Below are 63,753 nucleotides of genomic sequence, written 5' to 3'. Positions count from 1 at the left end.
GTGTGGCATCCTGCTTCCCTCATTCCCCCCCTTTCCGTGCATAGTCTCCATTCCCAGAGCTGGGGGCGGGATGAGGGTGTGCAACGATGAAGCAGAAGGTACACAGCTTCCAAGGGAAAGCGCCACATAAGAAACAGTGGGATGTATTGCCGAATGCTACAGCTAGGAGGGTCCTTACAGCACATCTAATCTTAACTTCTAACTTTACTGGTAAAGAAAGGAGCCCAGAAAAGTTAAGTGATTAGTCCAAAGATATACAGGTAATGGCCAGAACCAAAACTTAGGTCACCAGGCTGTTCCTCTAATCCTTTAACACACAATAGAACTGAGTACAGGGAAAAGCAAAATAGAACATTAAGTCCATGGGCTACAACCCCATCAACCCATGAACCAAATAAACATATCTCTTTTAAAACTACCCATATCTTAATCTCCCATTTCTTTTCAGCTGTTAGCTTACTAAGCTCAAATGTTTGATTCTTATCCAAGACTTAATGGATACCCTGGTGGCCTGGAGAGTCAGAATCCCAACTCTGCCCCAGCATGTTGAAGCCTGAAAAGGGAGATCTTTGGGAAGCAGGAGTACAGTAAAAGTAGCCTCTCCTACTCAGGAATATTCTGGACCACACATCATGCTTATATTAATGCTGACTCCAAACTCAGCAGCTTTTGGAACTTATGCAGGCAGAAAAGGCAACAGACTACCCACTTAGCAAGAGGAAAATGCAAAAATTAATAACAAATAAGGAAGCTAGAAGGAGGGTAAATGCTTTGGATTCAGTCTGGAAGGCAGGGAAATTACTTCCATTCAGAGCAGAAAATGACCTTTTAAGGCAGTATATACTACATCTGAAGAGGATGCAACACAGGATGCGTGAAGCAGGTCCTTTGATATTCCCTATTCCTGTGCAAAGGAAGTCAATTCCTGATTATCCCTCAAATGATGACACATTTGGTCTAGTTACCCACAGTATCTAGGGACCTCCAACAAGAGTGGGCTATATAGACAAACCTCGTTAGATGGAAATACTAATGTACTTCCCACTTTCCCAGATAACATGCTGGCATTCAAGAGAGGGCCTTGGTGCCTCAAGCAAAAGGCAGGGGATGGGGGGTGACTAAAGCAACTCCTAGCAGGCTGGAAGGATAGGTAATTGGAACAAGCAAGCTGCCCGGCTGCATGTCAACCCCAGACCATCACTGGATATGAAACTGCTCCGGGACTGGGGACAAGAAGAAGGTATAAGGCTTCAGCATGAGGAGGTAACTTGGTGAATAGCTAAAGTATATCACTGAATTCCAAAGCAAAAATATTCTGGGGACTATGTATTATATTTACATTATTCAGATCAAGAGTTCATCACAGCAATGTCATTCTTACACCCTCTTTCGGCTTATCTCACCCAAGAAAAACTGATTCCCACTGTATTCCTGAAAGATGAGGCATTCTAAAAATGGCCACTTAGCAACAGAAAAGACAAAAGATCAAGAAGAAGGACTCTTTTAAAATATGTAACAATTAGTAAACTAGCAAACCAAGAAACTGTCTTCTTTAACAGTAAAAAGTGATAGCGTGATGATGGGACATGATGAAGGGAAAAAAGAAGGAAAACGATCAACAAATGAATGAAAAACTCAAGAGAGGTAAGGTAAACTGAGAATTCAGATTATAGTCAAATGTTAGGGCCCCACACTAACAGGTAAGAAAGGAAGCCAAATAAAAGCTCTTTCTGCCTGCTGGGCTCCTAAGAGTCTAAAATGAGGGATTAAAATGGCTTTATTTCAACAGAACACATTTTGTCATCTGATCTCCATCCGTGACATGGATAAGAATAAGTAACTTATGGTTGCACTCTTAAAAAGCAACAAATCCCTGAACATTGTGCCTTGTTCACTTTAGGATGGCAAATCACTGCTGTGTATCATACACACAAAAAAGACCTGTCTGTAACTTTTATTTTAAGTTTTTATTTTAAAATAGTGTTTCCAAAAAACACTGACTACAAGGGGAAATGAGTCAATAAAGGATGGGAGATAAAGAGGAGGCAGAGAGAAGACTCTAAGCCTAGAAACACAATGATCCGGGTACATTCGGAGGCCCTTGCCATGACCCTGTCCTCTCACTACTGTTCACATGGAGGCTCAGTAAATGTACTGGGACACGAGCTAAAGGGTTAGAGAGAAGCAGTCCCTTGATATATGCTCCTAAAAGGTGATATCAATTGGTACTCACTCCAGAAATGTGAGACCTCCTCTGCCCCATCCAATCGCTAGAATTCTATCCTAAATAAATTATCAAAGATATAGTCAAAGATTTATTCAAAAGACAGTTCAACACAACATCACTGACATTAACAAAGGATCTGAAACAACCAAAATTTCAACAGTGTGGGAATGGACAACTGAAGTATGGAAGAGTCACTACGAATCTACTTTCAAAGATGAGGGGGTACAGGAAATTAATTATTTGTGGTACCACGTTAAGTGATGGGTAAAAAATAGGATGTCACAGTCTATATATACATGACTCTGAATTCTGTTTGTATTTCACACATTTTTAAATAGTGAAGGAAATTTGTGGACATCCCAGCAAAGGTTAGCTCTTTTCTAGATGGAGGGAAGATGGATGATTTTTTACTCCTTCTTTAGACTCATTTCTCATGAACATACACTGCAATAAATACTTCTTTTATAATATGCCTGCCCTAAAATATCTCATTCAAGGTCACCACTGTCAGTCTTCAGGAAAGGGTGCTAAGGGCTGACTCAAGAGAATGAAGAGTCAAATCCACACAGTAACTTCTGAGAAGGGTGAGGAATCTTGTGTGCCAGTCTAGCCTCCTTTTCTACGGTGCCTGATGGCTCTGGTGGCCCACAGCTCTGCTGGAGAATCCATTCCTTCTTCCTACAGCAACCACCGCACCTAAATAACCTCATGCTTCTCCCCTCTTAGCATGAGGATCACAAGGAATGAAAATGAAAGCACCCTACTCCCAGTTTCAGAGGAAGTTTTTCTGGTAACCCTATTCAAATGGCCCCAAATCAGCTACACGAATCTGGAAACATAAGTCATCAGCTGTGTTCAGGAACCATATATAAAAGCCCTATTTCTCAAGACTGACTATAAAACAGAATCTGTGAGTGCCACCTTGTGGCAAGCCTGACCACTCTAACGCCCACCCGTGATGCCCCATGGTTCACCCCCGGACTCCGGAGCATGGGGTCCAGCCACTGAGCACATGGCCCACAATGACCTACCCCACTGAACATACGGTCCTGGAAGAGGCTGGTATTGTTCATCTTCAAGGATCTCTAGTTTAGATCCCCAAAATGCCTGTTTGGGGGCAAGAGGGCACAAAGCGGCGGACGAACAAAACGCACACCCGTTTGCGGACGCTCCACTGATGGGCTGAAGCCGCGCTGTGCGTGGTACGTCGTGGCGCACGCCGTGCGTGGTACGTCCATGTGCTCGCTGTGCGTGGTGTACCTGTGTGCGTGCCATGCTTCTGCCCACAGCAGGGACGCCAGGGGTGAATATCTCCTCCCCCAAGAATATTTACTGATTTTACAAAGCCGAGAAGAAAAAAAGTTTTACATTTACAGTCAGTGAGCTTTGTGCTTAGAAGTTTTATTTATGAGTGTTAGAGCAACCATCACCAACTTGGGCACAATTTCAAAACAGCTCCTGTTGGATTCTGGCCATAAAATCACTAAGTTTGTTACGATCTTGTCAAGTAAAAAAAAACCTTTCCTCATACTTTAGAAAAACTGCTAATCACTAATAATTTATGCTCAAAGTGGTGGGTTCACATAAAGAGATGAAACACCACTGTTCTGAACATCTAAGTATATGAATTAATCTCAGAGTCCCACGCACGAGAGCGGGTGGAGAAATCCTCCCAACGCAATCTGACCAAAGGACTCCAAGAGAGAATTAAGTGTTGAAAAGAGGTCAGTATTACAAATCGGAAGGAACACAGAACACGGAAGGGACGTGACACTGATTCTGAGAGTAGAGAATCTTCCTCTCAGAAGGAGATTCAGCTAGAAAACCTTGCAGTTCTGGACACGAGGATTGCAATGAATAGACAACAAACAGCATGAAAGGGACAGCGAAGCAAATATCAAAGTTCTCTTGAGAGATGATGCGTGTACCTCTTTCTGCCCCACCCAGTTAGAAGGCCTATTTCCAGAAAAGGATTTCCTCCAGTGTTAGGGTGGAAGCATATGGCAGGAAGTCGCTGCTTTGGTCCTGGCTGTGTAAAGGGGAGCATCCTCAAGTATGGAAATAAACCGAAGTGACCTAGATGGGATGGATCTCAACCAGGTGAGATGTGGGAGGGCATGAAGTTAAGGAATTTATAATTATGAGCTTGAACTGGGGAAATGAATCTGACTCCTGTTCACCTCTCCAACCTCTGCAAGAATTTCTCCTGTCCTAACCCAATGGGATTAAAATACTTGACTGCCCCTGTTTGAGAAAAAACAACATACCGGGCAGGGAAGAAATGTATTAAAAACCTGAGCATCTTGAAAAGTCACTTCAGGGGAGAATCCTTCATCTGCTGTCTGTGCACAGGAAGCAAAAGAAGGAAAGTAAAATAAAGGCCAAGGCCCTTTTGTCCACAAATAATAAGAGGGAAGCAAAAGGAATTCTCACTCTGCCCAAGTAAAATCCAAAACCATAAGCTCCCCTTGAAGCAACAGCCTGCCTCCACCAGAAGCATCCTGGGATTGGCATGGGTTAGCATTCCGTTGTGACACTAGGCTCTGACAATTAATGACACAGGAAGAGGTGACTTTCCCACCTTGGCTCAGCTTCCCAGCCATCCTGGGAGGAGAGCAGCTCTCAGGACAGCTTGATGGGAAGGTCTTCCCCGTATTTCCGGAGCAGCTTCTGATGGTTGTGGTCCACTGACCACTGCTGGGGCAGGTGCTTGGGCTGCATGGAGTCCAGGAAGTGCTGTCGCCAGCGGCTCTCCAGCTGCATGAGGGAGCGCAGCCCGCCCTGGCTGTGGCACTGCACCACCTTCAGCCCATGAGGAATGTAGTTTTCGTTGGAAATCCTGGCAAGACACAAAGCACAAGGGTCTGAGGAAGACAAGCACAGGATGGTGTCACAGACGGCTCCAAATGCTGTGGGCCAGGGGGCTGCCACAATGTTAGATCAGGAGGTTGCTGGACTTCTAAAGGTTGATTCCTTTAGTGCTTTTTAAAAAATTTTATTTATTTGAGAGAGAGCACGTGAGCACAAGCAGGGTGTGGGGTGGCAGAGGCAAAGGGAAAAGCAGATTCCCCGCTGATTGGGGCTCAATCCCAGGACCCTGGGGTCATAATCTGAGACAAAGGCAGATGCTTAACTGAGCCACCCTGGCGCCCCCTACTTTAATGTTTTTTAAAGCATCTTTCCTACATCTGCCATTTTAAGAAGTCATTTGGACATACTGCACACAATCTGACAGAAGATATTTGGGGATTCTGAGCTATATTTGTGGGAGGCCACTGCCGGAAGCTCAGCCCCCACTACAGGAGCCGCACTGTCTGGCTGACAATGAGTGAAGAACATTGTTTTTTTATTTACTCCGGGGTTACTCAGGTACCAGCTTGTCCTTCTCAACCATACTCAGTATTTATATGGCGCTGCTAAATCACCCTGTGTGTTCTTATGTTTCAAACGCTGGAATACATACATGTAAAAATGCAAGGTGGGACATTTCTTTAGTGCCTCCTTTCTCACAGGAAGAGTGCCAAACCGTACAGCACAGGCAGTAGTCAGTGGTGTTGTAATAGCATTCTAAGGTGACAGATGGGAGCGTCACTTGTGGTGGGCATAGCATAACACATAAACTTGTCGAATCACTGTTGTACACCTGAAACTAATATAACACTGTGCATCATGTGTCACAATGTTGTGTCAGCTACACTTCAACTTTTAAAAAATTGAAATTAAAAAAAGATGGGGGTGCCTGGTTGACTCAGTCAGTAGGACATGTGACTCTTGATCACATGGTCATGAGATCGAGCTCCACGGTGAGCCGAGAGATTAATTAAAAAAAAATCAACAAATAAAAATCTTGGGGCACATGGCTGGCTCAGTCAGTAGAAATGCAGCTCTTAATCTTGGGGTTGTAAGTTCAGACCCCATGTTGGGTGTAGAGATTACTCAAAGTCTTTGGAAAAAAAAAAAAAGCCAAACCATATCACGAGAGATGTGTTTTGGTCCCATGAAATACTCAGTTGTGCAGCCGGTGCTGTTTAATGGGAAGATAAATCCTTGCCCTCTTCCTAACTAAGCAGAGAAGCCTTAAAAGTCCTCGGATGTCCTGCAAACAGTGCTTTCACTTCCTGTGAGTAACAACTACTTTTCCGGAGAAAGTCCCTACCCCATGGACTCAGTTCCCCTCCTTGCATTCATACCCCACTCTCATTCCTCCCTTCCAACACTCCCTCCCTCATTCCAGCAGTACCAGTGCCCTCCAGAAATCTGCAGCCACCTTACTGCTTAGCTGACAAGTGTCCCTAACTTGCCTATCTTCCCCCAAACAGCTTCTTCTCAGTCCAGACAGCCAAGTCCAGCATCCCTCTATCCTAGCAGCAAGGTGATTGGTTAGAAAGGTCTGTGACTGAAAGGGGAAGTTTAGTTGTATTAGCAAATACATCTGGGAATTGGTTGGAGGAACCATTCTCATTAATTTCTCATTGGACCTTGGCAAGTTACTTAACTTTAACCTCAGGGTAGCTAACATAAAAAATAACATCTATGCTACAACCTCACAAAATAGTTAGGAAGAATCAAAATAGGACAAAACTCATTAGTACTGTTTTCTAACTTCGAAATATTTAACAAATGCAAGATATAATGCTAGCAGTTACCAGTAAGAAATCTAAATCCTATTTCAAATGGTTGTTAGAAGAACCGATTAAGACAATTTATAGAAAGTTTATTAGGTTGGATAAATAGAGCAGGATAACTTGGGACGCCTGGGTGGCTCATTCAGTTAAGCATCCACCTTCAGCTCATGTCCTGATCTCAGGGTCCTTGGGATCAAGTCCCACATCGGGCTCCCTGCTAGGTGGGGAGCCTGCTTCTCCCTCCCTCTGCCAGCTTCTCCCCCTGCTTGTGCTCTCTCCCTCTGACAAATAAATAAGATATTTAAAAATATATTTAAATAGATTAAGACACCTACAACCATTTGATAAATGTTTGCTGCCATCTTTAAGATTCCGGGGTAATGAAACTGAAGTACAGCCAAGCAGCATCACTCTCACGGTTTTGGGAACTTATCAGTGCAATTCTTTCGGGCTCTAGTACTCCTGGAAAAGTGGTAACAGGAAGCAAAACTGGAGCAGGGGGCCCAGAGTTTCTTTCACTTCAGCCCTGTACCCAATCATTTGTCAGGGCCATCGGCTTCTCATTTAGGAACACTGAATTAAGTCATGAGTTCAACTCATGGGGAAGGAGAGGAAGCAAAGGAAGGAAGGAAAAAGAGAATAGTATGAATGGTAAGACCAATTCTGGCCAGTTCTATTTGGTGGGCCAGTACCCTGAATGCAGATGAGACAGCAAACATGAATCCATTGGTCTCAGTTCCCAAAGACCTGGATGAGGTAAGGGACAGAAAGCCATGTACATTGTACTCAAAAGCAACTTCAGAGACTTGGGGTTATTTTTTGAGTATTATTTTCATCTCCTCTGCTGACTTCAGGATTGACTTCTGCACAGAATCTCTAAGGCAGAGCTCCACTGCATTTGAACTCATCTGCTCATCATGAAAATGGCTGGACAGAGATGACCCTGAAGGGTCAAGGACAGAAGGCAAATCTCCTATGGAAAGGAACCTCTCACACCGATTCTTCTATCCCAGCCCCATGGTATTTTAAGCCATTAGATACTCAATGGGGTAACAGGAGGCTATGCTCTGAGCCTAAACGGCTCTTGGCCCCTGCCTGGCCGGCATCCCCGCTAAGCAGGTGGAGCTAGTGCCCCCAGAATGTCCCCCAATCCCTTCCCCGACCGGGAACTGTACACTGTACCTTGTCTCCAGGCTGGCCGCCTCCTGAAGCATCTCCTCCGTGACTGTGTCTGTGTGGTAAAACTCTCTGAGCGCCTGCAGCAGTTCCGCCTTTCGGTGAGCGGGCAGGCTCTCCGCGTTGAGCAGGGCCCTGGCCCCAGACCGTACCTGCCGGCGCTCAGGATCTTCCAGTAGGCGCAGCCCCTCCTCAGAGCCGATGGGGGCCTGGAACTCCCTGGCCAGCTGCTGCTTCAGGTGGTTGTCATAGTAGTTAGAGACGGCGTGGCAGGAGGTACAGAGCAGCAGCACGTCGTGGGAGTTGTGGTCTTTCATCTCAATGGGGAAGTGCTTCCGGTACTCGTGCGGAATCACATTCTTCCTGCCAAGCCCACCCAGAAGCAGCACTCGTTAGCATCGACACAGAACGCAGGTGGAGCTAGCAGGCAGGCTGCTGGGATCCTCCTCTGGGCGTAAACAGGACCGAGAAGCCTCACGCACCACAACCCAACAGAGACTACATAAAGGCAAAACTGCCTCTTCCACTCTTGGCCTACCTACCTACCTGAGCCTTGGTTTCCTCTCCTCAAGGAGCAAGTTCATACCACGTGCTAGCAAGAGGCAGCAGAGGGCCAAGGCAGAGGGAGGCTAACAACAACCTTTGCAAACACTGTGCTCCCAGAGAGGAAAAGTATCAGAGAAAGGAAAAGAAATTCTAATGACCTTCAACATCTGGAAAAGAACTCAAAGCATGTAGCAGGTCCCTCTACTCCTGAAATTTTGGAAGCCTGGTGACTTAAAAAAAAAAAACAATTTTCTCATCTGAGGAACCCCTTACTCAAACTATTTCCAGGCTCATCAAGGCCCATTGTTAATTTCTAAGGAAAACTGAGCTCTCAGGAAAAACTCTTGGCACACAACTATTTGTCTCATTTTATAAGAGGAGAGTAGGAGAGTGAGTTACTCTACTGAAGGCAGGGAGTAGAGCCAAAGTATGCCTTCAGGTCATCCAAAAACAGGCATACCTCATTTTACTGCACTTTACAGATACTGCATTTTTTACAAACTCAAAGTCTGTGACAACTCTGCATCGGGCAAATCTATTGGCCTCATTTTATTTTTTTTTAAGATTTTATTTATTTTATTTGACAGATAGAGATCACAAGTAGGCAGAGAGGCAGGCAGAGAGAGAGGGAAGCAGGCTCCCTGCTGAGCGGAGAGCCGGATGTGGGGCTCGATCCCAGAACCCTGGGAATCATGACCTGAGCCGAAGGCAGAGGCTTTAACCCACTGAGCCACCCAGGCACCCCTTGGCCTCATTTTTTTCCCCCAGCAGTATTTGTTCACTTTGTGTCTCTGTGTCACATTTTGGTACCTTTTCCTTATTATTATATTTTTGTGCAGATGTGAGATCACTGTCCTAGGAGTCACTATAGTAACTGATTTGGGAGGCCATGAATCATGCCCACATAAGACTGAGCACTCAATAGATAAATGTGTGTGTTCTGACTGCCTCACCAACCGGCCATTCCCATGTCTCTCTTCCTCTCCTCCGGCCTCCTTATTCCTTGAGATGAAATAATATTGCTCTCAGGCCAATCAATAATCTACTACAATGGCCTCTAAGTGCTCACATGGAAGGAAGAGTGGCATGTCTCCCACTTCAAATCAAAAGGTAGAAATGATTAGGTTTAGTGAGGAAGGCATGTCAAAAGCCAAGACAGACCAAAAGCTAGGCCTCCTGCTCCAGTTAGCCAAGTTGTGAGTGCACAGGAAAAGTTATCCAAGGAAATTAAAAGTGCTGCTCCAGCAAACATGTAAATGCTGTGCAAACAAAACAGCCTTACTGCTGGTATAGAGAAGGGTTCGTGATCGGGACAGAAGATCACACTGGCCATACAGTTATCTTAAGCCAAAGCCTAATCCAAGCCAAGCCCGAACTCTCTTCAATTCTGTGAAGACTGAGACAGGTGAGGAAGCTGCAGAAGAAAATTCTGAAGCTAGCTGGGGTTGGTTCAAGAAGTTTAAGGAAAGAAACTATCTCCATAAACATCAAAGTACAAGATGAAGCCCTAAGTGCTGATGGAGAAGCTCCAGCAAATTATGCAGAAGATCCAGCTAAGATCATTAATGAAGGTGGCTACATGTAGGAGCAGATTTTCACTGTGGATGAAACAGCCTTCTCTTGCAAGAAGATGCCATCTAGGATTTTCATAGCTAAAGAGAAGTCAAGGGGCGCCTGGGTGGCTCAGTGGGTTAAAGCTTCTGCCTTTGGCTCAGGTCATGATCTCAGGGTCCTGGGATTGAGCCCTGCATCAGGCTCTCTGCTCAGCATGGAGTCTGCTTTCTCCTTTCTCTCTGCCTCCTTGTGATCTCTGTCTGTCAAATAAATAAAATCTTAAAAAAAAAATAATAAAGAGAGAGAGAAGTCAATGCCTGGCTTCAAAACTTCAAAAGCCAGACTGACTCTCTTGCTTGGGACTAATGCATCTGGTGACTTTAAATTGAACCCAGTGCTTATGGACCACTCCCAAAATCCCAGAGCCCTTCAGAATTATGCTAAATCTACTCCACTTGTACTCTCTAGATGGATGACAGCATATCTGTTTACAGCATGGTTTACTGAATATTTTAAGCCTACTGTTGGGACTACTAATCAGGAAAAAAAAAATTCCTTTTCAAATATTACTGCTTGGGGCACCTGCATGCCTCAGTCAGTTGAGTGTCTACCTTTGGCTGAGGTCATGATTCCAGGGTTGTGGGACTGAGCCCCACATAGGACCCCTGCTGTAGAGAGCTGGCTTGTCCCTCTCCCTGTGGCCCCCAGCCCCTACTCATGCTCTGTGATTTCTCTCTCCCTCCCTCTCTCAAATAAATAAATAAAATCTTTTTAAAGTAAAATAAAACATTACTGCTCATTGAGAGTGTATCTGGTTACCCAAGAACTCTGATAGAGATGTACAATGAAATTAATGATCTTTTCAGGTCTGCTAACACAACATCCATTCTGCAGCCCATTGATCAAAGAGTAATTTTGATTTTTAAGCCTTATTATTTAAGAAATACTTTTCATAAGGGCTATAGCTACCATAAATAGAGATGCCTCTAATGGATCTTGGCAAAGCAAACTGAAAACCTTCTGGAAAGGATTCACCATTCTAGAGGCCATTAAGAATATTCATGATTCATGGGAAGAGGTGAAGATACCAACATTAATTAACAGAAGTCTCTAGCCCTTATGGAGGACTTTGAGGGGTTTAAGACTTTGGTGGAGGATGTAACTACAGATGTGGTGGAAATAGCTAAAGAACTGGAATTAGAAGTGGAGCCTGCAGGTGGAAGTGAATTACTGCAACTGTTTCATCCCACAATAAAACTTACAAGGATGAGGAGTTGCTTCTTGTTGAATGAGCAAAGAAAGAGGTTTCTTGAGATGTGAAGACTATTGAAATGACAACATATTACATAAACTTAGTTGACTAGACAGTGGTAAAATGTGAGAACTCTCCATTTTGGAAGAAGTTCTGCTGTGGGCAAAATGCTATCAAACAACATCACATGCTACAGGGAAATCCTTCAAGAAGAAGAGGTTCATCAATACAGCAAACTTCACTGTTAACTTATTTTAAGAAACTGCCACAGTCACCACCCTCATCAGTCAGCAGCCATCAACACCATGGCAATAATCTCCTCCAGCAAAAAGATTACAACTCTCTGAAAGCTCAGATGAGGTTAGCATTTCTTAGCAATAGAGTATTTTTATTTATTTATTTTTTTAAAAAATAATCTCTATACCCAACATGGGGCTCGAAGTCATGACCCCAAGATCAAAAGTCACATCCTCTACTGGCTGAGGCAGCCTGGCACACCAGCAGTAAAGTTTTTTGTTTTGTTTTGTTTTATATAGAGAGTGTGAGGAGGGGACAAGGGGTAGAAGTAGAGGGAGAGAGAGAGAAGCTCAAGCATGCTCCATGCTCAGCACAGAGCCTGATGTAGGGCTGGATCTCATGACCTTGAGATCATGACCTGAGCCAAAATCAAGAGTCAGATGCTTAACCAACTGAGACAGGCGCCCAGCAATAAAGTATTCTTTTTTTTTTTAATCTATTTTAATTTATTTATTTGAGAGAGACACAGAGATGGCAAGTGGGGAAGAGAGGGAGAAGCAGTCTCCCTGCTGAGGAAGGAGCCTGACATGGGCCTTGATCCCAGGACCCTGGGATCATGACCTGAGCCAAAGACAGATGCTTAACCGACTGAGCCACCTAGGCATCCAGCAATAAAGTATTCTTAAATGAAAGTATATACATTGTTTTTTTAGACATAACATTACTGCACAACTAACAGTCCAGAGTATAATATAAACAATTTTTATATGCACTGGGAAAGCCAGAAAATTCATTTGACTCACATTTTTTTTTTAAAGATTTTTATTTATTTATTTGACAGAGAGAGATCACAAGTAGACAGAGAGGCAGGCAGAGAGAGAGAGGAAGGGAAGCAGGCTCCCCGCCGAGCAGAGAGCCCGATGTGGGACTCGATCCCAGGACCCTGAGATCATGACCTGAGCCGAAGGCAGCGGCTTAATCCACTGAGCCACCCAGGCGCCCCGACTCACATTTTTTTTTTAAAGATTTTATTTATAGGGTGCCTGGGTGGCTCAGTTGTTAAGCATCTGCCTTCAGCTCAGGTCACAATCCCAGGATCCTGGGATCAAGCCCCGCCTCGGGCTTCTTGCTCAGCAGGAAGCCTGCTTCTCCCTCTCCCACTTCCCTTACTTGTGTTCCTGCTCTTGCTGTGTCCATCTCTGTCAAATAAATAAATAAAATTAAATTAAATAAAGATTTTATTTATTTATTTATTTTTGGAAAAAGACAGAGCATGAGTGGATAGGAGCAGAGGGAGAGAGAGAATCTTAAGGAGGCTCCATACCCAGTATGGACCCCAATGCGGCTTGATCTCATCACCCTGAGATCATGTCCCGAGCTAAAGTCAAGAGTTGCCCATTTAATTGACTGAGCCACCCAGGCACCCCTAAAGATTTTACTTTTAATTAATCTCAACACCCAACATGGGCCTTGAACTTACCACCCCAAGATCAAGAGTCGCACACTCCACCGACTAAGCCAGTCAGGTGCCCCTGACTCATTCACTTTATTGCGGTATTTGCTTTACTATGGTGGGCTGGAACCAGACCCGCAATATTATACTCCATGAGCAGTATCAAGGCTCAGAAAGTTGTGAGCCACGCATGGGAGGATTACAAGGACACATAGAAAAAGGCAGCTTCTGAAGGACATGGGTCTCCAGTCTTTCATGAGCAAAGGGAAACCACTTTCTTTATAGCAAACTGTTACTGAGAAAAGTGTTGCATTCTTGAAACCAAGAATGGGACCCAAGACAGACAGGAGAGCATGAAAAGGACCACACAGATGGCAGAAGTTCTCAGGAGTACTGAGATGACCCCTATGGACACGTCTCTCAGCCGAAATTGGCAGATTCAACCAAGACCCCTGAGGGCTCCACATGTGGCTACAAAGGCAACTTCCATCAGAGGCAGACAATCTGGGTGGCTGAACCCCACACTCACCGAATGTACGAATCTTTCTTGCCACAGACTACACACAGGTTCTCTTTAACCATCAGGTAATAGTCTCCTGGAGATTCAGGTCTTCCTGCGGGTTCAAACTGCAGCTTGACCACAAAAGGCTCCTCACTCACCAGCTCTGAGAGAAAAGATAAGAGACCAGCATTTGCCCACCCATCCCTCTGGAAAGAAGCCCCACCTGAAATGTTCTCTGTAGTGTCCTGGCAGAGAGTAGGGTTTCTGGGTTTTGAATAGCCATGTCCCACTTGTCTCAAGGTCGTTCTGCCTTCTTCTGTTCCTCCCTGCCCCTTGTCTCTCTGTCTCTCTCCTCACTCCTGCCAATACCCACGTGCACCTAAATGCAAATGCAAGGACAGGTGAGTCTCACACCTCCAATGCCTTTGTCCAGGTACCACTGAGCTTTCCTTCGGTCACAAGTGCAGAGAGGCTGTCCGTCAGGAGCATGGAGGAAGCAGTTATCATACAGAGGGGATTTTCTGCAGGGAAAGGAGAGATTAATAAAACTGGAAACTACCTATGGATCAAGGTAGCTTGATCTATGTTGTCTTCTGAGTGACTGCTATTCTCAACACTAGGGTCCAATATTATATTTATGGAAAAAAAACTAATGGGGCAAAAAGTCTTGATTGTTCCTCCATCTTCATGGGGCTAGGAACTAAAAATGAATTCGTTTAGCTAGTTTTTATATTTATGGAACAAGGAGTGAGTTGGGTAGTATATATACAACAGCTCTGTTGTGAAAGCGAACAGGAACAGAGCACCAAGAACACTGCTCTACAGAGTAATCATTGGGTTAAACAAAGTAAATTAAAATTAAAGAACTTCAAGCTAAAGTAATGAGGGCCACATGGGTTTATTTCTGGCTCATACGCAATACTGGCTTCAATTTAATCATCCAATTCCTAAAGGCACTCTGCTACAGGGACCAAACTTCCACTCCAAAGCACTTATTAGTCATCTTTCTGCAACAGAGGCGTTAAGTTGCACAGAAAAACTCTCACTGGTTAGAGAATAATATTGGCTTAGAGCTGGATGCCTTTCTAAATAATCAAATACCAAATGAACAGGAAATCAGATGATGCATTTCTCCTGAAATGTATGAGGCAATTCATGCCATTCATTTTCGCAGCTATCCTGAGCAAGCAAGGAGTAATAATTATACCCTCATTTATAACTGGAGAGGTTATAGGGCTCAAATCATACCAGGATCAGCGACAAAGCTAGGTTAAGCTCTCCTTATGGGCACTCAATTCTAAAAATTAGAAAGTAAAAGAAGGGGAAAAGGAGGAAAACACATAAATAGACCAAAGGTTAGCTCTAAATGTCCTTGAAGGAAAGGGAAAAAAAAAAAAATTAACCTCTGGGGGGAAAAATTAACCCCTTGAGCACCATCGTCCTACCACACAATCTTCTCCCCAGTCCTAAGATGAGGCATCATGCCTTTTGCTGGAGGCTGGGCCTCTGCATCTCTCTCTACCAGACAGAGAACAACTTAGTTACCTGGCCGAATAGCCCACCCCCAGGGGCTTTCTTTTATGCTTTCTGGGGTCTTTCCCTTGGTGGTTGCCTGGCGTCATTCCATCTGTCTTAGACTTCTTATTTCTTGGCTTCTGCTGAGTTTCTGCTGCTTCCCCATTAACCTCTTCCCCCAGTCGGCTGAGTCCTTTGCTTCGGAATGGGATGTCTACCATATCCTGGCAATTTTCCAAGACTTTTCTCCAACCCACATGGTCATCGTTTTCGTCTACAGTTGAATTCCTAGAGAAAGGGTATCCAAGAAGATGGAGAAAGAGAGCCACTGAAATCTGGGCATCCCTGGCAGCATAAATCACCTGAAGAGAAAAGTCAGAGATCAGTGGAATCTGGAAGGCACACCAGAGAGAGCAATTGCCAAGTCAGTTACAAAGACACAGACAACTTTCAGGATTCTAATTCAAGATGTACAATACCCGAAGCACTGTGTACTTCTTAAAAACCTTTTATGATGAAATATTTTGCACTATATGAAAGTAAACTGAATAGTATAATGAATCTTCATGTTTCTTATCTATGTTATAACTTATTTTAGTTAACTTATTTTAGCTAAAGTTAACTTATTTTAGCTAAAATAATGACTTACTTTGAATATTCAAAAATCCTAACCTATACAAACCAGTGAAGTTTCTTTCTCTTTGTTACCAAACCTGATGGACAGACTTTTCTCAAGTTTGGTAATTTGAGAAAAAAGAGCAGTCCCCACAAGTGTGACAAGTCCATGAAATTCACTTTGGAGGTGGCCATCATCTAGACCACCTGAAAACAAGATTCACTGAGAGGTCTGTGTAATTGCCAATCAGAAACAACCTGCCATACCTATTAATAAGATGTGGAAAACAAACAGGCTTCAAGCATGGGCCTCAAGTCAAAAGTCACAAGGGCTCATTTCTGAAATGAATAAATTTCAGATTATATGGTATAATCTACCATAACAATAACGGTAAGTCACTCTCCCAAACAACTTGACAGGAGAGCTGGTCATAAATAAAAGTAGCCAAGACTATCATTAAGAGCTTTTCCCAAAAAAGGGAGTAAAGACTTTAAAATTCCTTTAATTTACCTTTAGTAACCAAGCCTGGTAAATAATACTATTAGGAAGGATTTATTATGCTTTTAGAATAAAACAGGTTTGGATAAAATTTTCCATCTAGACTCAACAATCTATAATCTACCACCCAGCTGTCTCCCACTGGAAAAAACTGTGTTTGAATGTGAAGAGTTTAAAGTGTTTTCTAGGGGCACCTGGGTGGCTCAGTCAGTTAAACGTCTGCCTTCAGCTCAGGTCATGATCCCAGGGTCCTGGGATCGAGCCCCACATTGGGCTCCCCGCTCAGCGGGAACATGCCTCTCCTCCTGCTCATTCTCTCTGTCTCACTCTCTCTCTCAAATAAATAAATTTTTCTTTTAAAGTGCTCTTTTAACAAACTGTTTTCAAATGATAAGGAAACCAAGGCACTTTCAACAGATGCTGTTGAGACAACTGGATGACCACATGTGAAAGAATGAAGTTAGACCCCTACCTTATATCACACACAAAAATGAACTCAAAATAGGTCATAAACCTAAATGTAAGAGCTAAAACCTAAGACTCGTAAATGAAAACATAGGAGTAAATGTTCATCACCTTGGGGTAGGCAATGATTTCTTGGATACAACACCAAAAGCGTAAGTGATAAGCGAAAAAAATAGATTAACTGGGCATCATCAAAATTAAAATATTTTTTGCTTCAAACGATGATCTCAGTCAAATAAGTGAAAAGACCACCTGAAGAATGGGAGGAAATACTTACACATTATATACCTAATAAGGGACAAGCGTTCAAAATATATGAAGAACTCTCAGAAGTCAACAATACAAAAACAACTCAATTAAAATATGAGCAAAAGGGGTGCCTGGGTGGCTCAGTCATTAGGTGTCTGCCTTCGGCTCAGGTCATGATCCTGGGGGTCCTGGGATCAAGCCCCACATTAGGCTCCCTGCTCAGCAGGCAGACTGCTACTCCCTCTCTCACTTCCCCTGTTTGTGTTCCCTCTCACTGTGTCTCTGTCAAATAAATAAAATCTTTAAAAATAAAATAAAACATGAGCAAAGGATCTGAATAGATGTTTCTCCAAAGAAAATACATAAATAGTCAACAAGCACATGGAAAGATGTTCAGCATCATCAGCCACTAGGGAAACGTAAATCAAAACCACAATCAAATACTATTTCATACTTACTAGGATGGCTCTAATCAAAAAGATAGACAATAACAAGAGTTGGTAAGGATGTGTAAAATTTGAACCTTCGTATATTATTGGTAAGAATATAAAATGGTGCAGCTACTTTGCAAAACAGTCTGGCAGTTCCTTAAACAGTTAAACATAAAGGTTATGACTCAGCAATTCCACTCCTAGGTATATATCCAAGATAAGTAAAAACATATGACATATGTCCACATAAAATTTTATACACAAATATTCATAGTGGCATTTTTCATAACAGCCAAAAAATGAAAGCCATCCAAATCCCCACCAGTTGATGAATGGATAAATAAAATGTAGTATATCCATACAATGAACTATTGCATAGCAATAAAAAGAAATGAACTACCAATAAATGTTATAACATGAATGAACCACAAAAACATGCAAAATTAAGAAGCCAATCAATCACAGGGGCGCCTGGGTGGCTCAGTGGGTTAAAGCCTCTGCCTTCTGCTCAGGTCATGATCCCAGGGTCCTGGGATCGAGCCCCACATCAGGCTCTCTGCTCAGTAGGGAACCTGCTTCCTCCTCTCTCTCTGTCTGCCTCTCCGCCTACTTGTGATCTCTGTCTGTTAAATAAATAAAATCTTTAAAAAAAAAAAAAAAAGAAAGAAGCCAATCACAAAAGACCATATATTGTATGGTTCCATTTATATGAAATGTCCAAAATAGGCAAATCTATAAAGACAAAACGTAGATTAGTGGTGATTGCCCAGTGTTAAGGTGTTGTGGCAGGGGATGGGAAGTGACTGTAGGATGGGGAGTGACTGTTAATCACTACGGAGTTTCTTTTTGGGGGATAAAAATGTTCTAAAATTAGATAGTGGTGATGATTGCACAACTCTATAAAAATACTAAAATCCATTGATTTGTACACTTTTTTTTTTTAAGTGGGTTCCATGTCCAACATGAGGTTTGAACTCAGGACCCTGAGAAGAAGAGTCACATGCTCTACAGACTGGGCCAGCCAGGTACCCTGATCTGTGTACTTTAAATGTCTGAATGTTACTGTATGTAAGTGATACCTCAATAAAACTGCTAAAAGAAAGAAACCAACCAACCAACGCACAAAGAAGTGACTTACTCCTAGTCACAGAAAGTCAGAAATAGCTGCAGAAAACAAATTCAGAGAATTTGACTCCCAAAAGTCTCTTACAGGATAATGTTAACCTGAAGATACCAGCTAAATCTTTCCAATAATAACATTCTGGAAGGATGAACAAGTGGTGACCAACTCAGCAAACAAGAGAAGGCTAAAATCTAGGCCTATGGGGGTGGTAAGCCAAAAATCCAAGAATCAAGTCCATTTGAGCCACAGAGAATGGCAAAGCATTAGGAATGGGAAGCACCAGGTACTTCTGTGAAAGTAAGTACAAGTAGGGATGAAAACAAGAAGATAAGGTGCAAGCTTCCATAAAGAACACTTAGGACTCTAGACCCTCTCCTTTATACCCCAGGGGTGGCAATGACTCCTTCTCTAACCCCAGAAGAGCAAAAGTTTAAGTCATATAATGGCTGACTCACAGAGGATCTGGATCTAGTAACACCACACCTGGCACAGGGTGGGGGCAAAGTGTCACCTGGAAAAGGGATTATGGGAAAGTATACATATGGCTTGGTGAAACTACCAACACCTTTCCCCACTCAGCAACCAGAATATAAGCAGAGGGGCTTATACCTCTTGGGCAGAAGACTAGATGATTCATCTCTGGAGAAACTGAGTAGCCTGAGGAAAAAAGAGTTTCAGTTACTGACATGTGACTGTAATCTACAGGTATTGATAATAACGCCCAGTGGTCAAAAGCCCTGGCTCTATTTGCTATGTTCTCAACCCATTTCTGAAAATTCAAATTTAAACATGATTTCCTGTATTTTCTAAAATCTCATTAAGCATTATGTTTATAATTAGAATGAAATAAACAATAAACATTATTGAAATAAAGAATGAACAGGGGCACCTGGATGGCTCAGTAGGAAGAACGTGCAACCCTTGATCTTGGGATTGCAAGTTCGAGTCGCGTGCCGGGTGTAGAGGTTACTAAAGAAAATAAATAAACTTAAAAAATTAAGAAAAAAAAAAGAATGAGTAAGAGTCTTTAGGAATTCTGAATTCTCACAATAATAAGGATCACAAATCTGGCTTTAAGATTGGTAGCAATTACCGTTTCCTCCCCAACTTTTTATTTTAAGAGTTTTCAAACCCACAGAAAAAGTTTAAAAAAGCATAATGCCAACTGACATTCACAATATCTGCTTTATCACTTTATAATATGGACACCACACACTTTTTTTTTTGCCTGAACACATTTCAAAATTAAGTTGCAGCAATTATGATCCTTCATCTCTAAATGCGTCAGCGTGTACTTAAGAACAAGGACATTCTTCTACATGACCTCATGATTACCACACCCAAGAGCTTTAAAAGTGACAAAGTACAATGATACACAGTTCTATTCGAATGTCTCCAATTGTTCCACACATGTCTTTTCAGATGGTGCAAGATTCTGGGTTTTTAGTAAACTAGAACTGCACAACCCATCACCACAAGCGTTGTTAGAAAAACTTCCATCACCTCAAAAAGAAACCTAATACCCTTTAGCAGTCATCCTCAATGTCTCTCAGCCCTAGGCAACCATTAATTTATGTTGTCTCTATTGATTTTTATATTCTGAACATTTCATAAAAATAGAATCTGATGTTTTCCAACTGGCTTTTTTTCACTTAGCATAATGTTCCCAAGATGCATCCATGCATGTACCATGTGTCCTTTGTATTTCTGAAAAATACTCCATTGTAAGGCTATACAATATTTTACTTATTCATTCAATAGTTGATGAGCCCAATCAACTTTTTAAGGTGTCTTTAAATATGAATGGACAGCCAAGGATCTAAACATTTAAGAAAAATATTTCATGTGAAAGACAAAGACCAAATCAAACATTTCAAATAAGGAACTCAGAGGAAAATGAAGAAATACAGGAAGAAGAAAACCTGAGAAATCTTTAATACTCAAAGATAACAGAAGATACTGTATCTCTTATATAAAAACAAAGTTATTTTGAAAGTGAATATTCAGAGGAGATCAAGAATCTCTTGTAACTTACAATTATGAAAGGAATAATTAAAAATTCAATAGAAATGTTAGAAGACAAACTTGGGGAAATTTCCTAGAAGGTAAAACAAAAAATACAAAGAGAGAAAATATTTTTCCTAGGAAATCAGAGAATCAATTCAAGGGGGTCCAACATCTAAATAATATGAGTTCTAAAAACAAAAGGGAGGGAAATTTTCATAGAAATATTATGAGAATAATTCTCCTAACTGAAAGATAGATTGAAAGGGTCCACTGGCTTCTAATACTAAAATGGAAGATAGCCCACACTAATGTATACCATCATGAATTTTAAGAACTAAGAATAAAGTGAAGATTCTCCAGAAAGAAAAACAAATGACATGCTCAGTATCAATACTGGAAGCTCTAAGACAGGGAACATTACCTTTGAAGTTCTGAAGGAAAATGATTTTCACCATAAATCATTTTTACAGACAGGCAAGCTATCAGTTCACAGACAGGCAAGCCAATATCTTTTCGGACATGGAAGGTGTCACAAATGAGCTTCCTATGCTCCCTCTCTTAATGTACTCCAAGACAAGGAAGGGAAAAGACATGGAATTTGCAAGACAGAGGATCTACTCCAGCAGAAAGGTGATAGGACTCCCTAGGCTGATGGTGAATGCAGATTCCAGGGTCAGAGCTGGGCAGCAGCTCTGGAAGCAGGATGATGATGGACTCTGTCTGGAAGGGAGGGCTCCAAGGGAAAACAAAAGGAGTAAGTCACCTCACGTGTCTGAACCGGCCAAGAAAAGATATAGGGTTCCATTAAAGAATCCGGGCTTGAAACAGTTAATAGGTAGATAGAAAACAAAGAAAACAGCTTTTTGGCCACCAATCTGCTTTGTGTGGCTCTTGCCATGTTTTCTCACAAGACTTTCAGAAATAAGTGATTCCCAGCCAAGAAACAAAAGCAGAATCATCCCATTCCCCAGTAGATTCGGGTGAAAACTGGTAATAAAATCAGGTATAATTCCAATAGGAGGCCCCTGCCCCCCACTCACCTGAGTGCTCCCTCTTTCTCTCTCTCCAATAAATAAATAAATCTTTAAAGAAGAACCAGACTGGGTCTAGAAGGCATCACGCTTCATGAGGTGGCACACCTAGTTGGCACCACATATTTAATTAAGCTGCATGAAGACCATGTGTTCTATCCTGTCATGGCTGACAGACATGTTTTAGCAGGGAAATGATTTTTCTCTGTTATTATGCCTCTGCACCAGTAGGCTGGTTCGGTAATAAATGTGAGAGCTTTCGGCTCTACTGCTACTGGGCTTCTGATTTGTGAAGTATTGAATTCCCCCTCCTGTCAGTTCACACATAGCACTGTCCTACAGAACTTTCTGCAGCGACAGAAATACACCCTTAACAACCAAGTATGTAAAATGTGGCTAGGGGGTGCCTGGGTGGCTCAGTTCCTTAAGTCTGCCTTAGGCTCAGGTTATGATCTCGGGAGTCTTGGGATCAGGGTCCCCAGTGAGCGGGGTATCTCCTTGTCCCTTGCCCTTCCCCCTACTTGTGCTCTCTCTTTCTCAAATAAATAAATAAAATTTTAAAAAAGAAAAAAAAAAAAGAAAGCAAACAAAAGTACAAATTATTACTCAAAAGAAAACAAGAGGCTATATAAGAAAAAAACTGTAGTTTCCTATGTGGCTCAGCTATAAATAATACCAATATAAGTAGATACTAATCTGATAAAAATGATGATTTACCTATATTGGGAAGATATGGAAGGGGAAAAGTATTTGTCTGGGAACAGAGGAATTACAAGAGTACTAAATCATGTCTTCCATTGTAAGAAGTCAAAAAATAATATGAAAAATAATAAAGAGTAATATATGCATGTAATTTAAAAATATAATGGTAATTACCAGGAAGAAATGAAATTGGTTACCATTGAGTGGGAGGAAGACGGAGAACCACTAACTGTTTCTTATAATAAGTCTTACAACACTCTGGTTTTCTAATTACTCATTTGTGTTCATAATAAAAAATTACATTTTCTGAAATGCCTGGCATACAGTAACTGCTCAGAAATATAAAACACAAGAGGGACTCTTACTCTGTTACTTAAGTACCATTTATAAACCACAGACCAGTTATCTTCAGTGAGTCTCTTCTCAGGTATTTCCACCCAACACTTATATTTGAAGATTACAATTACAAGAACAACTATCCTTCACAAGCAATGGCTCTTCCATTCTTCAACTACTCTGACAAGAAGTACCTGGTCCTCGGTAAGATTCTCGGCATCCCAGTTGCTGCAACGAAGCAGGAGGGACTTGTCAAGCGGAAAATTCAAAACCGTCTCAGCAAGTGATTTCAGGCTTAGCCCATTACAGAGCAAATTGTTTCTGCAAGAAATAAGTAAGTTGTGTATCAAAAATGGGCAAAAAAAGAACAGGCAAATCAAAAAAGACATGTAAATGGCCAATACGGGGTGCCTGGGTGGCTCAGTGGGTTAAGCCTCTGATCATGATCTGGTCATGATCTCAGGGTCCTGGGATCGAGCCCGGCATCTGGCTCTCTGCTCAGCGGGGAGTCTGCTTCCCCTACCCCCCTCTCTCTCTCTGCCTGTCTTTCTGCCTACTTGTGATTTCTGCAAATAAATAGATAAAAATCTTTAAAAATATATATATAAAAAGAAGGAAATAAATGGCCAATACACAGATAGCAGACACTCAAACTCACTAGACATCAAACAAAATAAAATAAAAATTATAAATAATTTGTTTATCAGCCTGCAGATTAAAAAAAAAACAACTATATCTACTATTGTTGAAGCATGAAGAATCAGTCTAATCTAAAACTCATGAACTGTCCATTTTTACAAGCTTTATAGAAAATAGTTTAACATTAAAGAGCTTTCAGGGACGCCTGGGTGGCTCAGTTGGTTAAGCAGCTGCCTTCGGCTCAGGTCATGATCCCAGCGTCCTGGGATCGAGTCCCACATCAGGCTCCTTGCTCAGCAGGGAGCCTGCTTCTCCCTCTGCCTCTGCCTGCCATTCTGTCTGCCTGTGCTTGCTCTCCCCCCCCCTCTCTCTCTGATTAAAAAAAAAAAAACAAACAAACAGAAAATTATTTAAAAAAAAAAAAAGAGCTTTCAAAATTTTGAACATGAACATTCTCTGATTCACGAATCCCACTTCTAGGAATTTATCCTATGGACAAATGTGCATAAGATGATCTTCACTGCAGCACCATTTATATAGGAGCAAAGAATTGGAAACAACCTAAATATCCATCAACAAAAGGCTAGTTAAATCTCTCTGCAATTAAATTCCATACAGCTATTAAAAATAAGGAAGTGGATGGGGGCATCTGGGTGGCTGAGTCAGTTAAGCATCTGACTCCTGGATTTGGCTCAGGTCGTGATCTCACGAGTCCTGGGATGAAGACCTGCACTGCCACTGCCCTGCTCAGTGGGTAGTCCACATGCTGATTCTCTCCCTCTGCCCCTGCCCCCCACTCACCTGAGTGCTCCCTCTTTCTCTCTCTCCAATAAATAAATAAATCTTAAAAAAAAAATAAGGATGTAGATCTATACTGATATGAAAAGATATCCATGACCATTAAGTAAAAAGAGACTGTGGGAGAAAACATATGTTGTGGTCCCTTTATGTTAATATATATACCACATTCCAGATGTATGTGTGTGAGTCTAGGTATGAGAGAGACAAAGCACAGAGATAACTAGAAAGATATCAATCATATGTTCATGGTATTATCTCTGGGTATGGGACTTATGGTGATTATCTATCTTCTTTACATGTTTCTATATTTGCATTGGCTAGTATTCATGTAATTACTTTTCAAATTTGAAAAAATGGTAATGGCATTTTCATTGAGCAGGTGAAGGTACAAAACAACCTAAATAATCTTTCTGTCCTTCAAATACTTTCTGATTAAAATAGCTGCAGGGTGACAGAAAAAATTAAGTAGTCCAAGGTTTGGAGATTCCAAACAAGAAATAAATGTGAAATTAGGAACACATTGGTCTACACAAGTGGTGCTAACTTCCTGGCTACCAAGTGAAAGACTAGAAGTTTTAGAGCAGGAGGCTTGGAGGTGGGGTTACGGTAAGCAGGACTCCCTCAGGAACCGTAGGAAATGAAATCATTATAATAATGAAGAAAAGGAAGTCTTTTTCTACAAAAACCAGCAGTAATTGATGGATTTCATTACCCCCAAAAGGCAGCACTGACTAAAAAGTAGAAACAGGTCCAGACATACTTGGGAAAAATACATAATGTCTTGGTTCGATTAAGTGAAAATTAAGGCTTTGGGAGACATAAAATCTCTTTTGTTTTGTTGGAAACTATAAAAGTAATGAATGCTTGTTATTAAAAGTACAGACAACAGAAAAGCATCACAGGTGGAAAGTAAAAGCCTATCACCCCATAATTCCACTCCTTGGGAATACTGACTCTTACAGTAGGCTGTGGCCACTCCAGATCTATTCTATGCACAGACAGATGGTTAAGGAGGAGGAGATAACATGTTTTTGGCATTTGTTCTGTTTTTTTGCTCTACAACTTGCTTTATTACTTAATATATCAGAGACCTCCATCCATGATGATAAGTATAAATGTACTTATTTCATTCCTCTTAATAGCTGTGTAATTTTTCAAACATGGCTATTCCATAATTCTTGAGATCATTACCCCTGGGGAAGGAGAGTACTTAATTTTCAAGCTACTTTATTCCATTTAGGTCATTAGTCCTTTTTTAAACGACATCTATGGAAAGGTTGTGCATTTCTTGAGGATTAATTAAAGACAAGAGGCCATCTTTGCCATTTCAAATTTTCACTAGGAAAGATTCCAAAGTCATATACAACAATCTCTACAGTAAATCATCTCTGATTAACATTTAACACAAAAGATAAAGAGTGAGAGCTGAAAACAGCAGTACACTGCACTGTCTCTGTGGGACACACTTAAAGTGCTTCACGTAGTTTAACTCTTGAGATCCTCACACCAATCCTGGGAGGTGAGAACCTAATTATTGCCGCAGAAGGAAGTGAGGAACAGCACTGCACAGCCCACTCCAGAGTCAACTCTTAGCTCCTATACCCACCGCCTCTAACAGCAGAGGGACAGGGGACACCTCTGGGGAAGCGGTGCCTTGGGAGGGTGGGGCAGAGGGAGGCCTGGCGAGAGGTGGCTGCTGGGGTGACGCTCCAAATACTTTCACAGATTTAAAATCCTTTACAGTAAGTATGTCGATGTATTTCTTGAAAACTTGATACCCACAAGAGTTGTATTTACATAAGCCAAACTACTAAGCTAAAATAAAATTCCATTTTATACTAAAAAAATGACAAGATGAGATTTTAATCAGGCCTTCTCTTACTTTATCAAATCCTCCGAACTTTCAATGTCTGGCATTTGAGGCAGGGAGAGAGGCTACCTCACGCCACTTTATTAAAATGAGGACACCCACCCACGCACATACTCAAGCATATGAAGGTCATTGCCAATCCCTGAAAAACAAGTTAGAATAGAATTTCCATAAGAATAGAATTATTAGTCTGCCACTGTTTTAGCCTAAAGCAGGGTTTGCAAACTCCAGTGTCTATCTGGAGAAGCTAGGGTTACAAGGGATGGCAGAGGTGAGGACTGCGGCGATTAAACAGAGCATGAGCATCTAAGGAGGCCAACCTCTCCCCAGCAACCATTTCCATCTAGAACCCCTGACCTCACTTTGTCAAATCATCTGATTTTTCAAAAGCCCCAAATACAGACTTTTACATTAAGTCTTCTGGATTTAAACCAGAAATTCCCAAAAATATCATGGCAGGGGGAGGGGATACGGAAAAAGCAAAAGCAAGGGGAACCTGGGAGGCTCAGTCAGTTGGGTAGCTGCCTTTGGCTCAAGTCATGAGCCCAGGGTCCTGGGATCAAGCCCCATATTGGGCTCCCTGCTCAGCCTGGCTTCCCCCTCCCCTCTGCCTGCTGCTCTGCCTACTTGTGATCTCTCTCTCTGTGTCAAATAAATAAATTAATTAATCTTTTTAAAAAAGAAGCAAAAGCAAAACATGAAGCCCTGATTTAGCCACTGGTGCCATCAGTTTTCCAACCTCTAGCTTATGGAGACACCTTATCCACGTTTCCCCTACAAAGACCAATCCTAGGTAACTAAAGTTTCCTCAGAAGTTGGAATATTCCCTCACAAATTCATATGTATCTCAGAAGCCTCTAGGTTTCTGAAAAACTCTGGATGCTTCCTTACTATTCTCAGTACTCCAGACATCTTGCTAAGACACTCGACCTGCGGCTCCAGGAACCCCAGCGTTCATACGGACCCTACCTCTGCCTCACAGCTAGGTACCGGAGGTCCAGACACCCCTTAACCACGGGGCCATAGTCCTGCAGGAGCTTGCTGGCATCTTCTGAACATCCTACTCCAACTTTTAAAATAGTGCCATCTGCCAAAATGTCCAACAAAGTTTTTGGTAGTGTTTTTCCTCCACGGATCAGCTTTGGCAAGCGAACCAAGACACAGAAGCCGCTTGGGGAGGCCATTTGAAGGAGTGACAGAGGACTGGCTTTGCCTTCCGAATTCACCTGCAACAGAAGAAAACAGGGCCACAGGTCATGCCTACCACAGCAGCAAGTACAACATGAAACTGGCAAAAAACAACAACAACAAAAAACAGTCTAACAGGGACATCCTTAACTTCCCAAAGAAAGTGGCTGGCTGAATTTTGGTTCAGATCCAAGGTTGAGCCTATGCTAGCAAATGCAATGGACTCTGTGAAGGTGTAGCCTAAACAAAGGGGCCCCAGCGTGAGACTGAAATGTGAGCAGCTATAAAGACTGACACAGAGGACAGCTGGTGGAGTCACGGGAAACGTGCTGGTTTTAAAAGTCTAAATGAGGGACGCCTGGGTGGCTCAGTTGGTTAAGCAGCTGCCTTCGGCTCAGGTCATGATCCCCGAGTCCTGGGATCGAGTCCCACGTCAGGCTCCTTGCTCAGCAGGGAGCCTGCTTCTCCCTCTGCCTCTGCCTGCCTCTCTGTCTGCCTGTGCTCACTCTCTCTGGCAAATAAATAAATAAAATCTAAAAAAAAAAAGTCTAAGTGAGAGTGGGTGGCTCAGTGGGTTAAAGCCTCTGCCTTCGGCTCAGGTCATGGTCCCGGGGTCCTGGGATCGAGCGTGTCGGGCTCTCTGCTCGGCAGGGAGCCTGCTTCCCTTCCTCTCTCTCTCTGCCTGCCTCTCTGCCTACCTGTGGTCTCTGTCTGTCAAATAAATAAATAAAATCTTAAAAAAAATAAGTCTAAGTGAGGCCCGCCTGGGTGGCTTAGTGGTTGAATTTGTGCCTTCCACTCAGGTCCTGATCCCAGGGTGCTGGGATCCAGCCCCTGCTGAGTGGAAAGCCTGCTTCTCCTTCTCCCTTTCCCCCTTTGTCAAAAAGATAGATAAAATCTTTAATAAACAAACAAACAAATAAATAAAAGTCTAAGTAAAAAAAGGCTAAAGAGTGGAAAATGACAAACACATACTTTTCATTATCACATGCTATACATTTACCTTGTTACTGATTCAAGATCCAATTTTTGAAAAGAGGTAGAAAATACAGTACCACAAGTAAGTGGGACCTGCCAATATAATAAATCCTGGTAGCACAAAAGTGTTTTCTCAGCATTTTATGATCACAAATGGTGTTCAGGAAGGGGGAAAAAAGGTATATTGAGCATAAGCTAGGATCCTTCTCTCTTAAAGAGTTGAAAATCACTTTATGTATTAATTGATCTAGTTTTAATCTTTTTGAGGTAATAGATAAGTCAGAGGGGAAAAAAGCTGAAAATTAAGAAATTATTCCCAGAAAAATTTACATGCAAAGTTCCCATTAATGCAAGATCCTCTAAAGCTAGCCACAGAACCCAGGTTAAACATCCAAGAAATCCCACCCTTCTCATTTTGGGGGAGAAGAAATTTAGGACCTACAGGTGAAGCAGTTTGCCCACACATGGAGGGGTAATGAGAAAGTTAAGACTAGAACCCAAATTCCCCAATCCAGAAGGGCGTTCTCAACCAAGATCCATTTGCATCCCCTCCTTTACCCCATGAACATCTGGCAGTGTCTGGAGAAATTTTGGGTTGTCACAAGGTGGGGGATGGGGCACAAGTATCTAGCAGGTAGAGGGCAGACTGCTGTCAAACATCCTACAATGCATGGGACAGCCGCTCACGACAACCAGCAGCCTGCCCCAGCTCTCCACAGTGGGGAATGCCACCCAGGGCACTGTGGTGCTCTCACTCACGTGCCAACTGCACCAGGCCCTGCGCCACACGGCACTGCGGCAGGAAGGCATGCAAGTGACGGAACGTGACTGAGGGATTCTAGCCTTACTGGTAGAGTACGATACACACCAGCTCACACCCTCAGAAATGACACAGTAAATACCAAAGGAGTGGTTCAAACAAAGTGTTACAAGTAATCTGGGGGAGGTAGTTCATTGTTGAGGTGCCCAAGACCACAGAGAGGAAACGGTCAAGGTCACAGTGCTGCTGTGAGAAACAAAACTCAGAGGGACCTCATCTTTGACTTCTACTTCACGAAGTAAAACCATGGTTTGACTCATGGAAGGTGTAGGGTTTCCCTTTTCAGGTAATGCTTTAACAGTGAGGTGAGGGCTATTTCCAGATCCTCAAATAAAAGCATGTCCACTTGATTTCTATTGTGTCTATTTCTTAGGGTTTAGTCAAGGCCAAAAGAGACCTACAAGAAACTTGACTACTGGTTCCTGTTCTTTTTTTTTTTTTTTCCTTTTTAAAGATGTATTTATTTGAGAGACAGAGAGAGAGAGTGGGGTGGGGGGAAGGGGCAGAGGAAGCAGGAGAGAAAGAAGCAAACTCCACATGTAGAGCCCAACACGGGACTCGATCTCATGACCTGAACCTAAATCAAGAGTCTGATGCTTAACCTAATGAGCCACCCAGGTGTCCCTCCTGGTTCCTGTTATATAACAATTCATCTAGATGTGGCCAAACTGCCTTTTTATTAGTGAATAACTGCCTTCCTCCATATACCAGCTCTCTCCGAGAAAAAGCCACACATCTCTACTTCTGATATTCAGCACTGCTAACTAACTGGACATAACACTCACTGCAAATTCCTAAGGCTGGATATCTGTACATCTTTTCAGTTGGGTTCCATTGTCTAAAATACACTAAGTAACTAGGTAGATAAGTTGTTTTATAATATTGTTTCTGGATTATGTTTAAGATCTAACGTATCATATAAAGTTTTCCCACTAAGAATTCAAACGTTTGTGATTCCAATAGGTACCCAATTTATACAGAATGTCTAAGTAGAAGAAGAATGTTTTTAGCAGAGTCAATTTGGCTTAAAGAATAAGATATCTAGGGCACCTGGGTGGCTCAGTGGGTTAAGTCTCTGCCTTTGGCTCAGGTCATGATCTCAAGATCCTGGGATTGAGTCCCGCATCAGGCTCTCTGCTCAGCAGGGAGCGTGCTTCCTCCTCTCTCTCTCTGTCTCTCTGCCTATTTGTGATCTCTCTCTGTCAAATAAATAAAATCTTAAAAAAAAAGATATCTAATCTAGTCTTCATTTCTCATTATTTCCCCCTTTTGCTTCCTATGATCTTTTTGCCTTGACATCACTTTCTACTCATGGAAAACAGTGGAAGTCTTGATTTACCAAAGCTATGTTTAATAACAAAAACAAAAGAAATACACTTAAATTTCATTAACATTATTTAATCCAATGGTCTCTGAATTTTTTAAATATTTATTTATTTTAGAGAGAAAGTGCATGCATGCAAGTGGGGAGGAAGGACACAGGGAGAGAGAGAATCACAAGCAGACTCCCCACTGAGCATGAAGCCTGACATGGCTGAGATCATGAAGCATGAAGCCTGACATGGCTGAGATCATGACCTGGGCCAAAATCAAGAGTTGGACGCTTAACTAATTTTTTTTTTTTTAGATTAGTCAAATCATAAAAAATGCTTGGACATACAAAACATATATAAATACATTTTTTAAAAGATTTTATTTATTTATTTGGCAGAGAGAATTCACAAATAGGCAGAGAGGCAGGCAGGGAGAGAGGGTAAGCAGGCTCCCTACTGAGCAGAGAGCCCGATTCGGGGCTTGATCCCAGGACCCTGGGATCATGACCTGAGCTGAAGGCAAAGGCTTTAACCCACTGAGCTACCCAGGTGCTCCCTATAAATACATATTTATACATTATACACTTGTAGTACTATAATAACATGTTATAGACATTATGAAATAATACAAAAGTAAAAACTTTTAATGAATGATGCCATCAAGAATTTTAGACAAAATTTCTAATGCTTTTTATGTATTTCAGTGATTCACTTAGCACTGATTTAGAGAGTCTCCTTTCTGAGGGCCAGCGGACAATCCATTTTGGCTTCAGGATGTCCAGAGCTGATAAAACTTTTTCTAAAGCGCACAATTCTTTAAATGACCCCACGATGGCAGCAGAGAGTAAAGAATGATTTAGGACCATCTTCTGGGCTTTGAACAGATTAATAAGCATCCTTAGTCCACAGAGTTTATGTATCATTTAAATTAAGACCATGCCTTTGAGACAAGAATGAGTTTGTCCTTTTTAAGTAACAGAATAAAGGCTTAATGAGACTGTCAAGTAATAATTAGAATATGAGGGGGAAAAAACAAAACAGGAAGATCGGAAGAGGACAGGACACAAATCAGAGATGCTGAGAGAAGCCAGAGCATGTAAGTCCTTATAAGTACAGATAAGTAATTAAGACATGTTGGTTCTATTCAGAGCAATGAAAGGGTTTTAAGCAGAGGACTGACATGGTCTGATTTCATTTTTAAAATCTCATTTTGCTTACTATCTGGAGGCGGGATTATAGGTGTACAGGGTCCAAGGAGGGAGGCTGGTCAGGAGGGTTCTACAAAGGTCCAGATGAGAGTCACTTGAGGTTTGGGCTAGGGGGAAGCAGAGGAGATGTAGAGAACTAGAGGGAGCCAACATCTTTTTTGGAGGTAGCACTAGATAGTATTACTGGAAAGGGGCTGATGATAAGGAAAAGGAAGCAGACCTCCAGTAGGCCTGAAGCCTGAGCCTGCAGAACAATGCTCTTCAAAAATGACCTTCACCACTTCATTCAATCTTTATTTGCACCTGTTGACAAGGACATCTGTAGCAAGAGACTCTAGAAAAAAACCAGGCAGGAGACAGGGGCCTGAAAGATATTTAACATCTCTATCCCCACCTTCCTAAGAGAAAGACATGTTTTAGCTTCAAAACACGGCAGAAACCTCATTTTCTATAAGTGATTTATGCACAATTGTACATTACCATGGGTAACTCAGGAGAGTCTGGAAACCCATACTTCTACCTCTAGCTGGTAGCATGCTGTGTTATTTCCTATTTCTGCAACCACTTCTCTGAATTTCTATATATTTTGCTATTGAGGAATCCCAGCATACCACAACTGCCTGTTTGTGTCTGACTTTTTTTTTTCTTTTTTAAGATTTTATTTAGTTATTTGAGAAAGAGAGAGGGAGAGCTAGAGAGAGCGAGACCGTACCAGCAGGGTGGGGGTGCAGAGAGAGAGGGGAAGAAGCAAGATCCCTACTGAGCAGGAAGCCCCACTTAGGACTCTATCTCAGAACCCTGGAATCATGACCTGAGCTGAAGGCTGATGTTTAACTGGCCAAGCCACCCATGTACCCCATGTGTCTGACTTTCAATCCTATCATTTCTGTTCGTTAGCCCTTAGGGGGTTGGATGTTTCCCTGATTTTCATCTAAAGGTAGAGAAGACCAAGGATAATACAGATTTGGGGAGAAAACTCAAGACTTCTTTTAGGAACATGTTAAGTTTGAGATGACTATTAGACATCGAAGGGAAGATGTCAAGTAGGTAGGTGGATATAAAAGGCTGGAGTTCTAATTTTGAGAGTCATCAGCATATCAATGATATTTAAAGCTATAAAACAGGCAGCAACCTCTTCAACCACAGCCGCAGCAACATCTTCCTAGAAACATCGCCAAAGGCAAGGGAAGCAAGGGCAAAAATGAACTATTGGGATTTTATCAAGATCAAAAGCTTTTGCACAGCAAAGGAAACAGTTAACAAAACCAAAAGACAACTGACAGAATGGGAGAAGATATTTGCAAATGACATATCAGATAAAAGGCTAGTGTCCAAAATCTATAAAGAACTTAGCAAACTCAACACCCAAAGAACAAATAATCCAATCAAGAAATGGGCAGAGGACATGAACAGACATTTCTGCAAAGAAGACATCCAGATGGCCAACAGACACATGAAAAAGTGCTCCAATCACTTGGCATCAGGGAAATACAAATTAAAACCACAATGAGATATCACCTCACACCAGTCAGAATGGCTAAAATTAACAAGTCAGGAAATGACAGATGCTGGCGAGGATGTGGAGAAAGAGGAACTCTCCTACACTGTTGATGGGAATGCAAGCTGGTGCAACCACTCTGGAAAACAGCATGGAGGTTCCTCAAAATGTTGAAAATAGAACTACCCTATGACCCAGCAATTGCACTACTGGGTATTTACCCTAAAGATACAAACGTAATGATCCTAAGGGGCACGTGTACTCGAATGTTTATAGCAGCAATGTCCACAATAGCCAAACTATGGAAAGAACCTAGATGTCCATCAACAGATGAATGGATAAAGAAGATGTGGTATATATACACAATGAAATACTATGCAGCCATCAAAAGAAATGAAATCTTGCCATTTGCGTCGATGTGGATGGAACTAGAGGGTATCATGCTTAGCGAAATAAGTCAAGCGGAGAAAGACAACTATCATATGATCTCCCTGATATGAGGAAGTAGAGATGCAACAGGGGGGGTTAAGGGGGTAGGAGAATAAATGAAACAAGATGGGATCGGGAGGGAGACAAACCATAAGTGACTCTTAATCTCACAAAACAAACAGGGTTGCTGGGGGGAGGGGGGTGGGATAAGGGGGGGCGGAGTTATGGACATTGGGGAGGGTATGTGCTATGGTGAGTGCTGTGAAGTGTGTAAACCTGGTGATTCACAGACCTGTACCCCGGGGGGATAAAAATATATTATATGTTTATAAAAAATAAAAAATTAAAAAGAAAAAAAAAGAGAAAAAAAAAGCTATAAAACAGATGAGATCACTTAAGAGAAGAATACAGAGAGGACATAAATTAGTGGTCCATGGACACATCCACTGATCCACAGACACGTTTAATATTATTATTATTATTATTTTGGTCTTCACATATTTAAAAACTTGCACCAAAATTTAAAAATTAATAAAGTTCACATTTTTAAAAAATCTATATTCAAAGTTTCTCTCTCTTTTTTTTTTAAGATTTTATTTATTGGGTGCCTGGGTGGCTCAGTGGGTTAAGCCGCTGCCTTCGGCTCGGGTCATGATCTCAGGGTCCTGGGATCGAGCCCCGCATCGGGCTCTCTGTTCGGCGGGGAGCCTGCTTCCCTCTCTCTCTCTGCCTGCCTCTCCGTCTGCTTGTGATCTCTCTCTATCAAATAAATAAATAAAATCTTAAAAAAAAAAGATTTTATTTATTTATTTGACAGAGAGAGATCACAAGCAGGCAGAGCAGGCAGAGAGAGAGAGAAGGAAGCAGGCTCCCCGCCGAACAGAGAGCCCGATGCGGGGCTCGATCCCAGGACCCTGAGATCATGACCCGAGCCGAAGGCAGCGGCTTAACCCACTGAGCCACCCAGGTGCCCCTCAAAGTTTCTCTTTGAAGAATTGGGCAACCTGGCAACCCTTGGCTTGACCTGCATAACCACTTCCTCATTTCTATAAGGCATGAACTCCTTAGTTCATGCCTTCTCAGCACTGAAGCCAACTGTCATTTTCCAATTACCACTGATGTATACCACTTTTTTTTTTAAGATTTTATTTATTCACTTGAGAGAATGTGAGTGCATAAATGGGGAGAGGGGCAGAGGGAGAGGCTGACAGCTCTGAGCGCAGAGCCTCCCCCTCACCCCACTTGAGATCATGGCCTGAGCCAAAGTCAGACCCTTAAACTAAGCCACCTAGGTACCCCACCACTGTTTTTCTAATAGAAAGAAATATTTCTGAGGATCCATGTCTCTATTAAAATTAGGAAAATAAAAGATCATAGAGGTCTTATATTTAAAGAAAAAAAGGAGGGAGCATATTTCTTTATGAAAGTTAAGAGTATCTTCAAAAATGTGAACAATCACTCCACATCTTCATTTACATTTCCCATCTGGAACTTGTAGGCATATGAGTTTGCAATCCCTGGGCTAGATAGAGAAGGGACCAAGTCTGAGCTGCCTCAACATTCAGGTGCGAGGTAAAACGGAAATCAGAAGATGAAAAAGAGGAAAGAATAGAATGATAGGAGGCAGGAGAGTGTGAAGACATGAGAACCAAGAAGAATATCTTATATAGGAACTGTGCAGATGCTTTTTGAGAGCTAGAATAACACGAGTCCGCATAAGTATCTGCTGGCATAGAAAACAAGAACTCTGTCAATTTGATCAATTTCAGTGGGGTAGTCTAGGAGGAGGTCAGATTGAAGTAGTTTGAAGAATTAATGGAGGATAGCAAATTATACCCAAGCGAGTAGAAGAAAAAAAAGAGAGCAGACACCAGTGAAACAGAACACAAACATAAAGAAGATCAACAAAAGTGAGAAGTTGGTTCTCTTCAAAGACTAATAAAATTGATAAGCCCAAAGGAGTAATCAAGAAAAAGAGAGAAGCACAAGTGATGTCAAGAATGAAAAGGGAGCCATCCCTACATATCCTTCAGACTGGGGAGAAAAACTGTCTGAAGATATTATAAACAATTTTATGCCCATAATTTTAAAATCTGAAAGCAGCTTTAGAGGAAAAATATAATTTACCAAAACAGACAAGGGCAACTGGCTGGTTCAGTCAAAAGAGCATGCCACTCTTGATCTCGGGGTCAGGAGCTCAAACCCCACACTGGGTGTAGAGATCACTTACTTATAACTAAATAAACAACTTTTTTTTAAAAAAGGCATGAAGAAACAGAAATCTAAATAGCTCCAAAAGCATTAAAAAAATGATATCCAAAATTCAAATACTTCCCTAAGCAAACAAAAACAAAAAAACTCCAGATGGCTTCCCCAACAGATTCTAACCAAATATTTAAGAAAAAAAGAATGGCGATCTTATACAAACTCTTTCAGAGAATGCAAAAAAAAAAAAAAAAAAAAGAAAGAAAAAAAAGGAAAGCCTTAACCTGTTGTATGAGATCAGCATGACTTTTTTATCAAAAGGGGACATGTCATTTCTAGAAAAAATAAATTATAAGCCAGTATCACTCATGAACATAGTTTTAAAAAAATCCTCTCAAAAGCATTAGCAAAATGAATTCAGCAATGTATGAAAAGAGTAAGACATCATGACCCAGTTGAATTTACTCCAGAAATAAAAAAATCAATGTATTTCACCACCACCACAGAATAAAGGTGAAAAACTACACAGTCATCTCAAGATGCAGAAAGGGGCACCTGGGTAGCTCCGCTGGTTAAGAGTCAGACTCTTGATCTCAGCTCAGGTCATGAGCTCTGAGTCATGACATCGAGACCCACATGGGGCTCTACACTGAGCAGGTACCCTGCTTGAGGATTTCCTCTCTCTCCCTTTGCCCCTACCCTTAAAAACTGTTTTAAAAAATAATATAAAAGGAAATGCAGAAAAAGCCCTTGATAGAATTCAATAACTATTCATAATAATAATAAATAAAAACCTCCTAAAAAAACAAGAATAGAATGTAGTGTATTTAATCTGGTAAAGGGATCTATAAGCCAAGCTATGGCAGATATCATATTCAGTATGAAAATGTTGGAAACTGCCATTTTGAGATAGGGAATGAGTCAAGGATGCCCACTATCACCACTTCTCCTAAACATTACACTGTGATCCTAGTCACGGTAAAACAGGAGAGAAAACAAAAAGTTTAAGAACTGGAAAGAAATAAAGTCATTTCTCAAATGATAGAACAGTGTACACAGACATCCAAAAGACACTATAAGTGAGTAATTTGAATTAATGAGTTTAATAAGGTCCCTTAATAAAAGAGACATACATAAAAATCAACTGCATTTCTTTATACCAGAAACACACAAAATTTTAAAAAGATTTCATTTACAATAGAATGTTTTAAATCACAGAAAACTATAAATAGATTTTTAGGAGAAATTAAAGTCTAAATAAATATTCTTAGATTAGAAAACTCAATATTATAAGAAGTTACTCCCCACAAAATGATCTATTGATGCAGTACAATTTCAATCAAAATATCAAGAAAAATTTTTTGTAGAAACTGAAAAGCAGAAATAAATAAAATAAATAGGGAAATGTAAAGGACCAAGTCTAAGATATTCTGGAAAAAGAACAAGATGACAGGGGCGCCTGTGTGGCTCAGTGGGTTAAAGCCTCTACCTTGGGCTCAGGTCATGACCCCAGGGTCCTGGGATCGAGCCCCGCATCTGGCTCTCTGCTCAGCAGGGAGCCTGCTTCCTCTTCTCTCTCTGCCTGCCTTTCTGCCTACTTGTGGTCTCTGTCTGTCAAATAAATAAATAAAATCTTTAAAAAAAAAAAAAAGAACAAGATGGCAGGAGTCATGATAAAACAATAGTAACTAAGATAGTTTGTGATCATAAGTGCAAGAATAGAACAACAGATTCCTGGAGAGCCCAGAAACAGATCTTATAATCAGACACTTGTTTTGTGGCAAAGTGGCATTGCTGAGCAGTGAAGAAAGGTTTATCTTTTCAATTCATGGTGCAAAAACAACTGGATATTCATATGGGGAAAAAATGAAACCTGACTCTACCTCACAGCCTCCACACACACATGCACATGCACACATACACACAGAAACACATATCAATTTCAGGTGACCTGTAAATCTAATTGTGCAAGGTTAAAACCACAAATCTCTAAGAAAATAATTTAGGAGAATATCTTTATGACCATGAGTAGGATAAGACTTCTTCTATGCCATACAGAGCTTCTGATTATCAAAAGATAACATTAAAAGAATGTACAGATGGGACACCTGGATGGCTCAGTCAGTAGAGCATGCAACGCTTGATCTTGGGGTTGTGAGTTTGAGCCCCATGTTAGGTGTAGAGATTACCTAAAAATAAAATCTTAAAAAAAATAATGTAAATTCACAGAATGGGAGAAAACATTTAAGGTATACATTTAACTCAAAAAGGATTCATAGCCAGAATATATAAAAAATGACTTTAAATCAGTAAGAAAAAGAATATATAAATATTGCCTTTATATATAATATATAAATATATATTATATATAAATAAATATATAAATATATTTAAAAATATATAATATATAATGCTATATATTATATATTATAAAAATATATTAAAAGTGCCTTTAAATCAGTAAGAAAAAGATAATTCAAAGAAATAGGGACAAGAGATGAACAGGCACTCCATGAAAGAAGATACCTAAATGATAAATAAAATGTAAAATGATGCTCAATCAAAAAATAAAATAAAATAAATAAAAACTTAAAAAAATTTTTTTAAGTTTTTATTTATTTATTCATGAGAGAAAGAGAGAGAGACACACACAGAGGCAGAGGGAGAAGCAGGCTCCCCAAGGAGCAAGGAAACTGACATGGGGCTTGATCCTAGGACCTGGGATCATGACCTGAGCAGAAGGCAGATGCCTAACCATCTGAGCCACCCAGGTGCCCCAATAAATAAAAACTTTTTTAGCACAGTGAAGGAAACAATCAACAAAACTAGAAAACAATCTACTGAAGGGAGAAGATACTGGTAAATGACATATCTGCTAAAGGGTTAGTGGGCAAAATATATAAAGAACTTATAAAACTCAATGCCATAAAAATGAGTAATCCAATTAAAAAATGGGCAGAAGACATGAATAGATTTTTTTCCAAAGAAGACATCCAGATGGCCAACAGACAGATGAAAGGATGATCAACATCCCTCATCATCAGGGAAATGTAAATCAAAACTACAATGAGATACCACCTTAAACCTGTCAGAATGGCTAAAATCAACAATACCAGAAACAAAAGGTATTGGTGAGGGGGTGGTGAAAGGGGAACCTTCTTGCACTGTGGCTGGGAGTGCAAACTGGTGCAGCCACTCTGGAAAACAGTATTGATGTCCCTCAAAAAGTTAAAAATAGGGGGCACCTGGGTGGCTCAGTGGGTTAAGCCTCTGTCTTTGCCTCAGGTCATGATCCCAGGCTCCTGGGATGATCCCCACATCAGGCTCCCTGCAGGGAGCCTGCTTCTCTCTGCCTGCCTCACTGCCTGCCTCTCTGCCTACTTGTGATCTCTCTGTTAAATAAACAAACAAACAAAAAAGTTAAAAATAGAACTACCCTATAATCCAGCAATTACAGTACTCAAAGAATAGAAAAATACTAATCCAAAGGGATACATGCACCCCAATGTTTAAGCAGCATTATCTACAATAGCCAAATTATGGAAACAGGCCAAGGGTCCACTGACTGATGAATGGATAAACATAGATGTGGTATATATATATATATATACACAAAGGAATATTACTCAGACATAAGAAAGAATGAAGTCTTGCCATTTGCAACATTTATGGAGCTAAGCAAAATTAGTCACAGAAAGACAATTACCATATGATTTCACTCATATATGGAATTTAAGAAACAACACAAAGTGGGGGAAAAAAAGAGAGAGAGAGAGGCAAACCAAGAAACAAACTCTTCAGAATCAGATAGTTACTGGGGGCGGGGAGGTGGGTTGGGGACAGGTTAAATAGGTTATAAGGATTAACAAGTGCACTTGTGATGAGCACCAGGTGTTGTATGGAAGTGTTAAATCACTGCATTATACTCATAAAACTAATATTACACTGTATGTTAACTGGAATTTAAATAAAAACTCCAAAAATTTTTTTTAAAAAAGAAAGAAAATGCGGATGGTGTAATTAAATAAATATATTGGATTTTTAAAAATCTTTTTTTTTTAAAGATTTTATTTATTTATTTGCCAGAGAGAGATCACAAGTAGGCAGAGAGGCAGGTGGGGGGGTGGGGGAGCAGGCCCCCCTGCTGAGCAGAGAGCCAGATGTGGGGCTGAATCCCAGGCCCCTGGAATTATGACCTGAGCCCAAGGCAGAGGTTTTAACCCGCTGAGCCACTCAGGTGCCCCTAAAAAACCTTTTTAAAAAGATGCTTAACTTCACTAATAATCAGGAATGTGAAAATTATAAACCACAATGAAATATTACTACACACCCATGGACATGGTTAATATTTAAAAATCTGACAGTACTAAAAAATAAATAAAAATTAAAAATAAATAAAAATCTGACAGTACCAAATGTTGATAAGATATATGACAAAGACAACTTTCATATAGTCTTGGTGGGAGGTTAAATCAGTAGAACTACTACCTTTTTTTTTAAGATTTTATTTATTTATTTGACAAAGAGACAGAAAGAGAAACAGCGAGAGAGGGAACACAAGCAGGGGTAGTGGGAGAGGGAGAAGTAGGCTTCCCGCTGAGCAGGGAGCCCAATGCAAGGCTCGGTCCCAAGATACGACCCAACCCGAGCCAAAGGCAGATGCTTAATGACTCAGCCACCCAGGCGCCCCTGTAGAAGCATTTCTGAAAACAACTGCAACAATGGTTACACTCATATAATACTGATTGGAGGATACATTTTGTGAAAACCACTTTGGCAAACAGCTTGGCATTATCCATATAGGTAAAACATAATACACAATTCTACAATCCAGGACTCCACTCATAGATACATATGCCCAATGGTAATGAGTGTGTATGTTCACTGTGACAGTGCTCCAAATCACAAACAACCCAAATATCCATCAATATTAGAATAGATGAGTAAATCGTGGCATTTTTATACAACAGATTACTATATGGCATAGAACCACAGTCACACACATCATAGGCAAATCTCACAAACATAATGTTGAGCAAAAGAAGATGGACACAAAAGAAGATGTACTTGACTGTTTCATATATATTAAATTTAAAAACCAGGCACATCCAAATTAGAGTGCTTAGGGATGCATGTTTGAGTAATAAAAGCGTAACAAAAAACAAGAATGTGAACACTATGAAATCAGAATAATGACAACCCTTGGGGGATAATGATTACAAGGGGTCATAAGGGGATCTCCTGGGGTACTAGCAATCCTCTATTTCCTGACCTAGTTTCTAGTTACACAGCTGTTCTCCTCAGATAAATCATTTAGCTATTTTTGTTTCAGGCATTTTTCTTGATATGTTTTATTTCACAAAAAAGGTTAAGAAAAAAAGACTTAAGGGGCAAGTTAAACAGACGAGAGAAAACTAAATAAAGCCAAAGGGGACTATAAAAGAGACCTAAAGAAATTGTGCAGAATGAATACAGAGGGATGACAATTATGTTAACTATAAAAGAGAGAGGTGCCTGGCTGGCTCAGTGTCTGCCTTCAGCTCAGGTCAAGATCCCAGGGTCCTACAATCGAGCCCCGCATCAGGCTCCCTGCTCAGCACAGAGTCTGCTTGGGATTCTCTCTCTCCCTCTGCTCCTTCCCCATTTCTAAAAAAAAAAAAGAAAGAAAGAAAAAAGAAAAGGTAGAACAGGGAATGAATGACTCTTCCTAAAGCTTTTCTGTGGCCGCAATCAGAAAAGCAATCACAGCTGAGAGAGATGTGGCCTCCAGCAGGAGATCGGTACTTAACCCAAAGCCAAAAGGAAGTAGGTTTAGGATTACTTGCCACTTTCACTTATCCCTGCCTCTGCTACAATCACCAAACAACTGCTGTCACTAACTACTCCACTCAGACTAACCTGCTGCTGCACGGATGCTTCCATTTAGTTAGAAAATCAAGGTGTCGGGCAAGAGTGAATTTTCCTCGTCTACTAAAGCTCACTGTTCAGCAATGGTTCCATCTGTTATTGTTGGTGTAAATATTTCTAAAATGATATAGTTTCTTATATAGAATACACCAAAAGTATCCAATCCTTCCCTGGTTGCCCAAGGTCATTGGTAGAAACAACTACTATTATCGCAGATACAACGAAATACCCTCCAGTAGCCAAGGTATGAGGTCTTGTGTGACCACGAAGCCTTGCCCACGCTGCCATGTGTCCCCTTGGTCATCACTGCACTAGCGCCTGCTAGGCCTCCCACCATGCTCTGACCTGATTTTGTGGCAGCTCTTCTGCTTAGGGCCTCTGCTGATTCCATGTCCTGGCTCTAGGCCATATCCTAGATATCCCAGAGAAATACAGCAGAGAATCTTGGCAAGGCATTCTACTGAATTAGTCAGAAATGATAACAATGATTTATTTATACTTTTATAATATCTTCTGTTTCAAGGAGATTAAAACTCACTCTGCGAATCAGAGCAACAGAGAACAGATGCCTTGTACGATCCTCATCCCAACTATGTCACAACTCTCCCATAGGAAGAGCTACTAGAAAAATTAACCAGATGTGGGGTGCCTGCGTGGCTCAGTCAACTAAGTGCCCAACTCGATTTCAGCTCAGGTCATGATCTCAGGGTTGTGAGATCAAGCCCCACGTGCACTTGGCATGAGTCTGCTTGGGATCTACTTCTCCCTCGCTCTCTGCCCCTCCCCCCACTCCCATGCTCTCTAAATAAATAAATAAAATCTAGAAAGAAAGAAAAAAATATGGGGCGTCTGTGTGGCTCAGTGGGTGAAAGCCTCTGCCTTTGGCTCAGGTCATGATCCCAGGGTCCTGGGATTGAGCCTGGCTGCATCGGGCTCTCTGCTCAGAGGGGAGTCCCTCTCTCTCTGCCTACCTCTCTGCCTACTTGTGATCTCTGTCTGTCAAATAAATAAGTAAAATCTTAAAAAAAAAAAAAAAAAAAAAAAAAACCGAGGGAAAGAAAGAAAGATCGATTAACCAGATGGTTAAGAAAGCCCAGGGCTCGGGGAGCCTGGGTGGCTCAGTGGGTTAAGCCTCTGCCTTCGGCTCAGGTCATGATCCCAGGGTCCTGGGATCGAACCCCGCGTCGGGCTCTCTGCTTGGCAGGGAGCCTGCTTCCTCCTCTCTCTCTCTGCCTGTCTCTCTGCCTACTTGTGATCTCTCTGTCAAATAAATAAATAAAATCTTTAAAAAAAAAAAAAATCCCAGGGCTCAAGTGGTTACTTTTATGCCTCCTTTCCTAGCTATAAAGTAAAGGTAACAATAGTATCTTTCTACATAGGATTACTGCGTTAATTAAAGAAGACAAGCAAACAAAACAGCAAAGTACCTGGCTGAGAGTAAACAGTATTTCAAATTTTAATTGTTATCTCTTTAAATGCTCCTTTGTGTAATAATTCCCCTTTAAGCAGACTTCCTTAACTATCTTCTCCATGGCATCCTTACAAAATAGTAGCTAATATTTAATGAGCACTGACTACATGTGAAAATCATGCTGAACCCCTCATAAGGCTTGACAATATGAATCTTTTGAAAAGCCCGGGGAGGGAGATACCATTACTTCCCTGTTGGACAAAAGTTCATTGAAACTCTGAGAGCTTAAGAAGCTTGTCCAAGTTCAAAGAACAGTAAGTGTTCAAAATGGAGCTCGTGCAGATTTGTCTCACTCTAGAACCCATGACTATGAGCACCCCTCTATCCTAAGAAGAGAAGCAGCTTCTCCTGCTAAATTCTATTTGTGAGCTAGCTGAGAACAAGCTAATTCTCCTTTAATCTTATCTTGATGTGACAATTCAGTTACCTAGTTAGAAAAGCAGAAAAGTTTTACATGTTTTGTTTCTGCTGTTCAACTTACCCACTCACAGTCAATTCCAAGCACTGGACAATCTTGTAACTCACTCCTAAGCAAGGGCTCAATTTGATCCCACTCCTCCTCCTGGGACACGGTGACCACCTTTGCTCCGAGGATCCTTTCCTCCCACCAGGCTCGGGGGGCACTGGAACACTGCTGGTCCTCTTCCGGGGAGGGTGACTCCCCCCTGCTGGGTGCTTGCTGCGGCTGCTGCTGCCCGGTGTGGGTGTCAAGGCTCGCTTTACTCCTCCGCCTCCGGATGCCTTTCCACAGGACAAACCCCCCAACGGCCACACCGATGAGGGTGGTCACTGTCAAAGCCATTAAGTATCTAGACATCTTCAACTCTTTTTTTGCTGTTTAGGAAAGCATATCACTAATCCCACAATCTGCAAAACAAGTGGCAACAATATATTTACATACAGGCTTTAAACCCAGATGGAAACATGTTTTCCCCTAAAAAGTGTTCTACGTATCATCTATGTGTCCACAAACTAACACAAAATGCTACAAGTTTCCATGTGGAGTGATATTTATTTTTCTCACTTTTGTACATTCTGTCCTCCATCTATCGCTATCTTCATTCTCACCGGAGAAACCCCCCTGCCCTCTACCAGCTGCCCAGCACCCACTTAATCCTGTGACAATAGACGCACTTGTACAGAATTTGAAAAATCATGGGCGCCTGGGTGGCCCAGCCAGTTAAGTGGCTGGCTTTGGCTCAGGTCATGATTCCAGGGCCCTGAGATCAAGTCCCACATCGCACTCCTTACTCAGCAGGGAGCCTGCTTCTCCCTCTCCCTCTGCCTGCCCCTCCCCCTGCTTGTGCTCTAATTAAAAAAAAAAAAAAATCAAACCTTACAAAAAAAAAAAAAGGAAAATCAAATTAATTATAATCCTACTACCCTTAGGTGGTCACTGCGATCAGTTTGATGTTCTAGTATTTCATACAATTAAAAAAAAATTAAGAATGGCAGATGGCTTTAGTCAGGGGAACCCCACACAACAATCTCTCTTCCATTTTTCTTATCACACATTGTTTTCTCCATCTATCTTTTGTTTTCCTATTTTTGATGCAGAAATGGATATATAGTACTATTTCTGTACTACTTAAGTAACAGTAGAAAATATGTAATAATAAAGGGTAAGCAGCCCTTGGCCTTAGTCACAGAGAGCAATCATGGGACAGACACCATTCAGCACAAAGTGACTGATCCTGTTTGGGAAGCAGGCCCAGTATGATCTAGATAACTCCATTATTCAAGAGAAGTCAGATATCTAAATTTTATGCAAAATGTCACTATTTTTAAGTGTCAGCAACAAATTTACAGTTTTTAAAACACTGTACCAGCCAAACAAAAACACTCTGGGCTATGTGCCACCCATCTGTGGGCTCTGGCCTAAAATCTCTAATGCCCAAAGACACAACGATCTGCTAGACCCTGCCTACGCTTATCTATGGCTGAGAGTTTCCCATTGAATGTGTACTATTTTTATCATTTTTCAAAGCTTCAGTAACAACTATTTTTTAAAATAATTCAGTATTTACAACAACCCTGGGCTATGGTCATACCTACAGAGATATTTGGCATTGGAGATGAAAAATGAAATCACAACAATTATTACACTTCTAATGAAAACAAAGAAACGGCTGTGTTGTTTTAAAAAGATTTACTTTATTGCAGAAACTGTGCTAAGTATTCATGCGTACTTTCTCCAGTACTTTTATTGAAGGCTTAATGAGATTAAAAAATTTGCACAAACTTCTAGTTAAAATACTCTGAGAAGACTTTAAAAAAAAAACCAAAAAACCCTTCCTTTACCCCTGGAAACAATACAAAATGCTGGAGAAAACATTTATCTTTTTAATATGTATTAAATAATACATATTATTTATTACATATAAATATATATTCATTACATATTGTTATATTATATATGTGTGTGTGTGTGTGTGTGTGTGTGTGTGTGTAAAATACAGAGATAAACTCAAAAAGAAGAAAGGGAAATCATCAGGTACCAGAAATGGAAGTGGGTGGGAGAAACAGATGGGCAGAGACCAGATCTCATACCAGCCCATGACCAGAAGTCTAGGCCACAAGCTCAGGGCACAGCTGAGACCCAGGAGAGTGCTACCTTGTCCATGAACAAGAACTGAAAGCGCTCACCCACCACCATCCAGGCAAGCCACCTGCCCAAGGCTGGGAGTATGAACAGAGCTCCTCATGGGAAGGCAGATGCTCAAGCTGTACTGTGAAGCAGTCCAGGGCCCAAGTTCACATTAACCTCACAAAAGAAAACCCTAAGCCAAGAAACTAAAACTAAAATGGTTAGAATTGGTGCATTCTGTTGGGAGTGTGTGTTTGTGTGTGTGTTTCTAACACACAGGAAACAAAAAGGACCTCCACAGAACATCAGTCTCAGGAAGAGCAATCATAAATGAATAATAAAAAAAAATTTTTTTTAAAACCTAAAGCCAATTAAAAAACAGTCCACAGAAGAACCAAACAAAAATACGTGTTATCTGAGATCTGAAAGGAACTTTAAAATAATAACACTCAAGGGGCGCCTGGGTGGCTCAGTGGGTTAAGCCTCTGCCTTTGGCTGAGGTGGCGATCCCAGGGTCTTGGGATTGAGCCCCCTGCATGGCATTGGGCTCTCTGCTCAGCTGGGAACCTGCTTAATCCTCTCTCTCTCTCTCTCTCTCTCTCTCTCCCTGCCTGCCTCTCTACTTGTGATCTCTGTCAAATAAATACATAAAATCTTTTTAAAAAATAAATAAAATAATAACACTCAGGGAAATTAAGGAAAATAATCTAATACATCAACAGGAAACAACAAAAAAAATAGAAATTCTAGATAATTGTTAAAAAATTTTAAAAGTCCAGTAATCAATAGACAGGTTAAATAGATCAGACAGTGAGATCAGAGTGTTAGGGAATTGAGGCTAAATCTGAGAAACTCCCTCAGAATGTAGCACAGAAAGATACAGAAAACAGCAGAGACATGAAGGCTAGATTGAGAAACTCAACATCCATGTAATGAAGAGTGGGAAGATGGAGGTCATCAGGTTTAGTACAATTCTCTGAGTCCCAAGCTGGATAAAATTAAATCTATCCACGAAAAGACTTACTTAAGAATGTTCGTAACAGCTTTATTCATAAGACTAAAGATACATGCATGAATCTTAAATAACATTAGGCTGAGTGAAAGAAGCCAGATACAAAAGAGATACTGTATGGTTCTATTTACATACAGTTCTAGAACAACTAAAATTAATCTATAGTAGAAAAAGATTTGAACAGTAGCTGCCTTGGGGTGGAGGGAGGGCAGTTAGTTACAGGGCAGATAGATTTAAGCTGAGCACTGAGTATCAAAAAAAGAGCCAGTCAGGAAAATCTAGGGAAGAGCATTTCAGGCAAGAGGGAACTTTCTAGAATTGCATGTAATATCCCAAGTTTTGATGGGAGCTTGGCTTACGGGTATGCACATTTGTCAAAACTCAGCAATATTAAAAAAAATCAGCAATATTTCTGATGTTTTCCTGTTGGCCTAATGAATAACTGTTGGTTCATTCGCTGTCTTTCCCACTAGACTGTAAACTCCATGAAAACAGGGACCTTACTTGTCTCCTTCAACACAACATATGTCCCCAGTAACTATCACAGAGCTCATTACAATAAATACTCATCAAATGAATAAAACTCAATCCAAGATGTTACATTTTGTGAAAAATGTCTCTATTTTAACCATCCAATTATAAAAATTTGTTTATTCCAATGGAAAAAGTATTCTTCCCCTTACTGAGCCTTGATGCTAATAAGAAAAAAACAATATGGTTCAATGCTGGGCCAGAAGTGAGAAAAATCAAATTTTGCATTATGAACTGAAAGTCTATGTCCCTCCAAAATTTATACGTTGAAATCCTCTCCCCCAATGTGATGGTATTAGGAGGGGGGAGCCTCTGGAGGTGATTAGGGTTGGGTGAGGTCATGAGGGTGGAGCCCCCATGATGGGATTCATGCCCTTATAAAAGCTTGCCTCTCTCTGATCTCTGCCATGTGAGGCTACAGTGAGAAGTCAGAGGTCTGCCTTTTGGAAGAGGGCCCTCACCAGGCCCTAACCAGGCTGGCATCCTGGACTTCCTGCCTCCAAATTGGGAGAAATCCATCTCTGTTTTTTATGATTCACCCAGTCTGTGACATTCTACTTTAGCAGCCCAAACAAATTAAGATACCTCTCTAAGGGCTTGCTCTGGGATCCAAAGCTTTCAATGCTTCACCACTTTCCATGACTAAAAACAATTTGCCATTTTAATTTTTTTTTTAATTGTACATAGTAGGGGTGCCTCGGTGGCTCAGTCAGTTATGTGGCTGCCCTTGGCTTGGGTCATGATCCCAAGGTCCTGGAATGAAGCCCTGCATCAGGCTCCTTGCTCAACGGGGAGTCAGCTTCTTCTCCCTGTCCCTCTGCTTATGTGCTCTCTCTAATGAATAAATAAAATCTTTTTTAAAAATAAAATGAATTAGGGGCGCCTGGGTGGCTCAGTAGGTTAAGCCTCCACCTTAGGCTCAGGACATAGTCTCAGAGTCCTCGGATCTAGCCCCGCCTCTGGCACTCTGCTCAGCTGGGAGCCTGCTTTCCCCTCTCTGCCTACTTGTGATCTCTGTCAAATAAATAAATAAACAAACATCTTTTTAAAAAATAAATTAAAAAAAAAAAAGTAAGGTGATCAATACACTTGATTTAGCACACCAACCAGCACATTAGGGTTCCATAAATGTCAGCTCTTACTGCTAGTGGGCACTATAAACCACAGAACCCCTAATTAAAGCAAAACAAAGAATCACAGAGTGAAAATGCAAGAGCCAAATTCAGCTCCTGCATAAGTTAAGAATCCTTGCTGTGTAATCCTGACAGAGCATGACTTGATCTCTAATACTTTTAGGAACAGAGTTCATTACTTTAAAAGGCAGTTTTTGTTGTAAAGTCCTTGCATTCTGCAAAAGTTCCCTACTTAGAAATCGCTCTCAAAGAAAAGAAGAAGAAGGAGAAAGAAAGAAAGAAAAGAAAGAAAGAAATTGCTCTCATTTTAGGTGTTGCTTGTTTATTTGTTTGTTTGTTTTGGAGAGAGAAAATTTTAAGCAGGCTCCACACCCAGCATCTTGGTGGACAGGGACTCAATCTCACAATCCCGAGATCAAGACTGGAGCGGAAATCAAGAGTTGGGCACTTAACTGACTGGGCCACCCAGTCGTCCCAGAAATTGCTCTCTTTGATGTCTTTGATGGTCAGTCTGGCCCCTGAAATGAGAACAATATTTCCTCCTTCCTGAGAGCCTGTGAGATATGTAAAGACAACGTTTATGGCTTCCCTTAGAGCACTCTTCTTAACCCAAGCAGACTTCCTGTGACCTAGGAGGGTCACCATTGTAGCCAGGTCCTTCTAAAAGTCTCTAATTTTGTCAATGTATCTCTTAAAATGTGGCACTCAAGTCAGTATTCAGTACTTGACACAGGGTCCGATTGGTGTAGACGACACTGCTACTACTTCTTCCTACTATCTGGACCCCAGATTTTATTAATGCAGCATTAAATGACTTGTTTTTGAGTAGAAGAGAAACCCAACGGTGGATCATATAAAGCTTGTGGTCAATTGAAATTCACTAATACCAAATCGAGTCCCCCATTTTATATATTTATAATGTATATTTTGCACTTAAATCTAAAGCTTTACATTTCTTTTAAATTTGTTTGTTTCAGCCAAATGTTTCATCCTTTGAGACCAATCTGCATCTTGATTGTGCATTCCCTCTCAACTTAGAAATCATTTTGCAGAGATAAGTGAATTTTTGTTTTCAAAGAAAATTACATCTTCTCACATGTGTTTTAATTCATTTTACATTTATTTTTGCATCTCATACTATCTCCATATTTCATAACATTAAAATAAGGTGACACTAAAGTAGAAAACGCTTAAAAAACAAAATATTATTGATTTGCTTCCACTGAGAAGGGCTCCCTCAGATATGGAGTTCCCAGGCATATGGTAAGGTTCTGACATACTCTTTGTCACCTGTGGCCCATGTAAGAGAAAGGCCTCACAGGGAATCAGAAGGAGCAAGCAGGGTACCTCCACATGAGGGGCTGTTTGGCAAACACATATTAATTCATTCTTACATGGAGAAGTTTTGTGTGGGTATTTTTCCAGCCAAAAGGTTCGTTCAGCAAACATGTATGTAGCACTTTCAGTAAGTCAGCCACTATGTCAGACTCCAGGTAAAGAGTTAAAAGGCACAATCTGCTCTCAAAAATTCGGGATTCAGAAAGGAGAACAGGTTGCAGGGGAGGGAGAGAACACAGTGGGAGCTGGGGTTTGGCAAAGAAAGGGACCTGGGTATTGCTAACAGGAACGCTCCAGGACAGAGTGTGGGGGAGGCTGATGCTGGGGTCAAAAACTGAGCGTGAGACGTCCAGGTGTGCAGGCAGCTAGGAGAAGGGCACACCGGGCAGAGGGAACAGCGTGTACAAGATACAAAAGGTAGGAAACACCACAGTATAGGTGAGAAAGTTCAAGCAAATGTAATGTGTACTGTAAGTGTAAAATATAGAACTTTGCAGACTTAGTATGAAAAAATGTGAAAGTATCTTATGGATCATTTCCATATTGATTTTTAAGGTGGACTTTTTTTATTTTAGTAAAATATACAAAACAAAAAATCTACCATTTTAACCATTTTTAATTGTATGATTCAGTCAAGCAGATACCCCATTGAGTGCAGAGCCTGAGATGGGGCTCGATCTCACAACCCTGAGATCATGGCCTGAGCTGAAATCAAGAGTTGCACACTTAACCGACTGAGCTACCCACATTACCCCTCTTTAGATTTTTAATGTGGCTACTAGAAATCTGTATTTATGGGGCTCACATTATATTTCGATTTGACACTGCTGAGCTAGAGCATAGTGGGCATACAAGAAAATAGAGACAGACAGTGCTGGAATCAGCAGATCTAGAGTGAGGCATGAGGGGCCTAATGGACAGCCAATAAGACTTATAAGGGAAGTGCCAGCCTCAGGCTTAGATTTCAAAGAACACCATGGTGGCTGTGTGAGGGCTAGACTGGAGGAAAGCAAGGCAAGAGGAATGGAAGACTCAAAATAATAGAGCCTGGAAGGGAAGGAGATCCAAATGAAGGCAGAAGAAGGCAGAATGAAAAAGAATCATGGGGTGGGTGGGCGTGGGTGGGGCAGGGGAGGTCACCTGGCTGACTTGGTCACTAGAGCACAGGACTCCCTGCATCATGAGATTTCAACGTTGGGTGTAGCTCTTCGTTATAAAAAGAAAAAGAAGAAGAAAAAAAGAACCACGGTTCCTAACAGAATGACTGGACTGGAATCACCCGGATAAGTAAACAAGTCATAACTTTCACAACTTATCATTTTGAAAGTTTGATGAATATATAAAATCAAGAGCTTTCCAAAACCATTATAAAAACATGAAGAAAAGCCCACTCATAATAGCAACATACACTTTTTTAAAACCACACACAACTATCACATACACACACACACACACACACACAGTTAGGTATAAACTCAACAAGAAATATGCAAGATTGATATGAAGAAAAATAGAAAAGTTTACTGGAGACACAGAAGACTGGAAGAGCAGAGAGAGATGATCACAGCTGTCACAGAGTATATAGCCTGTGTGAGGTATATACAATTATATACAATCATGTATACGGTACTCAATCCTTTCAATAACCTTCTGCAATAGGTACTATAATTATTCCATTTTTTAAATAAAGAGATTGTTTTACAGAAATGGTCAAAATAACATAAATGTAATGCAAACTTAATTTTAAAAAACTTTCTAAAAAATGAATTGACCATCAAGAGAATGAAAAGACAATCCCCAGGATGGGAGAAAATATTTCCAAAGCATAGATCTGCTAAGAGCATGTATGTAGAATATATAAAGAACTCTTACAATTCAATAATAAAAAAGATAAACTGGTTGAAAACAGGCAAGGATCTGAACAGACATTTATTTCTTCAGAGAAGATATACCTATGGCCAATAAGCACATGAAAAGCTATTGGGGAAATACAGATCAAAATGACAATGAGATACCACTTCATACCTACTAGGAAGGCTCTAATTTAAAAAACAAAACAAAACAGAGGTGCCTGAGTGGCTCATCGGGTTAAGCCTCTGCCTTTGGCTCAGGCATATCTCAGGGTCCTGGGATAGAGCCCCGCACCGGGCTCTCTGCTCAGCAGGGAGCCTGTTTCCACCTCTCTCTCTGCCTGCTTTTCTGCCTACTTGTGATCTCCATCTGTCAAATAAATAAATAAAATCTTAAAAAAAAAAAAAAAAAGGAAAAGAAAAACACTCTGGCAGTTCCTCAAATGATTAAACATAGGGTTGCCATATGACCCAGCAATTCCACTGCTAAGTATATACCCAAGAGGAATGAAAACATGTCCAAACAAAAGTTCACAGTCCCCACTATTCATAATAGTCAAAAAGTGGAAACAATGTATATGTCCTTCAGCTGACAAGTGGATACATAAAATGTACCATATCCATAAGGTTATGGGTTGAACCGGGTCCTCAAAAAAAGAGATTTTGAAGTCCTAATCCTTGGTACCTGTGAACATGACCTTATTGAAAATTAGGTCTTTGCACACATAATCAAGTTAAAATGAGGTCATTTTAAGTAATGCGGGACTGTAATCCAAGAGAAATGCTGTCCTTCCATGAAGGAAAAAGACACAGAAACAGGCTCCAAGAGACAGAATTACGGCATCAAGACAGACCCTCAGGGAAGAAGGCTCTCTGAAGACAGAGGCAGAGGCTAGAGTTTTGGCATAAGCCAAGAATTGCCAGTAATCACCAGAAGCTAAGAGGCAAGAAAGGATTCTCCTGTAGAGCCATCAGAGATGGAAAAGCCCTGCTGACACCTTGGTTTTGGACTTTATCACCTCCAGAACAGGGAGAGAATACACTGCTGTTATTTTAAGCCACCCAGTTTGTGTTACTTTGTTACCTTAGCCCTAGGAAACAAATACAATGTAGGATGGAATTCTGTTCAGCAGTAAAAAAAAAAAAAAAAAAAAGGATGAGTACTGATACATTTAACAACATGGATGAAACCTAAAAACATTATGCTGAGTGAAAGCAACCGGTCATAAAATATCACAAATTGTATGATTGCATTTATATAAAAGATTTGGATCTATAAAGGCAGAAAGATTAGGGGCTACCTAGGGCTTGGGTACTGGGGAATGGGGTGGGGAATGACTGCTAACTGGCATGGGTTTCTTTTTGGGGTGATGAAAATGTTCTAAAATTAGATTGTGGTAATGGCAGCACAACTGTGAATACACTAAAAAAAAACACTGAATTGTACACTTTAAACATCCAGTTATGTAAACTACATCTCCATAAAGCCACTTAAAAAAACTACTTGCCAAGCTAATTCTAAAAATCTGGAAAAGAAACTAAGATTAGCCCCAAAATAGTTTTTTTTTTTAAAGATTTTATTTGTCAAAGAGAGAGAGAGAGAGAGCACAAGCAGGGGGAGCAGTAGGCAGAGCAAGCCGAGGGAGAAGCAGGCTCTCTCCTCAGCAAGGAGCCCCATGCGGGACTCAATCCCAGGACCCTAGGATCGTAACCTGAGTGGAAGGCAACAGCCTAACTGACTGAGCCACCCAGGCGTCCCCCCAAATAGTTTTTAAATGAGTATGTGAGCTGAAAAAATATACAATTTTTAATTAAGTAATGACAGTAATAATCATAAGGGAGAATTTATCCTACTAAACATCAAATAGAACACATATTTAACATAAGATATTGTGGTATTGGTCCAGGAAAACAGAAAATTAGGCCACAGAATAGAGGAGTCCAGAAACTGATTGTGTGTGTGTGTGAGAAAGTAGTAAATGATAAATGTGGCATTTCAGATTAATGCATCAAGAATGTATTTAATATTCAGAGTGGCACTATTGGGAAAACAGTAACTATGCACACACCATTCACTCACACACTCACACATATCCAGAGGAACTGACGAAAAACTCAAACATGTAAGAATTCACAGGAAAATATAGTCATAAGAGAGAACCCTGTTGTGCCTTAGGGTATAATGGGGTTTTTCCACATCAGCACTACTGACTTTTTAGTCCAGAAAAATTCTCTGTTGTAGAGGGCTTTCCTATGCATTGTAGGATGCTTAGCAGCATCCCTGGTTCCCACCCAGTAGATGCCTGTCATTCCACAACCCCAGTTAGACAACTAAAAAAAATGTCTCCTCACATTGCCAAACAGCCCTTGAAGGGCAAAATATCTTGCACTGGAGAACCACTCAGGGAGGGAATGACAGTCACAAAATACAAAATACATAGAGTAAAAAACTGATACCTTTAAATGTAAAATTTAAAACTATGGTTTGACAAAGATGCCGTGTAGTTAAAAGACAAGCACCAACTTTATTTAAAAAGCACTAAGTTGGGACTAAATACTTAAAACAAATATAAATGACCAAAAATTAATATCTAGAATACATAAAAGACTACTACATATTAAAAAACAGCCCAATTAAAAGAAGACATTTCTCAAAAGAGGAAATACCAACAGCCAACAATCATGAAAAGATGCCCAATCTCACTAGTAACTAGGGAAATGCAAATTAAAACACTGATCAGCATCATTTTTCACCCATCAGACTGGCGAAATGAAAAAGATTAACAGCATCAAATGTTTAAAAGAGCTAGGGAAATAGACATTATTATACACTGTGGGTGGGCAGTTTGCCATTAAATGTCCACACCGTCCCGCCCATCAGTTCAAACTGCAGGTTTGAAATGTCCACATGGGCACACAGACACATGTGGAAGGATGTTCTCTGCCATGCTGTGTCTAACTGTGAGCAATCTATGGAATCTCGCATACTATGAAATCTTAATAAACCGTGGAATTTACAGAGCAAGTAGAAAGAATAAGGCCGATCTCACATACATATGAACAAAGAAAAAGTTCCAAGACCCATTTTTAAATATTAAAGGTCAAGCTGCTGAATAGGTACAATATGTCATATTTGTAAAATAGGTATTAGTAGAAATTTAACATGAAATCTTACATCTTACATACATGTAACTTATGTGAATACTTGTCAATAAATGTTAAGAAAGAGAAATAGAAAAACACATCCCAAACTGGTAACAGGTCTTACTTTAGGGCTAACAGTAAAGATGGAGATGGAGAGAGATCAAACAGAATCCATTTTGTTTAAATTTCTTTTTCTTTCTTTTTTTTTTTTTTTGTTTTTTGTTTTTTATTTGATAGACAGGGATCACAAGCAGGCAGAGAGAGGAAGGGAAGCAGGCTCCTCACTGAGCAGAGAGCCCGATGCGGGTCTCGATCCCAGGATGCTGGGAAGGCAGAGGTTTTAACCCCTGAGCCACCCAGGCGCCCCATTTTGTTTAAATTTCTTACATGATTTTTTTTCAAAGGCTGTATGCATGAACGACGACTAAAATAAATATAAAGGATAGGGCGCCTGGGTGGCTCTGTGAGTTTGGTATTTGCCTAGGCTCCAGTTATGATTGCAGGGTCCTGGGATTGAGCCCTGTTCAGTCCCTCTGCGGTTCCCCCTGCTTCTGCTCTCACTCTCTCTCAAATAAATAAATAAATTTTAAAAATTAAATATAAAAGAATACATTTTTAGAACCAGCTCAGCCTGACCAAAACGAATCATTATTTCCTATTAAGCCACTTTTCTCCCACAATTCCTAATTCTGATAATTAACAAAATATTCCCATGCAGTTCCTTGTATCCATGTAATAGAACTAAAAAAAAAAAAAAAAAAAAATACGGTATGGGGCGCCTGGCTGGCTCAGTCGGTGGAGCACGCGACTCTCGATCTCGGGGTTGTGAGCTGGAGCCCCACATTGGGTATAGGCATCACTTAAATCAATCAATCAAACAAACAAACAAAAAAACAATAAACTTAAAAAATGGTATAAATAATGTAGTGTTCTCAAGGAGCGGGTATCTAAGAGAGTTTGCGCCCCATCAGTGTATCAAAAGCTCAGGAAGGGTCGGGTTCCCTTATATGTCAATGGACAAGGATCCATTTCGTAGGCATCTCTAGGGTCTCGAGTCTCCATCCCAGGGATGCGGAAAGAGAAAGAGCCGGCTCCCAGCAAGGCCCGGAGCAGCGGGTGTGGTCTGGGAGGAAAGGGGTGGTAACACTGGGGGCGGGAGCAGGTCCCCACGAATGGAGGGGAGGGACCCGTCACTGCGGCCGCGTGCAGCACGCAGCGCCCTAGGTTGCCAGGTGCTGTGGGCGGTGCCTCCTTTGAAGCTGACGGGGTCTAGAGGCCACGAAGGTTTGGTAGGTGCTCCTAGAGACAGACGAAGGGGCCCGGGGAGCGCGTGTGGGCGGCCGGGCCGGGGCGAGAGCCCTCGTCGCACACCTGGGTGCTGAACCGCCGTGGGGGTGGGGGGCGAGGAGGCCGCGCCCGAGGAGGGGAACAAGGGCTGGGCCAAGTCGCTCGGGGACGGCGGGGTCCCCGCAATAAGTCGCCCCCACACACAGTGACATCTCCAGCTCCACAGCGCTTCTCCGCCATCCGCACTGGAATCCCCCTCCTTCCCTCGCACAAGGCGGATGAAAGGCCCCGCGGATCCCTTGTTCTCACTTACCTGCGACCCGGGACCTAAGCCGAACACCTGCGGCACCTCACGCCGAAGAACTGGAACCCTCCTCGGCCACCTGCGCGCACCCACCCGGATCCACTAGGGCCGAAACCACTTCCGGTCCTGCGACGGACTAAGAGGACGTAAACCCAGCTGGGATGTACAGATGGGCGACGCCATGTTGTACGGAAGCTGCTGGGGCAGCTGTGCCCTCCCCAGTTTCTTCACTGCTGAACAAAGGATCTGTTAAGATTGGGAAGGCTTAACGTCGCTTCAGAAAAAGGGTGTTTTGTTTTTGTTTCTGGGGTGGTTTTTTATTTGTGTTGGTTTTGGTCTTAACAGAAGAAGCCTCTGGAATCATCACAAATGCAATATAGAATATCTAATTGTTATTACTAATTAGCTCAAGTCACGTTACTCTCCTGCACTAATTATCTTAACTGTTAAATGACAAAGGTAAATGGGAGAGACACTTGTTTAAATATTGTATTCCTGATTAGCAGTGCATTTTGTAATATTGCCATTGTAATAATTATGCCATCTTTTATAACAATAACCACAATACCTTATGTTTATATTTAAAATTCATTCATTCAACTAGTCTTTATCAGCAACTATTATATGTCAAGAGGCTAATGTGTGCGATGTATTGTTTCTCTGTCAATAGAAAGTGTAACAGAAGGAGAAAAGAGATGAGCGTAAAGAATATAAGGTATAGTAATAGCTGCCATTTGTTGACTATGTACACACCACGTGCTGGGAAATTATTTTATGTATTTTATCTCATTTAATCCTCAAACTACTGAAGCAGTACTATTAGCAGTGACATTTTCCATAAAATGGAGAAAGGTTAAATAAATTCTCAAGGTAGTAGCAAGGAAGCATTAGAGCTGAAAATCAAACCTCAGTCTATCTTCTTGCAAAGCTTTTCGCTCTCATTCTCTGTATTATACTGCCTCCTGTACAGGAAAAGAGGTTCTAAGTTCCATTAGGTAAGTACCCATATAGCGGAAATTTATGGCAGATGTAGAGGATTAGCCCCCTGCATTTTAATACTCCATCCTGAAACATTTAAAAAAAAAAAAAAGTGAAAAGGAAATGCAAATTAAAACCACAATGAGGGTGCCTGGGTGGCTCATTGGTTTGGTGCCTGCCTTTGGCTCAGGTCATGATCTCACGGTCCTGGGATGGAGCCCCGCATCGGGTTCTCTGCTCACGTGGGGGAAAGCTCAGTGGGGAGCCTGCTTCCTCCCCTCTCTCTCTCTCTGCCTGCCTCTCTGCCTACGTGTGATCTCTCTCTGTCAAATAAATAAATAAATATCTTAAAATAATAATAATAATAATAATAAAATAAAACCACAATGAGATGCTTTTACATACCAACCAGAAAGGCTAAAATGAAAGGGACAGAAAACACCCAAGTATTGACAAGGATGTGGAGCATGCAGAACTCTCATAGGCTGCTGAGGGAATATAAACTGGTACAGTCACTTTGTTAAACTGCTTGGCACTATCAATAAAGCTGAATATAGGTATAGACTATGTCCCAACAGTTTCAGTCCGAGGTTTATGCCCAACAGAAATATGCACATATGTTCACTGAAAGGACCAACACAAAAAAAGCCCATACCTACAATTGGCAATAGCCCTAACCTGGAAACTACCCAAATACTACGCTGTTAGTCAATGTGGAGTAATGACTCTGGAAAAGAACATGGAGAGGCTCATGAAGTGCTAATAATGATCTATTTCTTCATCTGAGCGCTGGTTTACATGTGTAAAGCAGGTTGCATATTTGTGGGCACTTTCCTAAATGTATGTATATTTCAATAAGACTTTTTTTTTTTTAAGATTTTGTTTATTTATTTGATAGAAAGTGCACAAGCAGGCAGAGCACTGGGAGAGGGAGAAGCAGGCTCTCTGATCTGCAGGAAGCCTGATGTGGGCTCGATCCCAGGACCTGGGATCGTGACCTGAGCCGAAGGCAGCCGCTTAACCGACTGAGCCACCCCAGGCACCCCAAAACTTTTTTTTTTAAATGAAAGTAAAGGAGTGAAAAGTTTATAAAACCCAAAAAAGCAAAAGAATAATAATGGAGATAACAGCAGACAAATCTCAGTATAATTTTATAAGACAAATTTTATTAGAATGACAGAATATTGACATTTGAGGTATCCCACTGAGAAAGAACAGAATACATGACACCAACATATGCCACTTTGGCATGTGGATTATTCTGAGCTAAAGGCAATTAAGACCCAGCAGATTCAAGAAAATTTTTACCTCTCTGCCCCAGAGAAAGAGCTATTACCAGAGATAACTTTTAATAACTTTTAATGTATGGCAGGGCAAAGATCTAATTCCCAAATATCTGTTCTTCTTCTTGTCCTGAATTACCCTCCTCCCATTTGAAGCCCCAAGCCCCTATCTTAATCTTTAGCTTAGGATGGCATATAAGTCTCAATTGCCTGGCTTGTCCTTGGGTCTCATTCTTATAGGGCTTTCATGTGTACATAATTAAATTTGTTTTCTCCTCTTCCATCAGTCTTATGTCAATTTAACTAATAGACCAGCAGAAAAATATAGACGGGTAGAGGAAAAATATTTCCTCCCTCACACCATGAGGTCTGGGTCCATAAGCAATCACCCTAAATTAAAGGTCCAATCCAACAAGCCCCATCTGGGTATAAAGAATTCCCAGTGAGCTTTTTAGTACCTCACTCTTTGTCTTAGGCTATTTAGGCTATTATGACAAAATACCATTAAGTAGGTGGCTTATAAACTACAAAAATTGATTTCTCATAGTTTTGGAGGCTGGGAAGTCCAGGATCAAAGTGCTGGCAGATTTATTGGCTGGTAAGTGTGTGCCATCTACTTTATAGACCACTGTCTTTTCATTGTGTCCGCACTTGGCCAGTGAATAAGGAGCTCTTTCATTAATGCCTTTTATAAGGCATTAATCTCATTCATGAGGATCTACTCTCATGACCTAATCACCTCCCAAAGCCCCTGCCTCTTGATACCATTATACTGGAGGTTAGTTTTTAGCTTATGAATTTTGAGAAGTCACAAAACAGTCAATAACACCTACATAGGAAATGATATCCAAGAATCCCTAGCCATTGCAGGAATATCTCCAACACCATTAATTAGCTTTTTTTTTTTTTTTTTAAAGAGAGTGAGCATGTGCATGAGGGGGGAAAGGCTGAGTGAGAGAGAGAGAGAGAATCTTAAGCAGGCTCCACGCTCAACACAGAGCCCAATCCAGGGCTCAGTCTCACAACCTTGAGATCGTGACCTCAGTTGAAATCAAGAGTCATGCTTAATCAACTGAGCCACCCAGGCACCCCATTAATTAAAATTTCCTAAGGAATTAAGGTATAGAACTCTGCACCTAGCATTTTAAGAACACAAATACTTTTTAAAACAAGGAAAATTTAAGAAAATTAATTTTGATTTAGGCCATTGAGCAACTTCCTACAAATTGCAAAAAATTGCTGTCACACAGATCTCATTCTCTGGTTGTATTACAATTAAGTTAGAAGTCAATAAAAAAATGATTATTTTTAAAACTATATTTAGAGATTTTAAAAACTTCTTTTTAAAAAAGATTTTATTTGGGGTGCCTGGGTAGCTCAGTGGGTTAAAGCCTCTGCCTGCAGCTCAGGTCTTGATCTCAGGGTCCTGGGATGGAGCCCTACATCAGGCTCTCTGCTCAGCAGGGAGTCTGCTTCCTCCTCTCTCTCTGCCTGCCTCTCTGCCTACTTGTGATCTCTGTCTGTCAAATAAATAAATAAACTCTTAAAAAAATTTTTTTAAAAAGATTTTATATATTTATTTGAGAGAGATACAGAGAAAACCCAAGTAGGGGGAAGGAGCAGAGAAAGAGGGACAAGCAGACTCCCCACTGAGTGGGGAGCCCCACACAGGGCTTGATCAATCTCAGGACCCTGAGATCATGACCTGAGCCGAAGTCAGACCCTCAACTGACTGAGCCACTCAGGTGCTCCTGGAGATTTAAAAACGTCTTTTTTTTTTTTTTTCCAAGATTTTATTTATTTGAGAGAGACAGCCAGAGAGGGAACGTGAGCAGGGGGAATGGAAAAAGGGGAAGCAGGCTTCGCACCGAGTAGAGAGCCTGATGTGGGGCTCTATCCCAAGACCCTGGGATCATGACCTGAGCCAAAGGCAGATGCTTAATGACTGAGCCACCCAAGTGCCCCTAAAAAACATCTTAATAATAGAAAGATCAAAGAAGAAATCCCAATGCAAAGTTGTAATATTTGATTTGAGAGGTAATAAAAATACTACATATGAAGTTTATAGGATACAGGTAAAATAATAACCTTATATGCATTTACAGTAGAAAATAAGACTAAAAACTAAATATATGTGATCAGGATACCTTGGTGGCTCAGTTGGTTAAGTGGCTGCCTTCAGCTCAGGTCATGATCCCAGTGTCCTGGGATTGAGTCCCACATCTGGCTCCTTGCTTGGCAGGGAACCCGCTTCTCCCTCTGCCTCTGCCTACCACTCTGTCTGCCTGTGCGCTCTCTCTCTCTCTAACAAATAAGTAAATTTTAAAATAATCTTTAAATAAATAAATATATGTGATCATCCTAATACATTATGAGATATAAACAAAAATATAAATCCAAAACAGTAGAAGGAAGAACATAAAGATTAAGAAAAGAGAAAAAGATATAATACAAATGGCCAAAAAACTGAAATTAAGTCTTTGGAAAGACCAATAAAACATAGAAAACAAGTTTCTATGAGATTGATACAGATAGAAGTAGCAACAAATAAATAATATTAGGACTGAAAAGGGGAATTATAACAAAATAAGCAGAAATTTGAGAAACTAGAAAACATGATGAAAAACTTCTGCAAAAAAAAAAAAAAAGGATTCTTATGCAGAATATACAATGAACTTTTGAAACTCAACACCCAATTAAAAAATGAGCAAAAGACCTGAATAGGCATCTCACTGAAGTAGGTATAGGCTAGGGGTACCTAGGTGGCTCAGTGGGGTAAGCCTCTGCCTTCTGCTCAGTTCATGATCTCAGGGTCCTGGGATCGAGCCCCACATCAGGCTCTCTGCTCAAAAAGAAGAAGAAAAAGATGATGATGATATAGGCTATCCAAATAAGCATATGAAAAGATGTTCAGGGATGCCTGCGTGACTCAGTCAGTTAAGGGGCTGTCCTGGGCTCAGATCATTATCTCAGGGTCCTGGGATGGAGTCCCGCATTGGGCTCCTTGCTCATCGAGGAGCCTGTTTCTCTCTCTCTGCCTACAACTCTCCCTGTTTGTGCACTCTCTCTCTCTGACAAATAAATAAACAAAAATCTATTTAAGGGGCGCCTGGCTGGCTCAGTGGGTTAAGCCTCTGCCTTTGGCCCAGGTCATGATCTCAAGGTCCTGGGATTAAGCCCCACACCGGGCTCTCTGCTCAGCAGCGAGCCTGCTTTGCTCTCTCTCTATGCCTGCCTCTCTGCCTACATGTGATCTCTCTCTCTCTGTCAAACAAATAAATGAAATCTTTTTAAAAAAAAAATCTATTTAAAAAAAAAGCCTACACACAAATGTTTATCGAAGCTTTATTCATAAATTGAAAGCAACCAAGATGCTATTTAATATGTGAATATATAATCAAACTGTGGCACATCCATACAATGGGGTATATTTCAGCAAAAGAAAGAAATGAACTATCAAACCATTAAAGGACATAGAGAAATCTTTTTTTTTTTTTTTGACATAGAGAAATCTTAAATGCATATTGCTAAGTGAAAGAAGCCATTCTGAGAAGAGTACATACTGTATGTTTCCAACTACATGACGTTCTGGAAAAGGCAATGGTAAAAGAATCAGTGGCTCAGTAGGTTAAGTGTCTGACTCTTCATGACCAGGTCCTGGGATCGAGCCCTGAATCAAGCTCTGCACTGAGCACTGAGTGTGGGGCCTGTTTGAGATTTTCTCTCTCCCTCTCCCTATGCCCCTACACCCACCCTTTGCATACACGCTCTTTCTCTTGATAGAGAGGAAGGAAGGAAGGAAGGAAGGAAGGAAGGAAGGAAGGAAGGAAAACAAAGCTCAGTGCTTGCTAGGAGCTCCTGGGGAGGAAAGGAGGGGTGCACAGGTGGAGTACAGAGGATTTTTTAGGGCAGTGAACCTATTCTCCGTGACACTGTAATGGAGGCATGACATTATGCATGGAACAAAACCCATAGAATTGTGCAACACAAAGAGAAAACCCTAAAATAAACTATGCCCTTTAGTTGGTAATAATGTATCGATATTGGTTCATCAATTGTAACAAATGTACCACACCAGTGCGAGATTTAATAATAGGAAAAACTGTATGTGTATTGGGATGGGGAAAGTAACATATGGGAGCTTTCTTTACTTCAAATTTTCTATAAACCTAAAACTGCTCTACAATGAAAGTCCATTCATTTTAAAATATTGTGCCATGAACTGCTTGCTTTGTCTAAAAATACTTTATTCATTTATTCATTGGTTTTGAGGACAACTTAATGTCAAACACTGGGATGTCATATGCAGAAAATTCAAGAATTATGGCAGGAAGTGTTAGTGTGTGAGTGGCCTACCCTTCTGCCCTCTGCTTAGGGACATTTTTCAAATACATTCAAAATTGCACTTAAAAAATACATTTAGGGGCGCCTGGGTGGCTCAGTGGGTTAAAGCCTCTGCCTTCGGCTCAGGTCATGATCCCAGGGTCCTGGGACTGAGCCCTGCATCGGGCTCTCTGCTCAGCAGGGAGTCAGCTTTCTCCTCTCTCTCTGCCTACTTGTGATCTCTCTCTCTCTCTCTCTCTGTGTCAAATAAATAAATAAATAAAAATCTAAAAAAAAAAAGTCCTACCGTACCAATAAACATTTAAAAAATACATTTAAATTGTATTCATTCAAAAGTTGTTTGTTTGTTTGTGGTTTTTTTTTTTTTTGGGGGGGGGTCTCCATTGGTAATAGGTATGGTCATCTGATTAAGTTCTAGCCACAGAGGTATAAAGAAAAGCTTTTGCACTGGACTCTCAGTGTTTCTTTAAAGGGGGGCAGACAACTGCCACAATCCTTTTTTGCCTCTTTGTTGTTACCCTCCCATTAATTCTTGCTAAGACTAGGACTTGATGACTGGAGATCCCCACAGCTCTCCACCACAGCAGCACTTTGTGAAGATGGAAGCCAGGTGCCTAGGAAGGTAGAGTGGAGAGACAGAAGCCTAGATCCTTGATGCCTTCCTTCTGTGGTTACCATATCAACCCTCAACTACCAACCTCTGGACTTCTTTATAGAAAATAAGCTAATTTTTAAGCCACCCTAGTCTTTGTTATCCACAGTGAAATCCAGTCCCTAACTGATACATGAAATGAAAGTTATTAATGATAATGCACACTACACAAGTCAACTAAAAACTGTTGAGTACATGGTGTGCCTGGCTGGCTCAGTCAGTGGAGCATTCAGCTCTTGATTTTGGAGTTGTGAGTTCAAGCCCCATATTGGATGCAGAGATTACTTAAACCTAAAATATTAAAGGGGAACCTGGGTGGCTCAGTCAGTTAAGTGTCTGACTCTTGATTTCAGCTCGAGTTACCATCTCAGGATCATGAGACCGAGCCCCGCCTTGGGTTCTGTGCTCAGTGGGGCATCTGCTTAAGATTCTCTCTCT

At 41.1% G+C, this 63,753-nt stretch overlaps 1 protein-coding gene across 2 annotated transcripts; it reads right to left on the bottom strand.

Moving 5' to 3' along the window:
* Nucleotides 1-3,607: 3,607 nt before the first annotated feature.
* On the bottom strand, nt 3,608-56,164 carry EXD2 (exonuclease 3'-5' domain containing 2). 2 transcript variants are annotated; one of them, XM_004739007.3, is made up of 9 exons: nt 56,068-56,164; nt 43,354-43,739; nt 26,825-27,081; nt 22,740-22,866; nt 15,118-15,449; nt 13,987-14,093; nt 13,600-13,735; nt 8,035-8,391; nt 3,608-5,066 (listed from the first exon to the last, which is right to left on the bottom strand). In XM_004739007.3, exons 2-9 carry the CDS (start codon nt 43,687-43,689, stop codon nt 4,850-4,852), a joined length of 1,869 nt encoding a protein of 622 aa, XP_004739064.1. In that variant the 5' UTR covers nt 43,690-43,739; nt 56,068-56,164; the 3' UTR covers nt 3,608-4,849. The 2 variants fall into 2 exon arrangements, with proteins under 2 accessions (XP_004739064.1, XP_004739065.1); XM_004739008.3 differs by lacking the exon at nt 43,354-43,739 and having other exon boundaries at nt 56,068-56,132.
* Nucleotides 56,165-63,753: the final 7,589 nt, after the last annotated feature.

The sequence above is a fragment of the Mustela putorius genome, unplaced genomic scaffold (assembly GCF_011764305.1).
Source record: "Mustela putorius furo isolate JIRA1106 unplaced genomic scaffold, ASM1176430v1.1 tig00000129_pilon_pilon_pilon, whole genome shotgun sequence".
Taxonomy (NCBI): domain Eukaryota; kingdom Metazoa; phylum Chordata; class Mammalia; order Carnivora; family Mustelidae; genus Mustela; species Mustela putorius.
The sequence above is the reverse complement of the archived record's forward strand: the minus strand, read 5'-3'. Positions and strand labels throughout refer to the sequence as shown.

Excerpts from the sequence above, each read along its gene's own strand:
- EXD2 (XM_004739007.3), bottom strand. The coding sequence starts at position 43,689 with ATGTCTAGATACTTAATGGCTTTGACAGTGACCACCCTCATCGGTGTG. Across the intron at positions 14,094-15,117 it reads GGGGTGGGCTATTCGGCCAG|AAAATCCCCTCTGTATGATA; the intron begins GTAACTAAGTTG and ends CTTTCCCTGCAG. Across the intron at positions 8,392-13,599 it reads AAGAAAGATTCGTACATTCG|GAAGAATGTGATTCCGCACG; the intron begins GTGAGTGTGGGG and ends TGGGCTTGGCAG.